The 60948-nt window shown below is 38.6% G+C and overlaps 1 protein-coding gene and 1 long non-coding RNA gene across 3 annotated transcripts in view; one reads left to right on the plus strand and one right to left on the minus strand.

Annotated features, from left to right (window-relative positions):
* LOC102920083 (killer cell lectin-like receptor 5) overlaps positions 1-6172 on the minus strand; it is a 21101-nt gene extending 14929 nt beyond the window's left edge. Inside the window, exons 1-4 of the mRNA XM_076568069.1 lie at positions 6011-6172; positions 4023-4186; positions 2847-2936; positions 1703-1924 (exon numbers count right to left, since the gene is read on the minus strand). Of these exons, the coding sequence (XP_076424184.1) occupies positions 1703-1924; positions 2847-2936; positions 4023-4134 (424 nt within the window). The 5' untranslated portion in view covers positions 4135-4186; positions 6011-6172. The remainder of the gene's footprint in view (positions 1-1702; positions 1925-2846; positions 2937-4022; positions 4187-6010) is intronic.
* Positions 6173-32681: 26509 nt separating this feature from the next.
* Positions 32682-51610, plus strand: LOC143272541 (uncharacterized). 2 transcript variants are annotated; one of them, XR_013050189.1, is made up of 6 exons: positions 32682-33341; positions 35755-35814; positions 36696-36922; positions 39716-39858; positions 41419-41522; positions 49401-51610. It is a non-coding gene; the product is annotated as an uncharacterized LOC143272541 (long non-coding RNA). The 2 variants fall into 2 exon arrangements; XR_013050190.1 differs by lacking the exon at positions 39716-39858.
* Positions 51611-60948: the final 9338 nt, after the last annotated feature.

A 60948-nucleotide genomic window follows, 5' to 3' on the forward strand; every position in this document is an offset into this window, starting at 1 on the left:
AAAGGGAAGTAAATTGCCTGGTCATGATAGTTTATACCTATAACCTGAGTACTACACACAGTGAGACAGGAGGTTCACCACCAGTTTGAGGCCAGCCTAGGCTAAGTAGTGACTTCCATGCTAGCCTTGGCTATAAAATAGACTCTAAGACAGTCTGGGCTACAGAATGAAACCATGTCTCATACCTCAACACCTTGAAAGAGAGATGCGCAACTAAGTGATGATCATGGATAACTCGAGGATGGAGCAAGGTTAAAGTCAGGCCCAGGACCACACTTTATGGCTCAACTCAGATAAGGGTTTTAACACAGCTCAACTCTAAGAAGCAGAGGCTTGTGAGATACTAGAGCTGGAGTATGGGGAACAAACACTTGCTGCACAGAGGCAGTTACAAAGGTGATGGAATTCTAGACCTGCGGTAATGCACTGTGCCCCCAGTTCATCCTCACACATTGTGCACATAAGGTTGTACTGTGGTCTGTGTTAGATGCGCTCACCTTAAAAGAAATAAGAGACACATGAGGGAGCTTTTAAAGGTGTTGGTCTACTCTCCTAATTATGTTGATGCCTTCAGTGATATGCCCACATACCCAAACATGTCAAGTTGAATACATTAAAATGTATGCAGTTTGTATAGCAATAACACCTCCATATGATTATTTTGTTTAGGGAGGGGCTGGGGATGGCCATGCTCTATTAACAAACTGTATCTCCAACCTTTGTTTTCCTGTAAAGAGGTATCATTGTGTATTTCAGGCTGGCCTGGAATTTGCTAAGCTGTCCAGATTGTCATCAAATTTATAATCCTCCTATCTCAGACTCCTAAGGACAGGTACTACAGCAATAAGCTACAATTTACAGATGATAAAGTTATTTTAAAAAATGACACAAAATATTTTTCATGAGTCTGAAATATTTTTAAAAAATTTGGCACTTTTGTCTATCATTTTATAATGTAGCAGTTTGAAAGATATTATTATTCCTTGCATAATAATGATTTTTAACCTCTATCATGGTGTAGTGAGATCATATGCAAAAGCTCTGCATAAATTCAGAAAAATATTTATTGATGAAGGATAAACTGTTGCAATTAAAGTTAACCAGTCACAATACAAGGTAAGAAAGGCTCCTTGTAAATCTTGATATTTTCATCTTTCTGGCCTCATTCACTGTGTCACTGACAGTTACACAAGTGTGGACACCATTTTGAAGCTGCAAAATGTGCTGCAGGGAGCTTCACCATGGTCACAAACAGGCCAACTCTCTCATACCAAGGCAGAATGAAAAAACAGATACAGACAATTATTTTAATGACTGAATACATATAAGTGCTCTAAGTCCATTTCAGCCTAAGAATTTGTTGAATGCAATCTTACTGGAAACTTCCATGTTCTGTCAGCAACAGAGTTGGAGATTCAAATTTGCCTACAGACCAAATGAACCTGAATTGTCAGTTGTGCTGACTTCCAATTACATCCCCTTAGAGCAATAAAGCCAAAAGAGCCACTGAGTTATAGAAGCTATAAGACTCTCCGAATTCAAACAGGGATATTTGGAGTTCCAGGCCCTTTCATGAGATAAGGATCCCTAAGCCATTAACCCACAGATAACCTGCATTTTAAGCTGCTAATTGGACTTCAAATTTTCTGGGAAGGAAACATTAGAGATTAAAGCAATTCTTTATTCAAGATCCTCTCCTTACCTCTGTGCTGTTTGTAATCTAAAACAACTTTAGTTTCCTGGTAGCATCTGTTCAGTGTTCTGTTGAGGGAGGACAGATGGTCTTTGAGGGCATCACACTCTATAGATTTATTTTGAAACATTTCTTTCTTTAAGTAGCTGTCATTTTGCATGGTGCTCTTCTCTTGATGAAGATTATTCAGAGATCTCTGCAATTCATTTTTTTCTTGACTATACTGAAAAACTAAAATTACTAGCAGTTATCACACCAAAAATGCTTATAAGGATTAAATACTGAAATTTAAGATAACAGAGAAAGCCCATATGGACAATCAACACATATTATACTGGAACTGGTGCTTTGACATTTAGAAAGTAACACCTCAATTAACTCACGATAGGAATGGAAACACAAATTTTTCTCTATCAGGGTAACATTAATGTAAAGCAAATAATACAGCTGAATAAAATTGTGGTGGATGTACCACAACTTCCAATGATTTAGTTTTTAATAGCAAAAAGCTTTCAAATAAATAACTAGTAAAATATTCAGTGAATACTTAACACAGCATGAAAACTGTAAACTAAGAAACATTGAGAAATGGTACAATTCTCATTGGACTGGAGGGAAAGCAAAATATCCAGATATGTAGCCATGTCTTAGCAGAGCTTCGGAGTGATTTTCTCTAAACATGTGAAGGAATTCAATAAAGCTCAAGCTTTAATGTCTCTGTACAGATGAAGTCTTTTCACTTAACCGTGCCCTTAATATATATGGAGGAAAATAAAAAGAATACCATAATTTCTTTTGCACAGCTGTTTCTCACAGAATGTTTATGTGCTATTTACAATCACCTAAACTCAGAAAGTAGATTACCATCAAGTCCTCAAAAAGAACATTACCAAGAATGATAAATAAATAAATAAGGAAACTCCCAACAGCCCCGGAGTTAATAGACTAGGTATGTATGAGAACAAGACACTACAGTTAGTCAGATCAAAAACAAAACAAAACAAAACACACAAACAAAAAACACAATCCAGAGCAATCTGACACATCCCCTGATTATAGGCAGAACAATGGACAGAGAGTGTTAACTGCATAATAAGTGACTGAAGATATTACTTAGGCAGAAAGGCAAAGAAGATGTATACCAGTTACTCACTGTTTGTCACCAACACTGCAACTGTCACCAGCAGAATGGAGCAAAGGACTCCCAGGGGTATTGCAATGAGGTGCCATGGAACTAAACACTCTTAATCAAAACAAACAAAAAGCAAAGCAAGAAAATGAACACCATGAAAAGAGCAAGTCCCAATACTAGTTATAATTTTCTATAGCATGGAAATGAGGGGATATTGGTTTCAAAGTTTTACAGAAGTCCATCATACAAGCTGACTGAACATGTGCTTACAAAATTTGTAGATTTCTACATAAAATGCACCCAATATAGGAATCCTACATGTGTGAAGTTTCACAGGATTTCAAACTTCTTTTAACTTTGGTCTTATATTATCAATCCTCCTTCTTCAGCCTAGAATAGCTAGATAATAGGCACGTGTCCCTCCCCCCAGTTCTACAGGATCAAAAGTGCATCCTTCAGAAAGCATTGTAGGTACAGGCATAGTCTAGGTAGATGATCCCATACTGGAATGTGCAATCTACCAAGGGAGCATAACTGAGGATGAGGAGGAAGGGAAGAGGAATGGATGTTTTTTGTTTTTTGTTTTTTGTTTTTTTTTTTTTTTTTTTTTTTGGTTTTTTGAGACAGGGTTTCTCTGTGTAGCTTTGCGCCTTTCCTGGGACTCACTTGGTAGCCCAGGCTGGCCTCGAACTCACACAGATCCGCCTGACTCTGCCTCCCAAGTGCTGGGATTAAAGGCGTGCGCCACCACCGCCCGGCTTAGTTTGTTACTTTTAAAGGTTTCAGAATTCTTCTAGACTAGACTAATAATAAAAAACCTCCTAACAGTTTCTCAAATTGATGAAATGTATTTGCTTCTCACTTGTTAATTTTCAACAACTATTTTCTTATAGATGCCTACTGATCTCCTCTATCCATCTGGCTTTCACTGTTACCAGCTAACAGTTACGAATAGTTTTCTTTTCCTTTTATCTTTTTAAGAATTATCACTTAATTTTTAAACTTATTTTTGAACAGTTTTGTACATGATTACTCCCCCACTTATACTCATTTATCTCTCCCCTCCCCCTGTGCATCACCAAGCCCACCTAAAATGGAGGGGTTATTGTTTTCCATAGAAGCCAGTAGGATACTGTTTTCAAATGTCAAAAGTTAGAATGCATAAAACAGGTGAATTTAGACACTTAAAACACTTACCCCTGCGGCCAGCTTCTCTGGGCCCTTGCTTCTCATCAGCCCTTCCTCGATTCTGCAAGTCTGAAGACTTATGGAATTTCACAGTTGTGTAAGTGACCTCGTCATCACCCATCGTGGGAGGAAATGAAGTATGTTTTGTGTTACAACCTGGCCTTGAGTGATTTCTAAAGAAAAAGTTAAAATGTCCACCTTCAGGAAGGTACCTGGATCTGATGCTGCAGTGGGGTGGGAAGAGGTGGGGTCTGATTAATTCCCCTAATGATCCAAACACCCTAAATCACATGGACTGACCATGATTTCCACTAGATGTGAGAAGTCTTTGAAGATTTCTGACATTTATACTTCTAATGTTCACAGCACTTATTATTAGGAAATTAAAAAAGAATTAAAAATTTACTATTAAGTTATTGTAATATTGGCACAGCCTATTTGTTTAAAATATTTAACATAAAAAATATGTTAGGCATAATTGGTACCACCGCAAATCTTTGAAGCATTTTAAACTATCAATTTTAACAACAGTCAGAGATTTATGAATATCTAAAAATTTTGCTTTAAAATTGTTTATACATTTTTTTGGGGGGACAAGGTTACTCTGTGTAGTTTTGGTGCCTATCCTGGATCTTGCTCTGTAAACCAGGATGGCCTCAAACTCACAGAGATTCACCTGACTGCCTCTCGAGCGCTGGGATTAAAGGCTTGCACCACCACCTCCCAGCTTGTGTATACATTTTGATAAATATTTGAATATAAAAGGAAAGTTCTTGCAGTCTTTTTAATTGTATTTGACTCTCAGAATTTCCCTCCAAAACAATACATGAAGGTTAATACTGCAGGTAATTATCATTTTGGGCTCCAAAACACATACATACTTTTTTCGTTAAGTCCAAGCACCTAAGCTATCCAACCTCTCCACCCAGATTTAGACTACACATTCTTCTCCAAGGTCAGTCCTGGTAAATGCATGGAACTAGGAAAGATCCTACTGCATGGGGTAATTCTCTCACATCTGAGGCTCCTAGCTCCAACTCTTCAGATATGCTACAGAACTTGGAGTGATGGTAGCAACCATGAAAACAAAAGGGGATTCCAGGGGTGGGGTGTGGGAGCAATAAAGAGGGGCATAGCAGAAAAAAAACCTGAAATTTTAGTCTCAAATCATTCCATGTACATGATTATTTCACATATTATATTCTAGTATAAGATGTTGCCATAGGACCCTATATGAAAATGCATTTTGTCACTATAAAGAAGTCATTAGCTAATGCCCATGAAAGATTCAATCTGATAATAGATAGTGATAATTATTAAATAACAAATAGTTGTAACTCACCTTGCCCTTTACATTCATAACTGAGGTGGTAGCCAACAGATAATATAGAAAACAAATAGTGCATGGATTGATTCTTCTGTAGTTTTTTAATTTATGAAGTTTTCTGAAATTTTTCAAATTTACCCTTATTTGCTGAGAAAAAGGAAACTTTCTATCACAGAATTCCTTTTCAAAATCGTTGTTTATTGTTATTGGGTGTTTTTTTGGGGGAAAGGGGATGCCTGAGCCGAGGTTCATATTCATGTCCAGAGGACAACTTTACCAAGTGAGTCCACTTATTCCATCTTTATGTGAGTCCCAAAGATCAAACTCAGATGGTCAGTCAGGCTTGTGTAGCATGTAGTGAGTACTTTACACACTAATCCATCATGCCCAATTCCTGTTATGACTTCTTTAAGATAGATAATATATAAATATTTGACCCAGCTAAAGAGTAATGAACTCCCTAGAACCCTCTACCTAACTCTCTTAGCACACAGCAGAAGTCATAGCCCACTCAAAAATAAAATAAACAGTGCTAAACTCCAGTTTTCACATACTGCCAGAGTCAACCAGATCTAACACAACCAACAGGATTTCCCCAGCAATTCCAGTCTGATGCCACAACATCTGAAATTCTCTCAAGTGATAGAAAAACAATAAAAGTAGCTGTTACCTGTGTCTCGACCCAGAAATGATTTTGTTGCAGGGAATTTATCCCCCAGGTGGGGGAAAAAGTTGGCCTTACCTGGACTGATCCTCTCAGAGGCTCCAAGAGAAAAGGCAGAGCTGAATCGCCTCTGGGTGATACTTAAGCTCAGGACTTTTTGCCCCTCCTCTTAACTGAACTGAAAAGAGGAAATTGCATGATGAAAGCAGATTCTGATGTCAAAGGAAAGAAACAATGTATCATTTCAGATGCTGCAATCACGTTCATAATTGATATTTGAATACTAAAATATAACACATCTACAGAGAAAGTGAAATCAGTGTGTTAGCAAAAAACACTAGTAAAAAGAAGTGACTGACGTTTCTCCACTCCTAATTTTGTAACAGACTCTTGGAATTTTTTCCTTATGTTACCAATAGGAAAGAAAAGTTATTTCCTGTTTTTGAATTATGCTTACTAGACCTAAGTGTATTTTAGGGTGCCTTTAAAGCACTCACATTTCCACTGTGAAACTTATCGTAAACACTTCTGGCTTTTTATTCATATATAATGTTTACTGTGAACACTGATTTCATTCCATATGGAGTAGTCTATTGTTGATATTTTCATGGTGCTAGGATATCAAATCTAAGACACTGAGCACGCTCTGCAAATACTTTATCAGTGAGCTACAGACTTAGGCTTTGATTCTGTTTTTGTTTTTTCTTTGTTTATTTGTTTTGTTTTTGTTTGTTTCTTTTGAGACAATTGTTGTATCATACTTGCTATGTGGCCCAGGCCTGCCTCAAACTCACAGGACTCTTGATTCAGTTTCTTCATTGCTGGGATTACACCACACAGATTTACACCATGATTCTTGTTGATAGTTCCTATTTTAAAAAAAAAAAAAAGCATTTCTATGTTTTATAAGTACTGGTTTATGCGCTTTTTAAAGCTAACAATAGCTATTAATCACTTGAATACAGCACAAATTAATTAATCCTCTACTGCTGTACATCTAAGTTGTTTTACCATACTTTGTTGTTGTTAGTTTAAAAACTACATGGGATATGCATTAGAAGATACTTAGAAAGACATTTTATGCCTTGAAGTCACAAGATTATCACAATCCCTCTAGTTTATTTATAGTCTACCAGTTGTGTGTGAAAATATTCATAATTCATTTTTTAAAGATGAGATAAGGTTAATTTTCTTCTATGTGAGTTGTGCCCATAAGTTTGTGAATGAGAATTCCTGGGAAAAAAAACTGTGTCAGCAAAGAATGATTTACTAATTAAAACCACAGTACTGGGGTTGAAATGTTGCAGATCCAGACGCATTAGCTTACCAAAAATATATCTAGCCCTTTAAATAGACATTTCTTTCCCACCTGTGTCAGAACTAATGTCCTGTGACTAATAGATTAAAGACTTCATGAAATCTATTAACAGACCACAAAGTTCCACCAACCTGAAAGCTAAGAATGTCATCTGATGGCCTATACATCTTCCTCCATCATTCTATAAGCCCTTCTCTGATGTACCCACCAATCTATGTTAAATTTGCCTCAATTTAGAACTTTCTCCGTTCTGTGAAACTACAAAACTCCATGAAACTGTTTCCACCTTGAACATGGAGCTATGATCACTTAAAATGGCTCCAGAATAAACTACTGTTATTCCCTCTAAGGTGAAAACTGTTTGTATATTAGCAGATCTCCATTCAAAGCTCTTGCTGTGCATATTTCCAGTGAGGTCTCACACTCTAACACTGAATGCTGAAGGCTTTAGAAACTTCATTGAGACTGGAGATACAGCACAGCGGAGGTCCTTGCATGGCATTTGCAAAGGCCCAGGCTTGACTACAAATATCTCCTTGCATTCTTCCTTTTGTAGACTTAAAAAAATTATATATCATTATAATGATGATAATAAAACAATTATAATAGCAACAATGATAGTAAAATCAACAAAAAATAATAATGGAGGAAGGGAGGAAGTAAAAGACTATCTAATTTCTAGTCTGTTGCCATGAGCTAACCCTTGGGAGAATACATTGAAATCTCTCACTAAGCTTTACTTTCATTTTGTTGTAGCTTTTCCATCCTGCTGTTTGTTTTTGATGACACCAATTTAAATTGTTATTCCAATCAAGTGACAGAGGTTAATGGAGCACTGGGGGATGGGGAAAGGGCTGGAGAAGAGAAGAGGAACTGAGGATGCAGTGGCAAGGGTGAGCTCCACTTGACAAGGCCAGAGGAGAACTTCCTGCTTCTCCCTTCCTTTACTAACTTCTAGCCAGCCTTTAATCATCACTCTTAGCCTTCCTTCACTCCCACCTCCAAAGTTTCCTCCTAACTGTTTCACAGTCTACCCATGTTCTCATCACTAGGTTGTGCAGCTTGTGTCTTACATGACCAGGTTCTATCTTCTATATTGTTTCTTGTTTGAACTTAAAAACTTCCATATTTATTATTATTGTATTGTGTGTGTGTGTGTGTGTGTGTGTGTGTGTGTGTGTGTGTGTGTGTGTGTAAGTGTAAGTGTTTAAATGCATCCATGCCATGAAGTGTTCATGGCTGTCAGGGGAAAATTTTGAGGAGTTGGTTTCTTTCTTTTACAATTGGTTCCATGGATCAAATTTAGGGATTTTATCAGATTTGTGTGAATCTGGGAGCTAGGAAGACATGAGTGGAAACACCAAGCTCCTGTGACTTCAGGTAAGTACCATCATTCACAAAGTCTTTGACTACAGTAAACAAAAGTATAATTTCTCTTCAAAGTTGCTGTGATTTTTTAATAGGATATACAAACAGCTTTTTGTTTGAGGCAGATTATCACTATATAGTCCTGGCTTATCTGGACCTCACTATGTAGACCTGGTTGGTCTAAATTTCAAGAGATCTCCTGCCTTTGCCTCAAAAGTGCTGGAATTAAAGGTGTGAGCCAACACACCAAGCTTCACAAATAAAGTTTATGATCATAACCTGGTAAATGGATAAATACACTTGTATTCAACATTAAACATTGTTATTTGAAGTTCAAGACTTCAATCTTTCCTTGCCACATAAATTGAGCAAAACACTGAATCTTAAAGACTTTTATCATGTGGATATTGGGAGTGTGTCACTTACCTCCAGGGCTGGAGTAACTGCCATGAGGAATATAAACAGAAACCCATAGATTTCCAATTTTTTTTGAGCTTTCTAGCCTCCAGAAGCTTCTCTAGGACACAAATTGAGCTAGCTTTCCTACGTGACCTTGTCAAAGAGCACAGGTGTTTGGAAGAACAGGATGGGGAGGGCATGTGAGCCAGTGAGGAACCTAGACATATCTACAGCAGTGAGTAACTGTTTGCCTCCATAATAGTTCTAACACTATTTATTGCAACTGTGGACATAACTTGCCTGGCAGATTATTTTCTAGCTATAAGGTTTACAGCTGCATAAGGATGTTGGTAGATTTTTCTCCCTCCATAGCCTATGTCAACTCCTGTCTCTGTGTACACTAGTGAGCAGCAAGAAAGCTTTCAGGTATGTTACAACTTGATTTCGCTATGCTCTACAAACTAAGTGTTCAGCAATAGCATCTCATAATACAGTTCTGGTGGAAAACTGAAAGCAAAACAATATCCTGTGCTGTTTCGACATCTGCACTGGGACTTCTTTGGTGGCTTGTGTCTTTTGGAATTGCCATTATCAACAATCTCAGAGTATTTCCATTCAGCTGCAGTTGCCAGTTCTGGGCCTGCACAAGTTTCAGTCTGTCAACAGTCAGTCTTGGGTGGGGAAAAGTCTCATGGAACATTATCCCTCCCTAAGAAACTATTAGCCATTGACAAATGCTGGGGGAGAGATTATTGTTTTCTTCCATTTTGTCCCTATGAGTGAGCACACCAGGCTCTATGATATAGTTCTTTACCTGCACCCTGCAGTCTCCAAGATTGACCTAACTGGGGCAGTGAGCAAAAGAACAGAAAAAAGACAAAGCAAAGCTGTGATCCGGTGGTTTGGGCTCTGTAATGGAGAAGATGTGGCACCCTGGAAGCATGGCATTTTTACAATACAGAGTTAAACAAGAAGACAGAGTTATTGCACGCAGATGAACAAGTAGGTAGTGCTTATGGTTTACAGAAAAACATGGAGTAAGATTTAGCTTATCACAGAAGAAGCAGCCTCTGTAGGAGAGCACTCTTTAGAACATAAGAGAATTAGGATGAGAATAATCAGAATGCATTCACAAGAGACACGAAACTGTCAAATCTATTCAAATTTTTTGAGATGGAAAAGGGGAAAGAAATCAATGCAATTTACCAAATTAAATAAAAATAGCAGATTTCTGTTGCTGTAATAAGATATCTAAGTCTGGATGATTTGGAAAGATAAGTGATGTACTATGTCTCAGAGGTTAGAGGCGCAAGACTTGGCAGCCCCATCTGCTCATCACTATGATAGATGGCATTATGGAGGAACCACATGGAAATACATGGAAAAGGGAGAAATCAGATGATGAAGAAAGGAAACTGAAAGTGGTGAAGGATCCCTGTGGTTTTCACTACAGCCTCTTTCTAGAGAAATCATTCACTCATCAGGAGCAGAGTTAATCCCCCTACAGGGCAGAACTTACAAAGATCTAATAACTGAGTACAAGGCTGGAGCTGAACCTCCTGAAGGTTTGACCATGTCTGCCATCTGCACCTGAGGAGCAAGACTCCAACATGGGAACTTATAGGAGACAAACCATATACAACAATGACAGTGAGAAGCGAGAATCCTACATAATCATTCCACTTCATGCACAAAATCATAAAAGTCAACTCTCTTTCCTAAGAAAACAGTCTACTAGGTGCAGACTTCTTCCACATCATCAAGAGATCCTGTAAACAAAGCTACAGGTGGCCTCTCCATTCACAGTAGGAGACTAAAGGTGTTCTCTAAAATACTGGGAACAAGAAAAGGAAGCCATGTATCCTTAGTGCCCATAACACTACAGCTGAGGTCACAGCCAGGACAAAGAAGCAAGAATAAGAAACAAAGGAGGAGGGGAACTAGAACTTTTTCTACTACTCAGAAGATATGATTGTGACAACAAAGAACAAACATCCTAAGGAATCTACTGAAGAAAATACTGAAAATAATGGTAAATTTAGCAAAGTATAATTGCAGGAGTGAGGTTGAAAAAAATTAGTTTCATAACTGAATATATAACTATCAAAACTTAAATAATGAAGTATTGTAAAATTATCAGTACGTGTAAAGTATTTTTCAAAATATTGAGAAAAATGAAGACCTCACCAAATAATAAGCAAAAATATAGCCTTGAGTTCTAGGAGTACTGTAAGGACATTAATATTTCTACACTATTTATTCAGTGAAACCCCATGTGGCATTTTGAAGAGCTTTTGAGAGTGAAGGACAGTGGAACACTGAACATGGAGGATTGGTGCATTTCATTATGTGGTGCTAGACATGTAAAGTGAGACATGTGTCACTCCACATTTGGACATCTCCATTGAGACAGAGCAAAGAATTGCAAAATTCACCCACAGAAAGTAGTTGTGACACTAAGCTCGTTGCTCAAAAATATTAGCTTGAGGGAACTGAAGAAATGACTAAACAGTTAAGGATATGGAAACTTTTTTTCTCTCAATTTTATCATGAACCCCAAATGTCTCTGTTTATCCATCTGTTGCTGGACATTTAGTCTGTTGCTAATTGATGGCTATTATGAAGAAAGCAGGAAAAAAAACGTGATTGAACAAGTGTCTCTGGAATTACAGGTAGAGTCCTTTGGGTATATACTGAAGTGTGATATAGCTGGATCTTTTTTATTCTATTTTTTGCTTTTTTAAGACAGCGTTTCTTTGTGTAACAGTCCTGGCTGTCCTATAACTCACTCTGTAGACCAGGCTGGCCTCAAACTCACTGAAATCTGCCTGCCTCTGTTTTCCAAGTACTGGGATTAATGGTTTGTGCCACCACAGCTTAGTTTCCCAGCTTCTCAAGGGATAATGATCCTGATTTCCAGGGTGGCTGAAAAAGGTTGTATTCGCACCAGCAACAGATGAGTGTTCCTCTTACTCTTCATCATCACTGGCATGAGTTTTCATTTGTTTTCTTGATCTTACCATTCAGATAGGTGTAAGAAAAAAAAATCTCAATGTGGTTTTGATTTGCATTTCTGATGACTAAGGATGTTGATCACTTCTTTAAGTGTTACTCAAACATTTGAATTTCGTCGGTTGAGAATTCTCTATTAAGATCTGTACCCATTTTTTAATTGTTTTTTTATGTACAGTTGTTGGGCTTGTTATATAATTTAGATATTGTCCCTCTATCACATGTATACTTGGTAGAAAACTATTCCCTTCTGTAGCCTGGCATTTTCTCTGAGTGACTATTTTTTTGCCACACAGCAGCTCTACAGTTTCATGAGTTCCATGTATTAATTGTTTTTTAGTGAATGTGCTCTTGATGCTTTATTCAGAAAGACTTTTACTGTGCTTATAAGTTCAAGACTATCCACACTTCCGTTGATATCAGATTAATTGTATCTGACTACATGTTGAGGTTTTGATTCATTTGTAGTTGAGTCTTGTGCCGGGTAATAAGTTTGCATCTATTTGCATTTTTCTGCTGGAAAACATCCAGTTTGACCAGCACTGTTTCTTGAAGATGCTATCTTTTTACACTGTGTACTTCTGGCTTTTTAATCAAAGAAAGTATGGTACATTTACACAAGGAAATATATTAGGTTGTTAAAAACTGAAATCTTGAAATCCACAGTTAAATGAATGGATCTAGAAAAAAATCATCCAGAATAAGGTAACTCAGACCCAAAGGACAAACATGGTATGTATTTGCTTATATGTGGATGTTAGCTGTGAATGTAGGCAATATGTAGGCTATAATTCTATAACCACATAGGTTAGCTATAGAGTAAGGGAGTGAGGAAGGGTTAAATCAATCTCAGAAATGTAAATAGGAGTATAAGAGCCACAGATGATGGAGGACTCCAAGGAAACAAGGTCTTCCAAACACAGGAGAACTAATGCATATATGAACTCACTGAGGCTATGGAATCATGCACAGGGCCTGAACAAGCCTGGCCCTAATGGGATTAGTACCAAAAGGAGAAGTGGACACAGGCTCATATGCCTAGCAAGGAGCTCTCTCCAATTGAAAACTTGTAAATGAAAAAATAGTTTACTCTGACAGAGTCTCACTGGGTACACAAACAACACTTTTTTTGTCATTAACATCTTGAAATGTTTTTTATTAAATGTTTTCACTTATTCTAAATACTAACCATAGTTTCCCATCCCTCATCTTCTCTAGTTCCATCCCCCCTCCCATTTACCCCTCCTCATCTACTCCTCTGTCTCAGAAATGAGCAGGCCTCCTTCTTCCTAAATGGACAGGCCTCTTATGGGTGTCAACAATCCATGGCATATCAAGTTAAGGCAGGACCAAGCTCCTCCCCCTGCATCAAGGCTAGGCAAGGCATCCCAGCATGGGGGAATTGGTTCATAAAAACCAGCTCAAGGGCCAGAGATAGGGTCTGATTCCACTGCTAGGAGGCCCACAAACAGAACAAGCTACACATTATCACCCATATGCAGAGGGCTTCTTCAGTCAGTCTCATGCCAATTCTCTAGCTCTTGGTCCAGAGTCTGTGAGCTCCCATGAACTCAAGCCAGCTGTCTCTGTGGGTTTTCTCATCATGATCTTAACCCCCCTGACTCATATAATTCCTCTTCCCTCTCTTCAACAGGACTCCTAAAGCTCAGCTGAGTGCTTGGCTATGGATCTCTGCATCTGCTTTCATTAAGTTACTAAGTGAAGTCTCTCTGAGGACAATGAGGCTAGTTACCAATATAATTATAGAAAATCAGTTCAGGCACCCTCTCCACTATTGCTAGGAGTCTTGGTTGGGGTCATCCTTGTGGATTCCTGGGAGTTTCCCTGGCATCGGGTTTCTCCTAAACCCTCAAATTGTGTACCCTTTCAGGATATCTCATTCATTACTCTCCTTCTTGATCCCACACCCAATCTGCCTAACTTGATCCCTCATATTCTCATCCTTCTCTCTCTCTCCATCCCCAGTTTAACTGAGTTCTCATCTATTTCCCGTTCCCAGGGAAATCCATGCATGCCTCTTTGGCCACTCTTTGTTACCTAACTTCTGCGGCTGTGGATTATAGTCTGGTTATCTTTTACTTAGCAGCTAATATCCAGTTATGAGTGCATGAATACTATGTTGTTGTTTGTTTGTGTTTTTTTTTTCTGGATCTGAGTTACCTCACTCAGGATAATTTTTTTCTAGTTCCATCTATTAGCCTGAAAATTTCATGTCATTGTTTTTTTAATACTGAGTAATACTTCATTGTATAAATATACCACATTTCCTTTATCCATTCTTTGGTTTGTTAGGGTGCATAAGAAGTTCCATAAAAGACCACCAGTCATGTAGGCAATCAACAAGAGCATTTAATAAAAATTGCCAGTATGCTGAGTTAAGCTATCTGACAAAGTGGCAAACACCAACCCCAAGAAAAGCTAGTAGGCTCATTTTAGGCAGGATTAGAAAAATTCCAGGGAGGAGAGGTTAGTCTGGGTTCTGATTGGTGGGTTTAAACAAAATGTTTACGGGTTGTTATAGAATTGATACTTGGTTCTAGTGGTTAAGGGCTTTCCAGCAACAGGGTAGAGAAAGCTATCTCTAGCTAGCAGAAGACTGTGGCACATCTGCTGATTGGTTGCCCCTGAGTTCTGGTTTTCCTGAAAACTGCTTACTCAGCTCCAGTCAACTCCAGTAAACCAAAACTGAGGCCTTGTCCTAGAAGACTTTGATGGGCCTAGTCTGGCTCCCTTGCCTTCTCAGGTTGAGGACCACCTATGTTGTGTCCAGGTTCTGGTTATTATGAATAATAGTGCTATGAACATAGTTGAGCAAGTGTCTTGTGGTATGATTGAACATCCTTTAGGTATATGCCCAAGATTGGTATAGCTGGATCTTGAGGTAGATTGATTCCCAATTTCCTGAGAAGCCATCATACCAATTTCCAAAGTGGCCATATGAGTTTGTACTCCCACCAGAAACAGAGGAGTGTTTCCCTTAGTCTTTATCCTCTCCAACATAAACTGCCATTAGTGTTTGTGATCTTAGCCATTCTGACAGGTAAAGTGGTATCTCAGAGTCATTTTGATTTACAATTCAAGGCAAAGGACACTGTCAATAAGACAAAATGCAGCCTATAGAATGGGAAAAGATCTTCACCAACTCCACATCTTATGGAAGGCTGATCTTCAAAATATGTATAGAACTGGAGAAACTAGACAACAAAATACCAAATAATCCAATTTAAAAATGGAGTACAGATTTAAATAGAGAATTCTCAACAGAGGAATCTCCAAAGGTCTGAATGCCCTTAAAGACATTTTCAGTGTCCTTAGCCATCAGGGAAATGCAAATTGAAAATACTCTCAGATACCACAAACCACTCTTATGGCCAGACCCCATGGCCAGCAGTAGAAGATGAATACAAAGTGACTTCTCTGGCATTTTTGGAGGTTCTTTGTCTCATAATGCTTTCTCAGAGCTTTTGTTTTTCTTACAGGTCCTTTGCATACATATTACTGTTTCTGGTTCTGTGCTGTTATGAGATTTCTGTGTGTGCAAATGTGTCTGTCTCTGTGTCTGTATGAGTTTCTTGTGCTTTTTCTTTGGCTCTTTTTATTCTGTTTATTTTGCCCCATTGTGTTTTGTTCTTTAATTTTATCTAACTTGATTTTATTATTGTTATTATTATTTAGATGCAAGTTTGTATCCAAAAAGGAGAGAGAAGGAAAGAGTGTGAATTTGGATAGGTGAGGGAATTAGGGAGGATCTAGCAGGAGATGAGGGAAGGGAAAACACAGACAGAATAGATTGTTTTAAAAATATTTATTTCCATTAAAAAATGTATTCAAAATGATATGCAGTTAAGCATATCTCTCCAAAGAATAAAGTTGCTGTAAATGCCCAGTGCATTGACAGGCAAACAGTAAGTAAGTGTCTGTTGTTATGATTTTTAAGAGAGAGGAGGGAACGTGCTACTTTTACAGAGGGCCTAAGTTCAGTTCCCATAACCTTGGTAGTCACAACCTCCTGAAAGAGCAGGTCCAGGGGACCCAATGACCTCTTCTGGCCTGTCAAGTACCCATATACACATGGTATATAATAACACAGAAACACATAAATAAAAGATTCAAATAAAAAGAAATAAACATTACCTTGAGCTACATGTGTAAGTTGAAACTTTATAATATTTCGGAAAATAACACTGTTAGATCTATGTGAATTTGAAATACATTTTTCATAATAAAGCTTATTATGAAAGCATAAAAAGTAATAAGTCAAGCTTGAATGAAATGTTAAATTTTATATTATTAATTATTTATTTCAGAACATGAAGACTAGACAGCAGAAAACATTTAACACCTAATTTATCAAATGCAACATATACATATTATGTTGATACACAAATCTCTTACAATATTGTAATTAGAGGACAACAAAGCCAATAGGGGGTGAGAAAATATAAACAGATATTTGAAAAAGGAAAACATATGAGTGACCAATAAGTACTTAATAAAAGATGGTTACTATCACTAGTTCTTAGAGAAACGTGAATTCCTTTATTCATCATAGTGGTAAAAGTCCAAAGCATTGATAATATCAAGTGTTGGTACAGATGAATGGGGCAAAGGGAGCTCTCTCATGTTGCAGAGAAAGTAAGATGATATAAGCCATGTGAAACATACTAGAAGTTTCTTGTTAAATGAAACTGTACTTAACACAAGGATTATATTATCAGAGTTCTGGATGTGCACTAAAAAGAATTAAACATATGTTCACACAGTGACTAACACAATTAGCATAAGAATATTTTTTTAATTGTTAAAATTTAGACACACATTATCTAGTCACACATGAATGAAAAAATATTATGAAACATTTGAGTAATAGAAAAGTACTTTGTAATAAAACAGTGAACCACTGATCCCTGCAAAAAGCTTGGGTTAGCTAAAAATATGATTATAGTTGTAACATGAATCTGAAATGGTCTTATTAATAAAATCAAATCCAGGGCCAGGTATTGGGGTGAATGCTGGAAGATCAGAGAAACAGAACAAGCCACAGCTACATCACCTTCCCAGTTCCTCAGCTGATACTGTTTACTCAGACTGGAAGCCTCTAAGTCCTTATCCAAAATGGGTCTCAGCTGAACTGGTGCTCAAAAGCCTAAAAGCTTAACCAGCCAAATGCTTCTAGTTTCTGTTCTCCACACCTTATGTATCTTTCTGTTTTTGCCATCACTCCCTGGGATTAAAGGCTCACTTCTTGGGATTAAGGCGTGTGTCACCAAGCCAGGCTATTTCCAATGTGACCTTGAACTCACAGAGAACCAGAGGGATTTCTGCCTCTGGAATGCTGAGATTTAAGGTGTGTGCTACCACTGCCTATCCTCTATGTTTAATATTGTGGCTGTCCTGTTCTCTGACCCCACATAAGTTTATTAGGGTGCACAATGTTTTGGGGAACACAATACCACCACAGATAGTAATAATAGTAAGAGATGCAAAGAAATATGGTGTTAATCACAAATCTCTATTTAGTATACGAAACTATGGAATGTTCCTTGTTAATTCACAGTACAAAGCCATATACCTGCTTACCTGGGCACAGGTTGGGAGGCAAAGGGGCAGAAAAGCACTTTGGGTGGTTAAAAAAATCTCCCTCTTAGGGTATTATGTTCTCTTAGAGTGTCTATTGCTGTGATGAAAAACCATGACTAAAACAACTTGGAGAGAAAAATGATTGTTTTGTTAACATTCCAAATAACAATCCATCACTGAAAGAAGTCAAGACAGGCACTAAAACCTGGCAGAAACCAGGAGGCAGGAGCTGATTCAGAGACCATGTAGGAGTACTGCTTACTGGAAGATCCCCATAGCTTGCTCAGCCTCCTTTCTTATAGAATCCAAGAACACCAGGCCAGGGATTCCACCACCCACAATAACGTTGATCCACCAAATGAATTGCTAACTAAGAAAATCCCTAAAGGCTTGACTATAGCCCGATCTTTATTTAGGCACATCCTCAATTAAGATTCCCCCTCTCAGATGTATCTAACTTGTGTCAAGTTGACATAAAAATAGCCTGCACATGGTTCTTGAAGAAATGTACATGGTTTTTAAAACTCATATTGATGATGACTTAGAGTAGGTACATTTTTTTACCTACATACCACAAGGTAAAATTTTATTTTTTTAATATCAAGGTTTAAAAACAGACATCATAAGTCAATAACAATTTTAGATCTAAAGGACATTACAAGTGAATTCACTGACAATAGTGAATATGAGGAAAAATTGACAGTGATATGATGCAGAAAACTGACAAATATGAATATAGGTTATGAAGTAGAGCAAATTACTTAGTCAATACTAAATTTCTCAAGTTTTATAGATTTAGTATGATGCTATAAAAGAAATTGCTTGTCCCTAGGAAATATCTATAGACAGTTTAATTATTGCCATCATCAATATTATCATACTTAATGAGATAGTATCAGTCTAGCCCACAATAATCTCAAACTTATTATGCAGATTAGGCTACATCAAACTCATATACCTATAAGATTATAAGTTTGAGCCAAGACATCCATCTGGCTTCAATTTATATTACTGTATCTATGTGGTCTCAACTTAACAGCAAATCAGTGAGACAGAGGGGTATGAGAACACATATGGACTATGGATGGTTGTATGAGTTCCTTGAATTAGCCTGGGAACTATTCATCAAATCTGGAAATATATTTTACAGCAAAAGAATGCTTCTTAAAATTAAATTTTTCTAGGGTTGGTGATTTAGCTCAGTGGCAGAGCGCTTGCCTAGCACGCACAAGGTCCTGGGTTCGATCCTCAGCTCAAAAAAAAATTCTTCTATATACAAAAAATAAACACTAACCCACCAACTAACAACAGAAACCCATAGCTGCACCTTAGCTCTTAATTGTGAAGTCAGAGCAATGGAGTATAGAAATGGATTATCCTAGTGAGAAGGAGATGGGTGTGCTGTTTTTCGTGGTTCTGTTTTTGGATCTGTGTGTCATCCAGGAAACAAAGAGAATGATACTGCAGGCTTGGGACAAATGGAATCCATTCTCCAGACATAAGCTGCTATGTTCACAAGAAGTAAGATGGATTCTGCTGTCTTGAGTTACTGTTTCAAAAGAATATGTCTTCCCTTTGCCATTCCTTACCCTGTTTGCTTGGCTGCCTGAGTTCTGTGGTTAAGACATTCAGTCATTAAGTAGACACAAATCATCCCAGGAAACCAACAAAGATGAGAAAATGTTCCATTTTTACTTTTCCTTCTTACTGCATACTGAATCAAGGAATTTATCCATTCTCTTTTCACAGATACAGGGGTGGGTTCTACCACAGTTGTCATGATGTATACCTGTAAACCTGAGATATGCACAGCCTCCACTTTCCTGAAATGATTTCACTGTCATCAAATTACTATAAAACAAAACATATAATGGACAGTTATTAAAAATTTGAAGCTTATATTGATGCAAGCCATGATTTTAAAAACAAAGTTTATTTGCCAAAATACACATAATATAGAACCAATTGTGTTTTACTAAAGGGTTTTGTTTTCTCTCTAACTCAAAGAAAATGATCTTGGGCCAGTGACATGGCTCAGTGGATAGAAGCCATTGCCATGAAAGCTGACACCCTGAATTTAACTCTCAGATATCACACAGTAGAAGGAGTGAAATGACTCCTTCAACTGCCCTCTAGCTACAGATATGCTGTAACATGGTCACACAAATGTGCATACATTCATAGAAAAATTTTTAAAGTAATAAAAAATAAACAGAAAAATCATTTCTTGATCACAATTTATCACTTGATAATTTTTGATGAATCTTTATCTGTTCCACACTGTTAATTTTTCATAATTAAGTAAAATTAAGTTTTGAGATTGCTAAGGAATATTTTTACACTAAAGTTGATTTCCTATGATACTTTTTCTATAAAGACATTTACAAAAACAAGAAAAAAATGAATGTATGTGGCACACAGGGTAAGGTATCATGGCTTGGGCAATATAGAGAGTTTTAACCTGGCTAGCCTGATGAGAATCTGCATCAAAGAATAGCAGAAAGAGAATAGAATGCACAGAACTCCATGGGGCTGAGAGTGCAAACAGATAAATATTCAACAAAAGATAACCTTCTTTGAGTCCTGAATTTAAGTTATATGGAAATAGAGTATTCAGATTTACCCTGGAAACAGAAAAGAAAGATAAATGAAACTACATGGCCCATGGATCACAGACAGAACAGATAAGGTACAGTAGAAATGAGTGTACACATTGGCTAGCCATGAGATAGGATTATGGATACAAACAATAAAGCCTGTGTGTTGAACATGGGCAAAGAGGAAAGGACCCAGCAGGTGGCAGCTGGCAGTGTCTCCTGACTTAGCCTTCATGTTCTCAGAATTCTCCTCTCTGCTTGTCCTGCCTATATATACTTCCTGCCTGGCTACTGGCAATCAGCATTTTATTTAACAACCAAATCAGCAGCACATTCACAGCACACAGAGTGATATCCACAGCAATTAACTATTCACAAAATATACATGAAACTCATATTCTGCATCATGAGCTCTTATCTTTACCTCCATGTTGATACCCATCTAGTCCTCTAATCAAGAAACACAAGTTAATCTCACAGCATCTCACTAGGTTCATTAGAAGCTAACATTATAAGCAAGTGTCCAAGATACTGCATTTTCCCACTGGAGAATATGCTTGTTGAATCCACAGAAACCTTCTGAGCACCAGACTCCCTTACCGAATCCTCATGTCTGGACCTAGTAATCACACCACCTTCAGGGAACAGTTCTGCAGCATAGTCAAGGTCCACAAAGATCACTTAACTTGGATGCTTGCATCCTCTCAGCCCTGCACCTCACTTTAAATGTCACCACCTGTCCATTTCACTCTGTATGGTGCTGTGGGATACAAACAAATTTATTAACTCTGTGGTCATTCATGGTGAACACCATCAATTCTAGCCCTTGAGAGGTAGAGGCAGGAGCAGTTGAGCAAACCATTATGAAGTGATAGTACATAGAGAAAACACAGAATTAATCATAATAATGTGTGTGCTTTGGACATATAGATATAACCCATAAGGCCTTCTGTTTTCTGACCACCGCTGTTACAGTTTGGCCACCTCTGTGACAGCCTGCTTGAGAGTGTCCTTGGAGAAGACAAAGGAAGTTATTTTCCTGAATATTTGGTACCTGGCTGTCATCCTGGTAGGGCCACATTTAGAATTGAAGTGAGCCAGAATTGCATTGTTCCCAGACAGAGAATGAAAGTTTCCTGAGAAAGTTACCACTGTGGTTTCAGATAGTTTCAGTAGTTTCAGATAGTTTCTGTAGCTCCTGAAGAAGAAATTCATGAAATACCACAAAGAAAATGACATCATGAGCAACATCCACAGAAACAGTACATTAAACCACAGAACTTCAGACATTAGGATATCCACCTAATGTGTGTAAAATAAGTGTGGTCAATATCTTTCAATAGAAAAGGGACAGGACAGGCACTTGTAGTCCCTCCATCTGAGAGATGGAGACATAAGGACCAGGATTTCAAGGCAAGCCTTGCAGACATAAATCTCTATTAAAAGCAACATAGAACAATAAAAATTAAAATGATTTTTAAATAATATAAAAGACAACTTAAAAGTATAACTTGCTAGCAAACTTATTTATGGACAAACACAGAATTCCTACAGGGGAAATTTCAATATTTCATATTTCTAAAAACTTCAGTAAGCAGGAAGAAGAATAATATGTGATATGAAAATAGAGGGGAATTTCTGAGGATTAAAGATCAAATGGGGATAATATTGGGGGATAAGGGACAGGAGAGGATCAAGTGTGTATTAAACAAAATTAAAGATGTATAGTAAGTTTGTAGTTGGTCAACACAAAACGGGCTCCATGTTTCTATGGTGGGTTGAGATCTTTTTATGTATATTTGTTTGCTATTAGCCTTTTTTCTCTGATTGGGTGTTTGATTTGATTTTCACTTTTGTTTATATTTTGGGGAGAGAGAAAGAGAAAGAACATGAAATTAGGTGGGTAGGGAGGTGTGAAGGATCTTAGAGATATTAGAGGAGGTAAATCTGATTGAAGTATAATGTATTGAAAATGTAATTAAAAATCAAAATGTAACTATTAAAAAAAGAACCACAGAAGACATGAGTGAATTTTGAATGAAAATCAAAGTACAAGGCAGGAATTACAGGTCAGAGAGATCACAGAAGTGTTTAAAACAGTACTAGCTGCTGCTACTGCCCTTGGTTATTAACCATAAGTACATGGTAAGCCGCTAGCACTAAAGAGACCAAACGCTTTGACATAAGGACATAGAGAAATCAATCTCAAGCCAATCAAGAAATATCTTCCCTTGGGCTAGCTTTCAGACATTCAGAAGGTGCTTGACAGCCTTCAAAGGAAGAAAAGATATGAATGGTCTTTCCCAGCACTGGACCCTGCATGCCACAATACTGACCTGATAGGCAAGATGTGCCCCATCAAGCTATTGTTATAGGATGACTAATTACTTTCCTTTTGGACATGAGGTCTTTACCACATGAGGGATGTCATGTTCAGTATTATATTCTAAATTAAAAGTCCATGACTGGGGAGGTCCCAGGGCCTAGGGTAGAAGCTGCTACAATCACTTTACTAAGTGGTCAGGTGCTGAATTTGCACTTCTGATATTTGTGTTAATGCCCTATATCAGGACTTCTCTCAACCTTGGTCAGAGAAGCTTCTTTATGCAGTGGGCAGTGGGTAGTACAGAGAGGCAGGACTGCTCAAAGTGCTGATGAGAAGAGAAAATGTGTTCAGCCCTCTGGTGACATCTTCATCAACCCCCTCCCCTCAACACCACTCCTAAGACTCAGGGAATATCAGGGAAGAGGAAATGGAAAAAAATATAAGACCCAGTTGATGTTAAAAAGCTCTGTGAAATGCTGCCTTCTGAACATGACAAGGCTATCCCACTAACAAACTCACAGCAGCTGTGGTTACCTATATGCAACCTGAACAAGAATAAGCGAGTCAAAATTTCAGCATAGATGGGGAGCTGTCTTCTACCTTTTAATAATCACTGTTGTTAGATGACAGCTGGTAGATATGGAAGATTCATTCTTTATTAGGGGTGTGGTCACTGGATGGATTCCTTGCTCCAGTGAATGGCCTATAACCATGCACCAATAGACAGTATCAATTAAGAAAACTTGAGTTAAAAGTGAACACATTAGAGTATTTTAGGGGAAAGATTGGGAGTAGAAGGTGGATATGATCATATTTCATTCTGTATGTTATGATATTATCAAGAAATATTATTAATTAAGAAAATCAGTGAATAGCTTTCTACTAGACTAGAAACCAATAACCTTAGAGCTTATTATACACTACAACACTTTGAAATGGAAAGTGGCTATACATATATACATGTTAATATGTTCTTATATTTATAAATAACAAACAATCATACACTAACTACAGAAAAAAGTCAAGTAAAAGTTTGAGATACTCATACTCATAGTATCTGTCAAGATGATCCAGTCATATCATGTCATCTTAAGCTATTGATTTGCTTATGCCCTGTGCATCTTAGAGCACACAATCCCAAGCTATGTTCAGTGTTACATCTATAGCAGTCAGCTTCTAGGCTGTTCCTCTTCCCAGTCTAATGCTTGCTGAAACACTGCCTTGTGCATCTTGTCCTTAACTGTGAGCTCCATTGACAAAGAGAAAAGCTTTGTGAAATGAGAGAAAAGCCTCTGCACACAATCCTCCCAACTGTGCACTAGTGTTAAAGAGTCAGGGCTCAGGAAACTCACAGTTTAGATGGGACATCTCCAATCCATTGCTGTTTGCTTTTTGTTGTTGTTATTGTTGTTGTTTGTTTATTTGTGTTTGGTTTTTTTGTTATATGATAATCCAACCGAATAACTGTTTGGCTTAATTTGGGGCTGAAGGAACTTCTATAAGGGGAAAAAAATCAATACATCTGATGATAAAATTTCCCTCTGTTTGGTAAGTAAAGAACAATATAACAGGTCCTAGCTATTCTTATATCAGTTCTCTCCTGTCCTGTACTCCAACTCTTCAGTTCCTCCAAGTTCATTTTTAAAGTGATTTCCCTCAGTAGCTCATTTATGCCAAAACCAAGGTCAGTTTCGTAAGTTATTTAAAAAGGAAACTTTAGGTAGTTACATATACTGGATTCATGAAATGTTTTGTGACTGTGTTTTTCAGAAAAAAAGTCACACTGTGTAGCTGAGGCTGACCTTGAATTCACAATCTTCCTGTTTCATGCCCTTAAATTCACATTGCATACTTGACTCCTTACCTAAGTTTGACATTTTGTGAAATTATTCAAGTACACATTTCAGAAGACTGCAGAGGCATGTGGAAAGTGTTCATCTTCAGTGACCCCCTCTGTCTTCAAACCAAATTCCTTAAGATGAAAATCCTCCCCACAACCATCAGACTTCATTGGCTCAGGTATAGTCCACACCAGTCTCAAGAACTGATGAGTAACCTTCTTGCCAGCTGAACTGCACCACTTCCCAGATTCTGTTCCTGAGGTCCTCTCCCTCCCATCCCTTCAGCAGCTCTGCTGTGGAGCCCTGCCTCCTACTCCAGCAGAATCCCACTGCTGCAGTGTAGACCCCACCAGTCAGAAAACCAGGCTGCACTAGTCAGAACAGAGACTCCTCCACCCCATGCTGCTCCAAAGGGAACCCTAAGCACCAGAAGGCTAGCTCCCAACTTGGACAGAGACTCCCTATTAAATCAGAGGTTTCACAGGCCACCAGGAATCCAGAAAACGAAAATGAGAAGACCAAAAACAGAAACAGAAACAAAGGAACAAAATGCCCATCTAACAAAGACAAACTCAGAAACCGGGACCTAGACCTACAATCACCTCAAAGATGTCTGTGAGTAGCCTTTATTTTTATTTATTTTTCTTTTTATTAAGAGATTTTCTATTCATTTTACATATCAACCACAGATTCCCATGTCCTCCCTCCTCCCACCCTGCATTCCCACCTGCTCCAAGGCAAGGTTTCCCATGGGGAGTCAGCAAAGCCTGGTAGATTCAGTTGAGGCAGGTCCAAGCCCCTCCTCCATGCACCAAGGCTGTGCGAATTGTCTCACCTTAGGCACTAGGCTCCAAAAAGCCAGCTCATGCACTAGGAACGGGTTCCAATCCCACTGCCTGGGGGCCCCCTAAACAGTTTAAGCTAAACAACTGTCTCACCTATCCAGAGTGCCTAGTCCAGTACCATGGGGGCTCCTGAGCTATTGGTCCACAGTACATGTGTTTCCACTAGTTGACTAGTTGTCTGTGTAATTTTTCCCATCATGGTCTTGATGTCCCTTGCTCATAGAATCCCTCCTCTCTCTCATCGATTGGACTCCTGGAGCTCCACCTGAGACCCAACTGTGGATCTCTGCATCTGCTTCTATAGGTCACTGGATGAGGGTTCTATGATGACAGAGTATTCAGTCATTCCATTATGAGAGCAGGCCATCTCAGGACTCTCTCAACTATTGTCAGTGATCTACGGTGGAGCCATCCTTGTGGATTCCTGGGAACCTCCCTAGCACTCTGCTTCTCCCTAATCCCATGGTGTCTTCATTTATCATAGTATCTCTTTCTTTGTTCTCCCACTCCATTCCTCTTCCATCTCACCTCCTGCTCCCCTAAGCTCTCATTCCCTGTCCCTTGCCCTCAATTATCCACTCCCAGACCAATAGCTGAGAAGCCCCTATGGTACTGGACTAGGTCCTGTGGATAAGCAAGACAGTTGTTTAGCTTGAACTGTTTAGGGGGGGCCCAGGCAGTGGGAACGGGACCTGTCCCTAGTACATGAGCAGGCTTTTTGGAGCCTAGTGCCTATGATGAGACAATTTGCGCAGCTTTGGTGCAGGGGGAGGGGCTTGGACCTGCCTCAGCTGAATGTACAAGACTCTGCCAACTCCCCATGAGAGAACTTGCCTATGAGGAGGTGAGAATGGAGGGGTGGGTTAGGGTGGAAGGCTGGGGGGTGGGAGGAGGGAGGACAGGGGAATCTGTGGTTGAAATGTAAAATGAATAGAAAATCTCCTAATAAAGAAAAAGAAAAAAAGAATAAATACAAAAAAAAAACCCCAACCCAATTAAAAGTGGAGTACAGTTCTAAACAAAGAATTCTCAAAAGAGGAAACAAATGGCTGATAAGCACTTGAAATGTTAAACATCTTTCTAAAAGTAAAATATCATTTTGTTTTAATGTCATTTATTGTATTTTTGTCATTTAAAACAATTCTTAAATTGAAATATATTTTGGTCATATTATTCTCCCTCATGTCCTTCCAGATCTTCTCCCCTCCTACCCACCCAACCTTAAGTTCTTCTTCAAAAAACAAATAAAATCCAATACAAAAACAAAACCAAGAAATAGAAATCAAAACTACTTAGAGATTTTTATCTTACATCAGTCAGAATTGTCAAGGTCAATAAAATAACAGCTTATGGTGGTGAGGATGTGATATAAGAGGAACTCTTCTTCATTGCTGATGTGAGTGCAAACTTGTTCAGTCACTGTGGAAATCCTCGTGGCAGTTCCTCAGGAAGATGGGAATCAATTTACCTCAAGATCCAGCTGTACCACTCCTGGGCACATACCTAAAGGATTGTAAATCCACAATACAAACAATTGATCCACCATAATCATTGCTAGTCTACTCATAATAGCCAGCAATAAGAACAAACTACATGTCCACCAATAGATGAATGGACAGAGGCAGCTTGGGTTCACAATAACTAGAGTGAAAAATGCAGTTTCCATAGCCTTAACTGCTTAGTCATCTCTTCAGCCTCCTCAAGTTAATATTTTTGAGAAGAGTTTAATGTGACAATTACTCTGTGGGGTCTACTGTGGGAATTCTCTGTTTTGTCTCAGTGGAGGTGTCCACATGTGCAATGACATGGGTCCCCGTTTACATTTCTAGCACCCTTACTGGGAAATGCACCTGTCCTCCATGTTCAATATTTGTCAGTCTGTCTTGGCTATTCCAGCTCCCTTCACTTTCAAAATCCCTTCAACAATGCCTCAGGGGAATGCACTATATTGATAGCATGGTAGCTAGTATCCTTATCCTAAGGTACTGTTTGAACTCATTACTATGTTTTCATTCACTGTTTGGTTAGTTCTTCATTTCTCCCAGTATTTTGACATATGACTTACAAATACTGATAATTTTAATGATATTTTATCATTTAATTTTTTATGTTATCTGCTAATTTATAAAACTAAAATTAATGTAGTTCTTTTCAACCTGCCTCCTATGATTCCACCTTGGCAAATTACTCATTATTTTCAGGATGTTTGTTTGGATTTTCAGTAGATCCCTTAGGATGTTTCTTCACTATGCTCACAACCACATCTTCTCACATATAGTCTTGAGCACATTACCGCTGTGCACCCAGTGCCACCACTCAGAACAGCGAGAAAGACTGGTGGAAATGGTCTGTTCACCATGCTCTCCCATAATCTCTGACTCACTTGGTTTTCTTCTAACGTTCCAGGTTCTGGCCTCTGTGTTCAGTGAAGAGGGCAGGAAAGTATTTCATCAGTGTCAAGCTGGGCTGTATGTGAACAGTTTTAAATTTTTTTTTATATGTATTGATGTTTTGCCTGCATGTATGTCTGTGTACCAGATGTGAGCTTGGTACTCCTGGAGATGAGAGAAGAAACCCTGGAATGGATATACACATAGTTCTTAGGCCCTGTGTGGGTGCTGGGAATCAAAATTGGGTCTTCTGTAAGAGAAGCCAGTGCTCTTACCTGCTTAGGTAACTCTCCAGTCCACTATGTGAACATTTTTATCAGGAATATGAACAATAGCTAATATTATTTGCATATCCAACTATTAGAAACCTGTGTCTTTACTTAAAATATATGAGAGTTGTTATAAAGGACTAAGGTATAAGTTTAACCACAAATCCATTTGATTGTTTCAATAGATGAATTCCTAGGCTTACTGGATAACAAGCTAGGATAAAACATCACAACAAAATAAAAAATACACAAAGTAAAAGAATGATGTAAGGGCTGGAACCCGTGGCTCACACTGTAATCCCAGAACTCACAAACTGGAGAGAGGAGAATCACCAGTCCAGGCCTGTCTCAGCTACGTAGTCAGTTCTAGGTCTTCCTGTACTATTTCAGACCACATGTAAGGAAAAATAAATAAATTTAGAAGAAAGGATGCTCTGAGAAGGAAGAGTTCAACCAGCACACTCCATAGAGGACTTAGTAGAATTGGAGAGCTACATAGAGTCTCTTCTCTGGACTATGATATAGTGAGTGAACAGGGACTGAAGAGGCAAAAAGTTTAGTTATGGATTTCATTTTCCAATATGGAAGAGCCCAGATATCCATCAGAAACCTATTTGGGGACCTTTAATTACTTTTAATGAGTTCCCAAAACATTGTTGTTGGTTTTTTGTTTGTTTGTACATTTGTTTTGTTTGTTTGTTTGTTCGTTTTTTCTCTCAGTGCTTCTGGCACTGTTGGAATAGTCACGATAATGCCGAGTATTAGAACAACTGTGATAAATGCCAGGACACATGGGGTGGTTATGAGCACAGGAAATCTCAAAATAGAGGTTTTTTTTTCTTTTCTTGCTTTAAGAACCGTGATGTTTAGTGTTGTCAACATTTGACTTATAAAGAGAATTACCATGAAGTCAGAATGGCAGTTCCTCCTAGTGAAGCGATTCACACCAAGCTTCTCCATGGGCTGTTAGCTCTTCCTCACCTTGGGCAGGAAGGGCAGCTTGCAGATGTGAAATGATAAAGCCACTGCTGAGGACTGAGGGTGTGACCAGAGGTCTGGAGGTGTGACTGCACTGATGTACACAGCTTCCTGGTAGCTGTCTTACCACAGGAGAGTGGGCACATGATGTGGTTTCCCAAATAAAAGCGGCTCATGCAGTAAGGAGCCTGGGACATCAGTATGTATTGGAATATATAATTATGTTTATCTGTTGTGTGGTTTTGCACAGAGTGAAATTAGAAGAAAAGATTTAAGAGAATGGAAAACATTTTTCAGATTTCTCACCTTTCTGTTTTTTAGATGGTTGTGATGAGTTTCATACTCACCCTATTTTTTTTCTGCACTTTGCTAAAAGAACTGCAGTGTGTCAATCAATTAGTTATGAAGAGACTCTATCTACTAATGTATTTATTTTCATTTGAAGGCTTCTCTTTATCAGAAGCTCAGAGCTATGTAATAAACAGAAGACAGAACCTGCAGCTGCTGCTTTATTTGGCGCTCCAGTTACTGCTAAGATTCTCTTTCTAAAGCTGAAAAATTGTTACGATTCTGTCTCCACCTTGTATTTAGTTTGTGTTCACTTTATTGTCCTTGTCTGTCGTGCACACTGTTGGCACCACATCTGTCGTCCACTCTGCTGTCCCAGACAGGAAGGAAAGGATTTGGAGCATGTACTAAGACTTTGAGAAAGAGGAGACAAACAACACTCAGACATGCGCATGTGCTCTGCACTTGCTCAATGTGAGGACCACAGCCTCCCATCAAGGATGGAAATCAGAAAAATGTCTCAATAGCATTAACCCTCCTGTGAACAGTTTGATGTGACTCCCAGACCTAAGGTCATCAGTGGTGTTTTCTAAAACAGCAGTTTCTCACTGCTGTGGATTTCCCAGGACCTCAGTTTCACTTATAGTCTCTGTTCTAAAACAAAACAAAACAAAACAAAAACACCTGCCCTCCCAGTGTCTTAAGGTTTTTGGAATGAAAAACATAGACAAACCAGCATAGGGAATGAAGTGTTTATTTTAGCTCATAGTCCTTCATGGAAGAGAAGTCACTATAGCTGGAACTTGAGGTAGCTGGTCACATTTCATCAGTAGAAAGAAACAGAGAGTGATTAATGAGCATTTGTATTCAGCTTGCTCTCTTCATTTATACAATCTGGGATCCCAGCTTAGGAAAATGGCACCATATACAGTGGATGGATCTTCTCACCTCTATTTACCTAGCAAAGATAATCCCTCACTGTCGTGTTCAGGCACAATCTAACCTAGATAATCTCTGACAGGTGTGTCCAAGGCTTGCCTGTGCTTGTTCCTGTCAAGTCTGTAACATTAACCAACCGCACAATAACATGGTGGGATAGAGATCCTAGCTCACTCTGCAGGCTGGTTCATTTAAGTTGCTAGAACAGAGCAATAGGCTGGGTAACTTATAACAAAAAGAGGCTTGTTTGAGTTCATACTTAAGGTTCAAAATTAAGATTGGAAATGTCATGGTCAAGTGTCATCATTTGGGCTGAGGGCTAACATTTCCCAACCCATGACACCAAGTGAAAGGGGAGAGTGCAGATAGGCATGTGTAGAACAATGAACGGGATGGATGGATTTGCCTTTTGACACCTGCTGTCAGAGGGAAGGGGTGTTTTATAGAGAAGGTCTCACTTAATATCTCTAGGTGGTCTGGAATTCAATAGGTAGTAGACCAAGCTGTCCTTGTACTTTGGAGTATTCTCCTGCCCCTGCTTTCTGTGATTGCAGCAGTATGTTGCCATGCTTTGCTGCATGTAAGTTTTTGCTTATATAAGCCACATTGAAGCCATTGTACACGAGAGAGAGAGAGAGAGAGAGAGAGAGAGAGAGAGAGAGAGAGAGAGAGAGAGAGAGAGAGAGAGAGAGAAATGTTTCAATAATGTATATCTGTTACATAGAATGGAGGATGATGAGACAGGAGAACCGTGAGTTTGAATTCAGCCTGGGGTACATAGTGAGTTTCCAGCCACTATTAGTTATAAATCATGACCCTGTCTGAAACAAAACCAAAAAGCCTAACTAACCAACCAACCAAACAAACAAACAAACAAAGAAACAAATCCTCAAAGGAGCATGTAGCTCATGGTCCATCTCTTCTTAAAGGGCATGCGCAAGACCTTGGGTTTGATTGCCCAGCCTCATAGAAATGACAGCAATGAAACCACCTAATGTGGAAAGACATCAACTTTCCTTGTAAACATTTTATGTGGGTTAAAAGGTAGCTCAATACACACACACAAAATAATCACAATGGGAATGTGACTAACTTATGGCATTCCTAATATACATTTACTTTCAATATACACAATTCAAAAACAAAAATATTCCTCTGCAATATTAATGTAAGACAAAATTTCTGAAAATTATTAAAATTTGGAAATGAAGAACTTCGTCATCCCATTTGTTCTATACACCCTCCTATTATATAGAGCTGTTCCAGTCATTTCTTCTAACCAATGGCTTCTTCTAATTAGATTACATTTTAGCTGAAGATCCTGGCAGGGTTTTCTCAAAATGTATTTTCCTTCATCCTTTGAGTCATCAAATACTGATTACAGACATGATTCTGCTGCGTGTGAAGTGGGATCATTTCATATGCAGGAATGCATAGCTCACATTTCCTATCTTTCAGTATCAGCCCTCAACATACAATTTCCTCTTCTCACTTTGGTAAAGTGGAGGGGCAGAACTTTAAGAGCTGAAGTATCATGCAGAAGACACACTCTTCCGTGTTTCATTTGGAGCCTCTGAGGGGATACAGAGCTGCAAAGGACAACTTGTTCCTCTTCCTCGGTTCCCTCCACCTGCATCACCACCTGACTGGGGAATAGGTAACAGCTACTTCGATTCCTTCAGATATCTCTATCATACGATTTACTTATTCGAGAGAAATCCCATTCAGTTACAAATGGCCTACACAAAAGTCATATAACATATATAAGAAGGACAATTGATAATATTAGCACTGTGTTAAGTCTGCCTGTAAACATTTGAGTTAATCTTCAAGAAAGGTATCTTCTCTTATGTGTTATGATTTTTGTTGTCTGTGATCTAAAAAGAGTGATCAGTAGAATTAATTACTTTGTAATTAGCTCAAGTGGTTTATATACTTTCTTACGCACTTTGCAGAATTTTATAATAGGAAATCATTTTATTTTTAGAGAATTAAGGAAATTGTAAATGAGTTTAGAAAATTTCATCAATTAAAATGTGTTAGATGTACTAGAAATGAATTGAGCCCATCAACAATTTTTAAATATTACCTGTTTATTTGTTGCCCCTTTAAATAATATTTAATGGAATAAGCAAGGTAAATCATAAGTACTTATGATTTAATAATTTGTATCCTAAGAATGAATAATTTATGAGTATTTGTGATGCCTAGTGACAAATTTTCATTCTTTTTTTTCTATTTTTTTTTTAGAGAGAATCACTCTCTGTATTCCTGGCGATTTGGAAATTTGATAACTAGATGTTCTGGCCTTAAAGACCCTCCTTCCTCTGACTCCTGAGTGTTGGGACAAAAGGCATGTAGCACTGTAGAAATTTTATTTTTATATAGGGCCCTTGAGTAACATCATACACTATACTGTTCTGTGTGGAATGTTCATGTCCATGGGATCATTTGTGATTATGAATACAGGTGTTTTGGCTTTTACTCAGGAACTTTTATTATCACATCTGGAATCTGGAATTTTAATTTCTTGTAGTATCCCTTTCATATAATCCTTTGGACATTGTTTCTGGCATACACTTTGTAAATGTGGTCAAAAGACAACAAGATCATTTTATATCTATGTGTGTGTCACAACATTTACAAATGCTTTAAAAACCAACAGATTTAGTTTTAAGCAAGTTTTGAATTTTTGACATATTAATGATAGTTTTAAATCATGTCAGTTACTAAGCTGGCACCAGTTTTGTCAAGCATTCTTACGGCCATGTGACTACCCAATCCTTTATTTGGCAATTGAAACTGTTTTCCCATACCTCTTAACAATCATTGATGTGACCACAAGTTAAAAAGGTTTTTCATATCTTGTGGAAGTCAGCTACTGTCCATACTCTTTGGAGAGTTCAGATCTTTAAAGGAGTTAATAAACTTCTACACTACCACAGCATCAAAATCTAGAATATTATAAACTTGAACATTTTAATTTTTTTCTTTACCTAGATATCATCCCAAGGCAAGGTTTTAATTTAAAACTCATTGCTTCTTTTCAAGATGAGCAATCAGAAGGTGATTTATTTAAACTCAAGAGTTTTTGAGTTTTCCTCGGAGTCACAGAATCCAATCAGGCCTGATGAGACTCACGGTCCCAGAGAGGTTGGACACAAAGGTGAATGTTCTCCTCCAACTCACTGTACACACCAGACATTGAAGATGGTCCTACCTTTACTGCTGATGGTCAGCTGGTAGTAGGTGATCACAGGGGAAAGAAGTGAAGAGTTAAAACTTGTTTAAAAATAGCCCATGATACTTGGAAAAGTCAATAATTTATTTTGCTTTATGTTAGTTTTTTTCAATTTTTTTGTTTTTTGTTTGTTTTGGTTTTTTGTTTGTTTTATTGTTGTTGTTGTTTTGAGCCAGAGTCTCAAGTAGCCACGATTAATCTTGACTGTGCTATATAGCAAAGGGTGGCCCAGAATCTTCGATTCTCCTGGCTCGGCCTCTGACGTTCTGAGATTACAGTTGTGGGCCACTGCTGTGGGATGTTAATGTATGTCCTGTGGGAGCCCTTCTTGGGTTCCTTGTGGCGTTACCCAGCAGGTTTGCATAGAGGATGATTAGGACCATGGGCCTGAGTGCAGGTGTATGAGATGGTCTGCACTTGGCTGTACTGGGGGATGGTCTGTATGTCAAGTTGCTCTGATTGGTCAATAAATAAAACCTGATTGGTCGTGGCTAGGCAGGAAGTATAGGTAGGACTAACAGAGGAGAAATAAAAGAACAGGAAGGCAGAAGGAGACGCTGCCAGCCACTGCCAGGACAAGCAGCATGTGAAGATGCTGGTAAGCCACGAGCCATGTGGCAAGGTATAGATTTGTTGAAATGCGTTACTTTAAGATATAAGAACAGTTAACAAGAAGCCTGCCATGGCCATACAGTTTGTAAGCAATATAAGTCTCTGTGTTTACTTGGTTGGGTCTGAGTGGCTGTGGGACTGGCAGGTGACAGAGATTTGTCCTGACTGTGGGCAAGGCCGGAAAACTCTAGCTACAGGCCACCTTGTCTGACTTGAATACATTTTAATAAATCTGAGAAACCAAGATTCAGTTGTTTTTATCAAAATATGGTTAAAAATGTGAGGCCACAAGAAAGGAGAAACTACAATCTGAAGAAACACTGATTTTCTAACGGAAATCTTAAAGAAATGAAAAGTATGTGATAAAAACAAATCTCTACTAAAACAAGGTATGCCAAGTGTTTCATCAAATTTAAATGCCAATCATCAGCAACAACAGTCAGGTTAGAAGGGGAGGTATAAATCCTCCACTCTCTATTTTTATTGCCCTTCAAATATTTAAACTCTAAACTGAAGACTTGTGCTACATTAGTGTGGTAATAATGAGATGTGGGACCCTAGAACGCAAGACTTCAAATCACAAGGATAAATATCTTATTTTCTTGAGAAAAACAGAATTGCTAGACAAGAAAAGATCTGACTCCTAGGAAGTCTTCAAGGATAGACCCTTATAGAGTTCAGAATATTCCTAGTGGCTCCCAGTTTCTCAAGCCCATTGTTTGATCTTTCCTTCCTCTTCATACTGAGTTGAAATGTCTTTGTGGACTGCTAATTACAGTTTGGAGTTTCCTACATGCATCTTGCTTATGCCTCAGTGCTTTGTAAGATGAACTTTTGAGACTGTCATTCTAGCTACCTGTGAGGCTGAGTCAAGAAGATTGAGAGTTCAAGGATGAAGGGGCAAAAATTTCTGAAGTTCTAAAGAACTGCTTCTATACATTGGCTATAAACAGATGAGTGTATGTCATTCAGAAATTTAAAGCTTAAAGTTTTCTTTTTATGGTTTATTATAATTTATTAATTATATAAAATAATGGGCTTCATTATGACTTTTGTATAAGCATATAATTTACTGATCATCTTTAGTCCATTATTATCCTATCCTGTTCCCCCTTAACCCTGCTCCCCTTCCAGTAACTGCTAATCCTTCTCCTTTAATGTCTTGTCTGTATTGTTTCCTTTTCCTTTAATTATTAGTTACATGTTTGCATGTGTTTATAAAGGCAATCTCTGATTCCATTTAGCATTGTTTACATGCATACGTTTTAGAGCTGACCATTTTGTATAGATATTCACTATGGGCTCATCCCTAGGAGAGACTTGTTTTCTCTCTCAGCTGTCATCAGGTGCCCATAGTTCATCATCCAGGAGTGGGGTCGTGTGGAGATCCCCTGTCCATATTGGCATGTCCTCTGATGTTGTGGTTGGGTGTGTCTTTCTTAGGCTATGATATTCTTGAGATTGCCTTGGTACAGCTTCCTTCTCTTGGAGAAGATGTCCTGAGTCTCTGTAGTTTACAATCTTTTCATCCTCTCTTCAAAGATGTTGCCCAAACCTTCGGTATAGGAGTTGGTTTGTATTCTGGAATTTTACTTAAAACATTAGAGGTACCATCTCTTTGTTTCATATGGTGCCCCAGGTCATGGCTAGTGGTGGACCCTGGGATGGTCCTGGTGATGATTTTGAAGTCTTTAGGAGTGCTCAATCTCCTTACATCTCATTGCAGTGGCTCTCGGGATCCTTTGCTTACTTCTGATGATGGCCATCTCAGTGTGGCTGATATACAGTGAGTAATAAAAATACATCATTTGCCTAGGTATTGCCAACAGACACCAGTTTGTCCTTTACTTTGTCACCAAGTGACATTCCAGGTGTTCGAGAATTTGTAAGTTTTTTTGTTTTGTCTGGACCCCTGAACTCTTGGACGTTACAGTGATGGGGGCTGCCTTGGATTGCCTTATTCTGTCCTACTCATGATCATGTTCCTTCTGATAATAGATGTGTTGGTGATATTCTGCTTTGGGAACTCAGGTGATTATGAATCTGACATATACATGCTCTAAGAAACAGCTGTCCCAAATAAATTATGTCATTTTGTGGACTTTCCCCCAGCCCATATTGAGGACATGATTTAGTGAAAAGACTGAATCTGTACACAGAAGTAGAAGTTCTGGAGCTTCATCTTTATCTTTCATTTGATGTCATCACATCTTTAGAGAAAAACACTGATGGGCCAGGCTCCACCACAGCTGTATATCTGCGTATTGTTGTCTGTCCTCCTGTAGGTAGTCCATCTGCTCCAATGATAACTGTGCTATTACTTCTTGGTTCAAATTTTCATGTTGTGTTAGGTTTCTCTGAACATTTTACTTAAGTATTTTTTTGTTAGTTTTGTGCTGTGAAAACAATGAATTAATCAGAACATATGGTGCTTCCACCATAATATTATGTAACTGTTTCACCTACTTTACACTGAAGTTGCCAATAGGGGAAAATTCATGTTTCCATTTTTATAATGCATTAATTGAAGAATTACTTTTAGTGTTAAAATAGCAATTAAAATGATGATATATGTTGGTTGTCAATGTGAAACATTTTTCTCTAATCATAAATTTGATATTTACTCCTTATGGGCATTTTTTGAGTTATGTCTGCTACTAATTTTAGTTTTTCAGTATAGTCAAGAAAAATATGAACTGCAAAACCTCTAAACAACCTCACTCAAAATTATCACATCCTGAAAAATGACAACTACTTAAAGGAAAAATTACTGAGAAATAAATCTAGAGAGTGTGATGATCTCAAACATCAGAAGGAACCAGACTCCCTCAACAGAAAACAGAACAGACACTGTGGGAAAACTAAGGTCATTTTAGATTGCGTACAGCACACAGGTAAGAAGGGAATCTTGAATAAAGAATTGCATTATTCTGTATTGATTCTTCTCCAGAAGATTTGAAGTCCAGTTATCATCTAACTATGCTGGTGATCCCTGAGCTAATGGGTGGAGTTTCCTTGTCTCATGGACGAGCCTAGAACCCTGGAAATCCCTGTGTGGTTTAGGAAAATCTTAGTTTCTAGAACTCAGTGGCCATCCTGTCTCTGTCTCCACAGCTCCCAGGGAATGGAAGCTCAGTCAGCACAGCTGAGGACTTAGATTGTTCTCATGAGAGGTCATATCTGAGTCCCCACTGTTTTTTTTTTTTTTTTTTTTTTTTTTGACAGAATGTGGAAGTTTCCTGTAAGAGAGTATTTACCAAATTCTTAGGGTGAAATGGACTTAAAGCATTTACCTGGATGTAGTCATAAAAGTAGTGTGTGTGTGTGTGTGTGTGTGTGTGTGTGTGTGTGTGTGTGTGTGTGTGGCCTTGGTATCAGAGAGCTGGCTTGTTTCTGACCATAGTGAAGCTCACTGCAGCACACATGGGAGCTTCACCATGGTGCCCACACTGGTGAATCTCTGTCACTGAGTGACACAGAGATGAAAATATCAAGTGTTTCAAGGAAACCTGTCTTTCCTTGCATCGTGGCTGGTTAACAATAATTGACACAGTTTATCATTTGTTATTAAGTATTTTTTTTTAAAGTTAATGTTCACAAAGAACTCTTGAATATGATCTCACTGTGCATGATAGCAGGGGTTGACAATCTTCATTATTCAAGGACTAATATTATCTTTAAAACTGGTAAATTTTAAAATATGTGACAGAGAAAATGATAAAGTCCAAATATAGTCATTGAAGCATTCCAGATTCATCAAAAGTGTTTTATATTATTATTTTAGAATTAACTATCATCTCTAAGCGGTAGCATGATTCTGCAATGCTTGTGATTAGAACACTGAGGCAGGAGGATGGCAAATTTGAGGACAGTCTAGGTGTCCAGCAAATTCCAAGCAAGCCTGAACTAAAGAGTCATGATACCTCTTCTCAGAAAAACAAGGGTTGGGAATAAAAGTTTGTTAATAGAGAAAGGGGGTCCCCAGGGCAGACCAAACAAATACATCTTATTGAGAGGCCGTAGCTATGTAAACTACACATATTTTAATGTATTCAAATTTGATACTTTGGTCATGTGGGTGTACCCTTGAAGGCAGGAGAACAGGAAATCACCATCAAAAGCTTCCTTGTTTGTCTCTTATATCTATTAAGGTAAGAGCATCTAACATAGAGCACAGCACTGCTGCATGTGTACAGTAGCATGTGGGTCACTGTGGACAGAGTGCATCACTGCAGACCTAGTATTGCATCATCCATGTAACTGCCTCTGAGCAGCAAGTGCTCATTTCCCCTCCCTCCAGCCCCTGGAATCTTACAAACCTCTGCTTCTTAGAACTGGGCTGTGCTATAAACTTCATCTGGGTAAAATAAAAAAGTATGGTCCTGGCTCTTGTTTGTTTCATTTCACATTCTATCTTCAAATTCATCCATGCTTCTCTGACAGACTTTCTTGTAGACTTCTAAGAAATGGAATTTATTGCAAAGACTCTGCTGTCTCATTAGTAATGAATTGGCTCATAACAGGACACTTAGTCCTGACATTGAGTGAGCAGCAGTCAGGAGTCACCTGGGAGACTCTTACTATACAGTTGGTCATTTAGGTCAGGATTTCTCTTTGGGGAGGTTAGATGTGACAATGTTTTCATTCTGTAGCCCAGGCTGCCTTGGAACTTATCTTATAGCCAAGACTGGCCTGGAATTCACTGCTTAACCTAGACTGACCTCAAACTAGAGATGAACCTTGTGCCTCAGCCTATGGATTGCTGGGTTTATAGGCAGGCATAATTCATCATGCCCGGTTGGATTTCTTCCCCTTCAAGGATAAATAGTATTCCTTTGTGTGTATATGCTACGTTTTCTCTATTGATTCATTCATAATGAACACTTACATTTTATCCATATCTCTGTTATAAAAAGTGCTGCATAGAACATGGGTATGTAGGGGTCTCTCAGCATTCTAGTATCTCAATTTTTGAGAGCCATGAGTTTTTAGTTAGTTATAGATGTGTAACAAATACATTCTTCTATATCACAAATTGTAATAGGTCTTATAATAAAAACCCAGGGCCAGATATTGGGGTAAATGCTGAAAGATCAGAGGAAACAAGTCATAGCTACTTCTCACCTCGCCAACTCCTCAGCCAAAAGGGGAAAATCCTGTCTTGATAAATCCTCAGACTGAATGCCCCTGAGTCCTGTTTCCACCCACCTTATATTCCTTTCTCTACCCAGCCATATCACTTTTTGTCTCAACCTTCCTTGTCCTGGGATTAAAGCCATGTGACTCCCAATTACTGGGATTAAAAGTATGAGTCGTCACTGCCTGACTCTATTTCTCTTTTAAGAAGACTGGATTAATGGGATTAAAGGCTTGTGACTCCCAAGTACTGGGATTAAAACTGTGAACGGCCTCTGCCTGGCTCTGCTTCTCTTTTAAGAAGACTGGATTAATCTCATGTAGTCCAGACTGGCCTTGAACTCACAAAGATCTATCTGCCTCTGCCTTCTGAGTTCTAGGATTAAAGGTGTGTGCTACCACTGCCTGGCCTCTATGGTTAACTCTGGCTGGCTCTGCCCTCTGATCTTAAGACAAGCTTTATATGTTAGAGCATATACAAAATATCACTACAGTTCTAATAACAGAATAACAGAAAATAAGAATTTTCACCATTGCCTTATCTATTGTAGGGAAACCTGTTGAAGGACATTTGTTCTGCTGTGGCATAAAATGTTATTATGTCATCATGGAAAATAAACAATGGAATGGATGTAAACATATCTGCCAGGACTGCAGCCTATCTCTTTTGAAGATAGATGATGATAATGAACTGGTACCATAGACTCTTACTGCTTCTTTGCTTTTAGACTCCTTCTCTAACCCTTGGATAGTGAGATACTGATCCCACGTGTTTTGAAAAAAAAGAGTCCTTCAGCACTTGAATGTGGTTTTCCTTTAATGCCAGCAAAAATCATGCAGTAAGAGTTTCCCAGTCCATCCCTTCCTGCTGCTCCCTATTTAGTTTCAGGATCAGGATCTGTTATGAGGAGACTCATTACTAAGAAGACAGTCCTGTCTTTGCAATCTCCTCCCTTTCGCAGGAATCTGCAAGAGAATCCTGCAGAGAAGCATGTTTTACCAGAATAAGGTTAGCCCTCTGGTGTAGCACATCACGTGACCGACAGTTATTTATCTCCATAGAGTGTCAAATACACCCAGAGAGGCCACAGTTTAGGGTTTGTTCTTTGGAACACAAACAAGAGACTGCCTGAGATGAGTAATTGGAAGACAACAGAGAGAGTAACTGAGCACTGGGCCAATCTGCAAAATGGAAATTATATGAGAACCGTGGAATTAACAGGTTTCCTGTTAGTCTCATGTTGATTTTCACTGAATGCCCATAATATTTACTTCCTAATATTCTTATGTTTCATTAAAAAATCTATCTTTAGAAATGAATATTTAAAAAGAGACGAGTGGCCAGGATCCTGACTTTAACTTTATTTGTCACTAAAGAAATCTCTTCAAATACATACAGGGTGTTTTTCTAGAGAAATTGTTGAGTCATCAGCTTGAAACTTTGTCATTTAGAATATGATGCACAATTTCTTCACCAATTTAATACACGTCTGAATAATTACAGTATAAAATAAAATTTTAATGTCAAGTAATGTTATAATTTTCCATTTGATACAGTAAACAGTTAAATTTAAACTCGTATCCTAAAATATATTCAGTAATTTTATTAGTAATCATTCCACTTGTATGTCACATGTAAGACATATGAGTGTAATTAGTTCCAAATATCTCCCCCTTCCACAAGTTCTCTCACTTTTGGAACTAAAGAACATCATGGCTTCATTGCTGGAACATGGAGGATAAGGCATCACTTTTCAGAGGACTTGGACTTATCATCTGGATTAATTTGTTTTTTAGACAGGGGGGGTCACTAAAGTTGAAGACTTCCCACAAGCTTCTGTAGTTATCTGAAATGTGTATTTGAATAATTTCATAAAGTGTCAGTCTTGCTTAAGGAACCAGGTAGGCAATGTGCATTTAGGGGTCTGAGGCAGTGAGATTTTGAGTTAAAGATCAGTCTTGGTTACACAGTGAGATTTTCTCTGAGAAACACAGTCACAAATCATTTCAGGAATCCAGTATCTCTGGCCACCTGAAGTTTTCATTTTAAACAACTTAGGTAACTGACATCAGTTTTTACATAAATGAGCTACTAGTGGGAAATCACTTTAAAAATGAACTTGGGGGGACTGAAGGGCTGGAGGACAGGACAGTAGAGACCTGACATAAGAATAGCTGAGAGCTGTTACCCTGTTCTTTTCAACCAAACAGACAGACATTTTATCACAATACATGTTTTTTTTTTCCCTTACAGAAGTTCTTATAGTCCCAGGTTACTACAAACAGATACTGGATTGGATTAAAATATAATGGAAGCAAAGGGGAATGGCAATGGATTGGCGATGTCCCATCTAAACTGTGAGTTTCCTGAACCCTCACTCTCTGACACTGGTGCACAGTTGGGAGGAAGGTTGCAAAGGCTTTTCTCTCATTTCACATGGCTTTCCTCATTTTCTATGGAGCTCACAGGTCAGGACAAGATGCATAAGACAGTGTTTGAGCAAGTGTTAGACAGGGAAGAGAAACGGTTTAGAAGCTGACTGCTAGTGACGTAATACTGAACACAGCTCAGGGTTGTGTGTTCTAAGATGCAGAGGGCACAAAAAAAACAAAGATTAAGATTATTCAAAGTAACTTGATCATCATGAAAGATATTATGAGTGTATCTTAAACATACACTTGACTTGTTTCTGTAGTTAGCTTATGTAATTTTTCATTTATAAATATAAAAACACATTAATATATATGCATATCTACTTTAAGGTTGCTGTATTCTATAAGCTCTAAGTTTGTTCATTTCTGACCTGGTAGAAAACTGTTCATTGATTTTCTTTATTAATACCTTTTCTTAAAAATCTCATACATATACAGAATGAAATATGAACATATCATCCCCTACTTGCCCTCTCAACCTTCCCCTAGCTGTACCTAAGGTGTTCCCATCTAACTCATGTTTTCTTAGTTGATGCTGTCCACTGGTGCATGTTTGTAGGCCATCCACTGGAGCAAGGATACCTCCCAGTGGCCACAACCTTAATAAAGAATGCGTCTCTCATTTCCAGTAGCAGTCACCTAACAATACTATCTCCCTAAGAGATAGAGGGCCCCTCCCCAAACTGCTGGAATTTTGGCTGGCTTGTTCTTGTTCAGGTCTCATATAGGTGACCACAGCTGCTGTGTGTTTGTGAGTGGGAAAGTCTTGTCATGTCCACATTGCAGGATTTCACAGAGGTTTTCCTATCATCAGGCTCTTACATTTGTTTTCCATTTTCTCTTCCCTCTTTGTTCCCTGAGTCTTGGGATGGTGTGGAAGGGGAGGGAGTTGAAGATGTCCCCATAGGGCTAAACACATTTTCTCTTCTCTTCTGAACTTTGACTAGTTGTGCTACTCTGTACTGATTACTGCCTCCTGCAAAAGAAGCTTCTCTGACCAAGGTCGAGAGCAGCCTAGATCTAGACCGTAAACACATGTACTAAGAGTACAGTTTGACTACATGCCCACTTATCAACATGACTGTAGCAGTGTCCACCCTAGGGCCCTTGAACTCCACATTCATGGGCTTTTCATTTGGATTACAATAGCAAACATGTATCACTTATGTAGTGAAGATCTCAACACTAATAAGAAAACACTTAGTTATCCTACAACAATGGTACCACTGGGCACACCTTGCCTAGCCAGCCAGTATTGAAGCATGCAGGCTCCAGTGCTGGGTAAAACGATTCATATCTCTTCTCCCCCAGCAGCCTGCAAATCACCTTCTCGTCCTTTGAAAAATAGCTCAAGGAAAGTAGTCTCCTGATTGATTTGAAATTGATTTCTCTTTGTTCTGACATCACAGTGTGTGGTGTATCAGCAATCAGGTCTTACCATGTAGTTATGGTGAGTAACCAAAGGTAATGGCAATCAATATGCTGTGCTGGTGTGGAGACCTCTGTAGTCTTGCTAACCAATAATTCCTCTGGATGTATCCGCTGCTTTATACTTTGATTTTCATTTAATAACTCATGTTTTCTGTGGTTCTAACTCTTTTAATGTTTATAGTTTTATTTTCAGTTTCATTTTTCAATTGAAAATATTTTGATCAGCTTTCCTGCCCTAATCCTCCCACATCCTCCTCACCTCCCTCCCCAATTAAATTCAAGGTCTTTCTTTCTCTCTCCCCAAAACAAAAACAAAAGTGAAAATAAAATTAAAAAACACCCAATCAGATAAAAAATATTAAAACACACACACATACACACACACACACACACACACACACACACACACATACACACACACACACACACACACACACACACACACACACACACACACACACACACCAAACCACCAAAGGAACAAAGAGTCTACTTTGTGTTGATCATCGGCAAGCATATTAACTAGTGGGTTTCCATAAGGCCTTTTTAAACCCTTAGTTTTGGTTAATCCACTGTTGATCCTCTCCTGTTCTTTATCCCCAGTACTATCGACATTTGATGTTTTAAGTCTCAGGATTCCTCCCTCTATTTTCATATCACACCTTACCATTCCTCCTGATTATTGATGTTTTTAGAAATACTAATATTAAAATTTCTCTACTAGGAATTCTGTATTTGTCTAAAAATAATGTTGCCGTGTGTGTGTGTGTGTGTGTGTGTGTGTGTGTGTGTGTGTGTATTTAAAAACAATGTTTATTATCCAACTTCTACAACAAGACCATTCAAAAACAAACAAACAAAAACCAACAAGTGCTGGTTTCTTTTAGGGGGTTGTCTTTTTTTTCTATTTTTAACATTTATTGCTGGGGGTGGGGGTGTTACATACTTTTAGTCCCAGCACGTAGTGGCAGAGGCAGGCAGTTCTCTGTGAGTTCAATGCCAACATTGTCCATAATGTGAGTTCCAGGATAGCCAGCGCCGTTACACAGAGAAACCTGTCTCAAGAAAATAAAAAATAGTTAATTAATTAATTAATTAATTAATTAATTGTTCCAGTCCAGTCACAGTCTTCCTTCCTTCCTTGCTTTCCTCCTTTTTTCTCCCACCCTCTAATCCACTCCTCTTCTTTTCTCTTCAGGAAAGGGCAGGTCTCCCAAGATATACCAGACAGCCATGTTATAACAAGTTGCAGTAAGACTAGGCACCTCCTCTCCTACTGAAGCTGGATGAAGCAACCCAGTATGAAGAAGGGTCTCTCTTTTTGTACACTGTGAAGATGAGTCACTGTACTGGTTTAATAAGAAGCTGAACAGTCAATAGCTAGGCAGGATTCCCAGGCACAAAGGATGCTGGGAATAAGGGAGGAGACACAATGAGTCACCAGCACACAGAGAGGGAACAGACATGCAGGTGGAGAGGTAAAGCCATGAGTCATGTGGCAACATGTACATGAATATAAATGGGTTAATTTCAGTTATAAGAGCTAGTAAGAAACAAACCTAACCGATCAGCTGAGCATTCATAATTGACAATAAGTCTCTGTGTCACTGTTGGGGAGCTGGGTGTCCAAAAGAAAAGTCGATCTACAGGTCCCAAAAGCAGGTAATAGAGTCCGAGAAAGGCCCTGCTCTCACTGTTAGGAGATCTGTTGCTGGAGGGCTTCTCACCAGGTTCCCCAAGCCCCGCAGTCCCACAATCCACTTATAAAATAATCACTCAGATGCTTATATCACTTAGAAACTGTATGGCCGTGGCAGGCTTCTTGCTAACTGTTCTTTTATCTTTTTTTTTTTTTTCTTTTTTTTTTTTTTTTTCTTTTTTTTTTTATTATTATTATTATTATTATTTTACAACACCATTCAGTTCAACATAATAGCCACAGAATCCCCTGTTCTCCCCCTCTCGCCCACCCCTCCCCCCAGCCCACCCCCCATTCCCACCTCCTCCAGATCAAGGTCTCCCCCGAGGACCGGGGTTGACCTGGTACACTCAGTCCAGGCAGGTCCATTCCCCCCTCCCAGACCGAGCCAAGTGTCCCTGCATAAGTCCCAGGATTCAAACAGCCAACTCATGCAACGAGCCCAGGACCTGGCACCAATGCACAGCTGCCTCCCAAACAGATCAAGCCAAATGACTGTCTCACCCGTTCAGGTGGCCTGATCCAGTTGGGGGCCCCTCAGCCTTTGGTTCATAGATCCTGTGCTTCCATTCATTTGGTTATTTGTCCCGGCCATACCACCCTGAACGCGCCCGATCTCGTCTGTTCTTTTATCTTAAATTAACCCATTTTTATAAATCTATACCTTGCCACGTGGCTGGTGGCTTACCAGAGTCTTTACATGCTGCTTATCCTGGCAGTGGCTGCAGTGTCTCCCTCTTCAGCCTTCCGCTTCCCAGAATTCTCCTCTCTCCTTGTCCCACCTACTTCCTGCCTGGCCACCTACTTCCTGCCTGGTCACTGGCCATCAGTGTTTTATTTATATAGAACGATATCCACAGCAGAGATCCACAAAATAAACCAAGCTACACAACTGTCACATATATGCAGTGGGCTTAGGTCACCCCCATGCAGGCTCCCTGGATTTGGGTTCATTCTCTGAGTCCCTGTGAGCTCAGGTTAATAGATTCTGTGGTTTGCTTGTGCCACTCTGACTCTCACAATCATTCCTCCCCCCATCTACAGGATTCCCCAAGGTCTTCCTGACGTTTGGCTGTGTGTCTCTTCATGTTTTCATCTGTTGCTGGGTGAGACCTCTCTGGTGGCAATTAGGCTAGGCAACAATCTATGAGTATAGAAGACGATTATGAATCATTTCATGGACTTTATTTGTCAGTAATGTTCAGCTCTATCCAAGGTCTCTGGGCTGTCTGGCCTCTGGGTCCTGGTCCTCCAGGCAGTGTCAGGGGTGGGCTACTACTCATGGTATGTTTCTCAAGCTTGGCCAGTCATTGCTTGTCCATTCCCATAAATTCTGTACCACCTTTACCCTAGTATCTCTTTGTAGGCAGGGCAAACTGTAGATTGAAGCTTTTGCAGCTGTGATGAGGGTCACAATCCCTCCATTGGATGTCTTGCTGGGTTACTGGAAATGGCCTATTCAGACTCTGTTTCCCCCATTGTTAGGAATGTTAGCTAGGGTCACCCTTGTAGACTCCTGGGAGTTTCCATTGCACTAGGTTTCTAGCTCATCCCAGAGATGACACTCATTCCAGTTGTCTTTCCCAGTACTCTCTTTCTCCATCTTACCCCACCTGACCCCTCCTGTTCCCATGCCCACCCACCCCAGTCCAGAACCCTCCCCCTTCCACCAGCAATGTCTATTCTATTTTCCCTTCACAATGAGATTCACTGACCCCATACCCACTTAAGCCTTCATTGTTTCTTAGCTTCACTGGGTCTTGGGACTGTAGCATGGTTATCCTTTAGTTTATAGCTAATATTCACCTAAAGTGAGTACACACCATGTTTATCTTTCTGCGTCTGGGTTACCTCACTCAGAATGATCTTTTCTAGTTCCTTCCAATCGATGGCAAATTTCATGGTGTCATTGTTTTTAACAGCTCCATAGTACTCCATTGTGTAAATGGACCACATTTTCTTTATCCATTCTACTTTTGATGGATGTCTAGGTTGTTTCTAGTTTATGTCTGTTAATATTCTTACCCACCCCTTGGAAACCAATGTTAGTATTCTGAGCCATCCCTTGGCACTGCCCTAGGTCCTGATTCTAAGGAAATACTCCTCCTCTTTCCCCTCTCTCTTCTACCTTTTTTACTCCATAAGATGGGCACCTTTGACCTTTCTCTCTCTTTGATGTCTCTCTCTCTCTCTGTGTGTGTTCTCTCTGTCTCTCTCTTTCCTATCTTTCTCTTCATCTCTTTATTATTATAAATTCTCCACATGGATGCAGTGTCTGGGTTGTGAATAATTTGCCGCCACCACTGCCACAGCCGCCATGCCCACATGGCATGCATCTGCCCGTATGTTTCTCTGAACACTTTGGATGCCTTTGGGAGACCCCCACATGCAATAATTCATGACAATGGCTATTATAAATAAAGCCGCTATGAACATAGTTGAGCAAATGTCCTTGTGGTAGGATGGAGCATCCTTTAGATATATGCCTAAGAGTGGAATAGCTGCTTTTGAGGTAGGTTGATTACTAATTTTCTGAGAAACAACCATGTCACTTTCCAAAGTGGCTGCATAAGTTTTCACTCTCACCAGAAATGGAGGAGTTAATTATAGTTTTTTATTACCTCTTATATCATTTAAAAATCATTTTAATTTTTATTTTGTTGTTTTTATTTAGATAGCAATTTTCATGAGTCCCAGGCTGGCTTTGAACACCTGATCCTTGTATGTCCAACTTGCAGATTCTGGGACTACTGGCAGGTGTGACTGAGCCTGTCCTTTGTCTCTTGAAAGATATCAACTATTATTACTTTACAAGTATTAGATGGTAATCCTAATGTCTGAAGTTTTATGCATTGAATTTACTGTTTCTGCTGGATTCTGACATTTTTCATGATGTCATTTTCTTTGAGGTATTTCCTGAATGTCTTCTTCAATGGCTACAGAAACTATCTGAAGCTTGGCATTCACAGTGGTAATTGTCCTAGGAATCTTTTCTACAGTGCCTGGGAACATGGCAGGTCTGGGTCACTTCTGATTGAATGTGGTCCAGCCAGTGTGGACAGCTAAGTTCCAAATATGCAGGAAAATAATTTCCTTTGTCTCCTCTAAAGACACGTTCAAGTAGATTGTCACAGAGGTGGCCAGAAGACAGACAGCCTTACAAGATGTTTTAATATATTCAAAGTACACAGATTATTGTTGTTGCTATTAGTTTTGGTTTTTCTATTTGAAGTATCATTTAATACAGGCTAGCCCCAGTTCTACATCTACCTCACAAGCACCAGGATGGATGTTGATTTCCACCATGACTGACCACAGAGTTAGTGAATTTATTTACAGCCTACAGCACCATACAGAGTCAGAGATGGGCAAGTGGTAGCATTTGGAGTGAGGTGCCAGTGGCTGAGAGGATGCCTGCAGCCAGGCTAAAATATCTTATCTTTGTAGACCTTATCTATGCTACAGAACTGTGCCCTGATGATGGAATGATTACTAGGGCTGGAACTGAGGATTCAGTATAAAAAACCTGGTGTTGAGAAGATTCTTTCACCACGAGAAGCATTTTCTCTAGTGGGAAGATGCAGTAGCTTGGACATCTGTTTCAATGTCAGGTTCTAATGGACCTAGTGAGCAGCTATGAGTAACTTGTCTTTCTTGTGTGGAGCTCCAAACGGCATCACCATGGAGGTAAAGAGCTCATGATGCAGAATGTGTGCTCCATGTGGATGTTGTGAATAGTTAGTATCTACTGGGTCTTTTCCTCTTTGCTCATGTTCAACACACATGCTTTATTGATTGTACCCATAATCATGTCTCGTGACTGTCTAATGTATATACTCACTCGTACTGTACCTTACCTGTTCTGTCTATATCCCAGAGGCCAATTAGTTTCATTTATCTTCTCTTGCTGTTCCTATGGTTAATCTAAACACACTATTTCTACCTTGCTCGAATACAGGGCTCAACAAATGATGATCTTTTGTTTAAGCTTTATCCCTTTGATATCACAGCCCATGGAGTTTGGCAGATTTCCTTCCCTGTTTTATCTTCTTTTATATAGAATCTCATCAGCCTTGCCTGGTTAAATCTCACTGTGTTGCCCAAGCCAAGAAACCCTGTCTTGTGTGCCACATACATTTATTTTTTTCTTGATTTAAAATTTCTTTATTCCAAAGAACATCATAGGAAATAAACTTTAGTGTGAAATGATATTTTAGTGATACTGAAAATTAAATTTACTTGAAGGTGGAAAATTAACAATATGGAATAGATACGGAATTGAATTGTGATCAAGAGAATATTTTTATTTTAATTTTTTATTTTCATTACACTTATTTATTTTCGTGTGAATGTATGCATGTGTGTTCCCATGTCACAGCACATCTGTAGTTAGAGGGTAGTTGAAGGAGTCACTTTTCTTCTTCTACTCTGTGTATCCGAAGTCTGAACTCACACTGTCAAGTTTGGTGGCAATGGCTTCTATCCACTGATCTGTGTCACTGGCCCAAGACCTTTTTTCAATGAGTTTAGAGAAAACAAAAAACTTTTAGTAAAACACAATTAATTCTATATTCAGTATATTTAGTCAATAAAAATTGTTTTTAAAATCATGGCCTACATCACATCAATATGTTTCAAATTTTAATAACTGCCCATTGTATGTTTTTTTACAGTAATTTGAAAACGGTGAAATTATTAAAGGAAAGTGGAGGCTGTGCATTTCTCAGTTTTGGAGGTATAAATGATGATGACTGTGGTAGAAACCACCTCTGTATCTGTGAAAAGAAAATGGATAAATTCCCTGTTTCCGTGTACAGTATGAAGGAAAAGTAAAAAATGGAATATTTTGTCATATTTGCTGGTACCCTGTAATGATTTGTGACTACTTAATAACTGAATGTCTTAACCAGAAGGATTCAGTCAGTTGAGCAAACATGGCAATGAGCTGGAAAGAGAAGCGATGTTCTGCTGAAATCTAACAGCACACCAGAAGCTTTCTCCCTTCCCACTAAACACAGCAGCTCATGTCTGGACAATTTATGCCCTTTGTTCCAAGCCCCGAGGAATCATCCCTTGTTTCCTGAATGACACATGGAATCAAATCCAGAATGCTGATAATTAGCACACATAACTAACTCATCATCCCTAGGACAAACCATTTCAATATTCCATTGCTTTGACATCACAATTAAGAACTACGATGCAGTTTTGGCGTTCTATTTGTCAATTTTTTGGTTAGTGTTTGTTGTTTTTTGCAGGTAGAAGAACTTATGTTTAGAAAGGTTTTATTTTCTATGAAACACAATTTCAGATTTGATGAGTAGTTGCTAGGCTAGGTCAAGAAACTCATACAACCTTTCATAGTCCGTATGTGCTCTTATTCTCTCTCTCTCTCTCTCTCTCTCTCTCTCTCTCTCTCTCTCTCTCTCTCTCCTCTGTCTTTCTATCTGTCTGTCTATATGTCTGACCTATTTGCTGGTAAATTGAAAACCCAAGGATACAGTAATTCATTGAGGCCAGCTGGATGTCATGACTCAGACTTATAATCTTATAAGTACTTGAGTTAGAATGCAGTCTAGGCTGCATAGTGTGTTTGAGGCCATCCTGGGCTTCAGAAAGAGACTCTGTCTCATGAAGCATAATAATAATGATGGTCATAATAATAATACAAACTGTCCATTGTGGTGGTAATCTAATTGTACTGAAATGTGATTTTGATTGTATGTTAATAAATAAAGTTGTTCGGGGGTCAGAGCTATTAGAGCCATAGCAAGAGTGTGGCGGTGGTGGCACACGCCTTTAATCCCATAGATCTCTGTGTGTTCAGGGATACAGCCAGCATTGGAGACATATGCCTTTAAGACCTAGGGGGCTGTACATTCAGACAGTGACGAGGCAGTCACGTGTTTGGGTTTACAACCAATGAGAAGGCAGAACAAAATACTATAAATAGACGAACAGACAGGAAATAGGTCTCTTTCGGGAAGCTGGAACACCGCAGGCGGAAGGGTGAGATTTTAGCTCTGAGCTCTGACCTCTCGGCTTTCTCTTTTACATTGTTTCTGTGTTTCTTATTTAATAAGACGGTTGGTTACATCAATAGTCCATAAATATTTTCTAAGCCATTTCTATAATAGCATCATTCAAAAGTGATAAGACTACAGAAATTTAGTATTGATCTAGTAATATGATGTATTCAATAATCCATATTAATAACTATCACTTTTCTGAGTTATATCACTGTTGATATTTCTTCACATTCAATATCATCAGTGCTTTCCCTTGTAATGTCCTTTAGTTCTAAAATGGTTATAGACATGATGCCTTTATTTTTTTGACTCTGGTATTAAATATATCAAATTTGACTTTGGAGTTGTATGTAATTGAAATGTCCCCACTGTAAGCCATGAGAAATATGAGTTTCAAAATATGTACATCTCTTCAAGAACCATTGTGGAGGCTAGTTTTATGTCAACTGGACACAAACCAGATACATCTGAGAGGTGGGAACCTCGACTGAGAATGTGCCTCAATGAGATCTGGCTGCAGGCAAGCCTATAGGGCATTTCTTAATTAGTGATTGATTAGGAAGGCTCAGCCCTTTGTAGGTGGTGGGACCCTTGGGGTGATGGTCCTGGGTTGTATAAGAAAAAAGGCTGAGCAAGCCATGGGAATCTTCCAGTAAGTGGCTTGTGCATCAGGTTCTGCCTCCTTATTCCTGCCAGGCTTGAGTTCTTGTCCTGACTTCTTCTGAAGATGAACAGCAATGCTGAAGTGTAAGTCAAATAAACCTTTTTCTCCTCAACTTGCTTTTTGGTCATCGTGTTTCATCACAACAATAGAAACCCCAGCTAAGAGAACAATCAAATCCTAACAGCACATTTTTTTTGCCACCGAAATTTCTTTTCTATTCCTTGCCCTACCTGGGCCCTGGAAAGCAGACATATACTCTCAGGAAGGCATAGTCAAGAGTGTCATATACTAAGCTCAGATTTGTATTTGGCACCATTTTCCTCTGCATCTTTTACTATTACCTGGACTTCTACGGAGAAACACAAGCTCACAGCTTCTCACTAGGTTCATTTGGAGCTGACATTGTAAGCAGGTGTACAAGCTTCTGCACCTTCCCACTGGAGAAAATACTTGTGGTGGCCACAGAAACCATCTGACCATTGGGCTTCCTTACAGAAGCCTCATGTTTAGGCCCAGTAATCATACCATAATCAGGGAACAGTTCTGTAACATAGTCAAGGTCTACAAAGATCACTTAATCTGGATGCAGACATCCTTTCAGCTGCTAGAACCTTGCTCTAAATGTTACCACCTGCTCATTTCACTCGGTATGGTGCTGTAGGATACAAACAAATTCATTAACTCTGTGGCCTTTCACAGTGGCAAATACCATCAATTCTAGTGCTTGGGAGGTAGATGCCCTGTTTTTGTCTTTCTTTCTTTTAAATAACACAGTTAGTCTATACCACCCTTCATCCTTCGGTAGGCTGAGTACAATTCTAAAACCTCATGGCTTTTCTGAAGAGCATTTTTCTGCTCAGGTGATTAACAAGCCCATTGGATTGGCTCTGGAAGAAGTAGAAACTGAATTCTTTGCTCTTTACCAGAAAGCCCCTGCTAGATATTAATCTGGAAATAGTCCTAGCAGTTCAGAAAGTCATGTCTCGACCCAGGGCCAGAGGTAGGACTCAGATAGGACTTGACAATGGAGGAAAAAAATTATATAACAGGAAGATTGAAAGGCACCAAGGAGGGGCAGGAGAGTTAGTTGAATGTATCTGCTGCTCCTGAAGAGGACTTGGTTCAGTTCACAGCACCCATATGGTGGCTTCCAAACATCTGTAACTCCATTCCAGGGGCCTGGCACCCTGTTCTGGCATTTGAGGACAGTAAGCATGCATGTGGCACACATATATACACACAGGCCAAATATTTATCCACATAAAATAAAAATAAATGAATGTTTTTTTAAAAAGAACTTTTCCCATTCCCACCTTCATTCTCTTCATAAAGAATTCATTTTGTCACAGTCCAAGTTCTGCCTGAGGATTGGTTTGGATCTTGTCAAGAGATGAAGTCTATTATTGTAGTCATCCTTTGTGGAGTAGCCTGGCCAGGGATATGTGTTCAGCTTTCTGCATCCTAATGTCAATAACTTCTACAATTGCATTTGTCTTTTCTACAGGAAGATAAGATTTAGTGGTTCTGAAGAAGGATACTGTTATGGACCCTGAAAGCAATTCAAAACAAGAATAGATTATGACTTTAAGAAGTAAAGAAATTATACACATAATTATAATTTACAGAATCTAATCATAATAAAAATATGATTTTGGAGCTGGGTGTCCTGGCACATGCCTTTCATTCCTAGCAGTAGCGAGCCAGAGCCAAAGACAGGTGGATATCTGTGAGTTAAGGCCAACTTAGAATTCACAGTGAGCTCCAGGACAACCAGAGCTACATAGTAAGACCCTATCTCAAAAAAAATTATACTTGATTGCATATAAAATCTGGTCTTAAAGTTAGAGTTATGAAAAATGTCATAAATGATTGAGGCAGGCAGAACTGTTGCATGTTTTGGATAAGCTGTGGCATGTGCTATACTGCTCCCACAATGACTAGGCATCCTGCAAAAATACAAAAAAAGGGGGACCTGGAGGCCAGAAATGGCCAGCAGATTCCAGAACCTACCAGAAAGTATCAACTTAGCAATGAGCACTAAGAAGACCTCATCCCCACGATGAGGTATATAGGGTATGTAAGGCTTACCCTTTCCTAAAAATAAATGAGCTTGCTTGCAACCTGTTGGAGTCTGTGTCATTGTCTCCACATCTCCTCAACCCCTGCCCTCAGGTCCTGGAGACCTCACCAGGCAAACAGCAACACAGGCTGAGATACAGAAGAATAGAAAGTATAGGCCTCCATGAGATGTCTATAGAACTCTTTGCCACAACTGTAATCTGAATAAATAAAGTGTAGATATAAACTGAGTTAGAACCAACACTCGGAGTTGTCTAAACAATAAGGTGGCTTCTGGTCACCCATAGCTCTTGGTACCTGGAATGTACCTGGTCTATATTTAGAAATGCAATAAATGTATAATACACACTAAAATTGAAGATTTGATTTTCAAAAAAGCATGCAAACTATCTCAACAATATTTACAGTGACTGTATGTATAACTAATGATGTCTTAGTATTTGGTATAAATAATTTACAGTATTAGTTTTTAATAAGAAGGAAATTTTGAAAAGATGTGAGACAATTTTAGCCCTCTGTCAAACTCCTCTACACTACAACATAGTCTTTAATGTGGTACCACTAAGAATTTCACAGGTAGTGGCCAACACTTTTCATCAGTGTTAAGTTTCCTATAAGCAAAATACCAATATATCCTGAGTGGGTTTTTGGTATCTGTCTAATAGCAATAGTACCCATTCTGTAGTTTCATTTTTACTCTATATCTGTCTGTGAATAACAGTTTATCAGATAACAGTTCATTTGAGAATTTGTCAATCCTTTCCTGTAATTGACACATTCTCCAGGACAGTGTCTAAACACTGTCTTTTGGGTATCTTTCTGCAAGGATTCTAAGAATTATGCACTCTGTTCTTTTGACAGTGTAAAGATACAACTAAATGAGGTTTTCTATGAGAAGTTAATTTCTTCAGGAGGGCAGGTTGGCTCAGCGTAAAGCAGGGGTTCTTAACCTGTGGGTTGTGACACCATTTGGGGGGTGCCTGCCAGACAGATATCCTGCATATGAGATATTTACATTATGATTCATAATGGTCTCAAAATTACAGTTATTAAATAATAACAAAATAATTTATGACTGGGAGTCACCACAACATGAGGAATTGTATTAAAGGATCACAGCATTAGAAAGGTGAGGACCACTAGCCTAATGACTTGATGCTGATACATAGACCCATGATGGCTGGAGAAAACTGACTCCTGTAGATCAGGCTGGCCTCAAACTTGGAGATCCATCTGTGCCTGCCTCCCAACTGCTGGAATTAAAGATGTTGTGATAGCACACCCTGTTGACTGAAGTTTCTTGGTCCCACTCATCCCCAGTCTGTCCAGCTGGGCAGCAGTCACTTTTAAAATAATCACTCAGAGGCTTAATATAAATTACAAACTGTTTGGTCTATGGATCAGGCTTATTGCTAGCTAGCTATTACATGTTAAATTAACCCATTTCTATTAATCTATATATTGCCATGTGACCATGTTGTTACCAGTCTGCTAGCATCTTGCTACTTGGGTGGGCTGGATGGTGTTTGTCCTGACTCTGCTCTTCTTCTCCCTGTGTCTCTGCTTGGATTTCTCACCTGGCTCTTAGCCTGCCTTACCATAGACCAAAGCAGCTTTAATTATTAACCAATGGGAGCAACAAATATTAATAGCTTAAAGAAAGACCATCCCACAGCACTTCCCCTTTTTCTGTCTATCAAAAATGGTTTTCTTTCTTTCTTTCTTTTTTTTTTTTTTTTTTTTTTTTTTTTGGTGTTTGTATGAGATAGGGTTTCTCTGTGTAGCTTTGTGCCTTTCCTGGATATCACTCTGTAGACCAGGCTGGCCTCGAACTCATAGAGATCTACCTGCCTCTTCCTCTGCGCCTGCCTCCTGAGTGCTTGGGATTAAAGGCGTGCGCCACCACTGCCTGGCTTGGTTTTCATTTTAAACATAGTAAAATATACATATAACAAAACAGTTATCATGCAAGAATTATAGTTTAATAGTTAGTCTATTTGCATTTGGCAAAATTAAAGAAAACATTCTGTCATCTATTCTATTTTTATGATTCTAAAGTTTTTATATCTAATTTATTTTTATTATGACTAAGGAAAACTATAATTATAACTATCTAGTATTCAGCTCCATCAAAGACCCCAGGAGGATATAACATTACCAAAGCAAACAGGAAGTGCATTGTAAGCAATTTCCAAAACTCTAGAAATAACAGAGGCATCTGACTGCCTGGACAGTCACCCAAATTTCCTCTGCAACATTGAGGCATCCACTTCAGTCTATAGGCCTAGGTCTAACAGACCTTTTTAGTGAAGTAGGAAATTTGAAGAATTGTCTCACTTATTGGCAAAATTTCAGTCACTTTTCCCTATGTCCTGAAGAAGGTCTGGCAGTTACCTCTGTAAAGCAGGAACCTAAGGACCATTTCATCTCACCTTCTTTTTGGCAAACTTCAGTGGTCATTTTCCCATGGGTTCTGCATGTCCAGGTTATACAACATATTGTCAAGCAGTCTAGACAAGAGCAGTTTCTTGCTCAAATGGCTAGTTTTGACATAAAGAGAGCAAACTCCATATGGAGTTTCTTTGATTCCCATCATCTTTTCTGCAGTAGATTGGTTCTGCCAGGAGCAGACATGTCTCACTGTCTAGAAAATTCTATGTTTTTCAAACATTTAAAATGCCATCTTCTGTAAGTTTTTGAAGTGTTTGAAGATTACCTACCTAACTGAACTATACCTTTATATACCTAAAAAAAACTAACCTGACTATAAGTTTGATTACCATAGATGACTATTAATCTGTATTTCTTAATTATATATTACAGTTTTAAATGAGTTGTATAAACATAATACCTTCAACAAGAATAGAAATATACATATAGTATAACAAAATTAATTTTAAATTTGTATCAAAAACTAAAATATAGCAATGTAAAATATTTCAAATGAGTTGTTGCTCTTTAAAAGTAGATTCAATAGTCTACCCTTTCATCTTATCATATCTATATTCCCTTTTCTTCTTTAGAAAGAGATTATATTTATAATCAATTGTGGTAGTATTGTGTTCTCCAAAATATTATGCATCCTAATAAACTTCTCTGGGATCAGACAACAGGACAGCCACTAGATTCAGAGGCTAGAAAATGGTGGCACTCACACCTTTAATCCTAGCATTCCAGAGGCAGAAATCCCTCTGGATCTCTGTGAGTTCAAGGCCACATTGGAAACAGCCAGGCATGGTGACTCATGCCTTTAATCCCAGAAAGTGAGCCTTTATTCCCAGGAAGTGATGTTAAAAAGCAGAAAGGCATATAAGGCGTGAAGACCAGGAACTAGAAGCTTTTGGCTGGTTAAGCTTTTAGACTTCTAGCAGCACAGTTAAGCTGAGATCCATTTGGATGAGGACTCAGAGGCTTCCAGTCTGAGGAAGCAGGATCAGCTGAGGAACTGGCAAGGCAAGGAAGCTGTGGCTTGTTCTACTTCCAGCATTCACCCCAATACCTGGCTTGGGTTTGTTCTATTAATAAGACATTTAAGATTCATGCTACAATCAATCTTCTTTAAATAAAAATAAACATTAATAAACAATATTTTGGAAATTTGTGAACAGCTTTCCATACTATTTCCTGCTGATTTGGCATGCTGGCAATCTTATGGGTATAATGAGAAAATTTAGAATTACAGTTAAATCTTGGCTGTAGTAGTCTGTGAGGCTGTATTGTTTCAGCCGTTGCATTGAAGCTGTTTTGGATGTTGGATCATTTGGGTCATGGCTATCACAGGAAACCTTTCAGGGGATCTTGGTTGATCAAACCATATTAGCCTGGAAGCAATCCAAAGGTTCTCATCTTCCGTGGAAACAAAAGCAAAACCTCTTTTCCAAAGCAACATATCCTTAGACCCAAATTTTGAAGTCAAAATTTACCTTTAAAACTTATGTTTGTTTAGCTCAGCAGCCTTTCCAATCAAATGTCTTTCTGTAGTTAGTTCATTAACAATCAAAAATTTCAAAGAAAGCACAATAATATACATAATCCAGACTATCTGTGTATTTTCCATCCTTACATGGCTTGACTTCTACATTATTTTCCCTGTCTCTTTAAAGACTTTATCTTTTAAGGATGTTTATTTCTTTATATATCTGCCAAGATTCCTTTTCTTCTCTCTTCCAAGCCTACATATATTTTCAAACATCTTGTAACCTGTTCAGATTTTTTTTCCATCTCAATCTCTCTTATTGTGTATCTGTACTCCTTTTATGACCAGGAGAGTTTTTAAACTGTTAAACTTCTTGACTAGTATGAAAGCAGCATCAGCCCTGGCTTCCAGCTCTGCCCTGATCAGTTTTCCAACATGGTGCTGTTACCAAGTAGTCATGCTTACCTCCCTAATTCTGGGAAGCAGTATTAAGTAGTGTGCCTGTGTTTTTAAGCCTGTAGCTGTGCTCCCAAGCCTGCAGGCAGCAGCTGGGAGAACCCTCTTAGTATCTTGGCCTGTGAGAGACCACAGGAGCCTGCCATGTTATCGCTGAAGCCTGCTGTGACCAGGCAATATACCATGGCTGGAAATGAGAGACATGAACTAGGAAGCTGATTTTAGCTTCATTTTAGAATCTCTCTTTAAGTTCTCTCAGGTTTTAGGTGGAAACTCTTACCACTATGTCTGGGTGCCAAATGTAGCTAGAAGTTTTCCTGTGTGTGTATCTATAATCCCTTTCTAGCTAGCTCAGTCAATTGGTAGAGCATGAGACTCTTAATCTCAGGGTTGTGGATTCATGCCCCATGTTGGATGCCCAATGTAGACTCAAGTTTCTCAGTCCTGCTCTGTCCCACCCAGGCAGCAGCCATTTTTAAAATAATCACTCAGAGGCTTAATATTAATAACATACTGTTTGGTCTGTGGCTCAGGCTTACTGCTTGCTTGCTCTTACATCTTAACCCATTTCTATCAATCTATATATTGCCACATGGCCATGACATTACCATTCTACTGGCATCTTTTTTTTGACATGTATTAAAATTTATTAGAAATATGTAAAAGGAGATATTTAACTTCACTGAGGCTTGATTTCTAAGTTAAAAACATATGAAGTGATGACAAGCTACTTCATGGAGGAGATTTTGAAAATTAAAAATAAAATACCTAAAATTATTTTAACTATTTACCTAAAATTGTTTCTCATTATATACAGAGTTCTACATTTAAATATATCTTAAAATTCTGTTGATTATTCAGTATGAATATTAAATACACAAATTTTCAGTAGTATGACAACATATGAACAGCTAATTAAGAGACAAGGACAAAATAAAGAACTAAAAGAAGAGAGAATAAACACACACACACAAAAAAAAAATTGAACGCAGCCTATAGAATTTTTTCCCCCGCAATTGTTTTTGAATTGTCAAGTTACACTAGGGACACACACCATGGAACTATGGTGTTTAATACTGTTTGGAAAATTTCATCTCTACATGGTTTATTTTTATGTACAGAGATTATTTTCAAATTTGTTTTATAAGTTGTTGCTAGAGGACTTCTCTCCAGTACATAAAATATTTATCTAGCCTAAAGAACCAAGTGAATAAAGACCAAAATTAAAAAAAAAAAAAGAAAGAAAATAGGGTAACTGTTTGGAACTGAAGATCTAATTATACATCACTAAGAAGATAATAATTTATTTGTTAAAGGCTTAATAGAAGTAATAAGGAAAAAAAAGAAGTGTTGGACTTGGCTGTTACCTGTGTATATATATTTAAGTATGTGTGTGTGTGTGTGTGTGTGTGTGTGTGTGTGTTTGTAGGTATATATATATATACAAAATTTAGTTCTACTGGCATCTTGCTCCTTGGGTGCCTGATGGTGTCTACCCTGGCTCTGCCCTTCTTCTCCAGGTGTCTCTGCTTGGATTTCCCACCTGGCTCTTATCCTGCCTTACCATAGGCCAAAGAAGCTTTATTTATTAGCCAATGGTAGCAATACATATTCACGGCATACAGAAAAGCATCCCACAGCAATGCCCAGCATGATTTTAGCTTTTTGAGGAAGGAGATCACTCTTTAGCTAAGGCTGTCATCAAACTCATGATAATCCTTCTGCCTCAGCCTCCCAAGTGCTGGGATTGTGGGCATAAACACTGTGATAGGCTTTATCAAATACTCTTAACCTTTACTCTACTGTTGGGTACAGGTTTTATCTGGTATTTGGCAATATAACAGATACTAAGGGGAAGAAGTATGGGCATTTTGTAATATATGTTATATTCTGAAGAAGGATTTCAAGATTTACTTTTTATTTTTAAGGTAAATATATTTTGCTAAGTTTATATACAGTAATATTCTACAAATATTCCCAATTGCAGCATATGAGAATAAACTTATTAAGACTCATTTCCAAATTTCTGAACCTTGAGTTTATGTAATTTACTGTAGATGCCCTCTTGTGGTCACTGTGCATAAGTCATAAAATCTGGTGAGCTCTTGAGCAAATTTAACACAGAAGGGGACAAACAGTACAGGTCTCACGGGTTCAAAAGACATACCTCCTATTTGGATTTAAAAATTCCCAAAAGCCATTTAAAGTCATGTTACAAACTGCATCATATGGTGCTCATTATTCATCCATTATACCTGGATTCCTGAAGGACCTTCTACACGATGGGTTTTGTACTCATTGACTTGACAGTTTACTGAGAGTAACTACAAGTGAATGTACATTAAAAGGCTTGACCAAGGACTTTTGTTTATGTGTAATTATCCACCCTTTATAAAATGTACAGTGTTTAGTTATTGTTGGCAGCTCTAAAGCAGCCAGCACCAATCAACATCACAGCACCCCTTGGCATGCCACTGTGTGATTCTCATGTATGCTTTCATGCCGGCTATGGTGGTCTATTATGAATTTTGTCACTCAGAAGATACTGGCAGGAGGATCAAGAGTTTGAGTCCAAACTGATCCACATATCAAAATCCTGTCTCAAAAATAAAAACACAAAACAAAACAAAAATCTGTTTATAAAGACATACCATGCATGTGTGTAGAATATGTATACACATATTCACATGTAAGTCTAACATCTACCAATTATTTAGTAGTAAATGGGTACTGTACAGAATTTTAACATTTCATCAATCATTAAAGTGGATTATTTGACTCTTATACGCTAAATCAAACTTCTAAATTTCCTTCACTGAAAGCACATTTTTTCCCCATTTTTCTTTGGTATTTTAAACAACCTCTAAGTTTTTGTTAGTAAAAATAATTACAAATAGGACTTTTCATATACAAGGTGTTTTGAAGCTTCCCAGGGCCTTAAAAGACAAGGCAGTTCCTTTCAGTGTTTTTACCAGGAATGTTGGCTGTTGACATAGGAAATATGTGTGGGGTGATGAAATTATGAATATCAGGCAAGAAGAAGCTACTGGAATCATTGGGTACAATAAAAGAAAATA

Source organism: Peromyscus maniculatus, chromosome 3 (assembly GCF_049852395.1).
Source record: "Peromyscus maniculatus bairdii isolate BWxNUB_F1_BW_parent chromosome 3, HU_Pman_BW_mat_3.1, whole genome shotgun sequence".
Taxonomy (NCBI): Eukaryota; Metazoa; Chordata; class Mammalia; order Rodentia; family Cricetidae; genus Peromyscus; species Peromyscus maniculatus.